A 72,089-nucleotide genomic window follows, 5' to 3' on the forward strand; every position below is an offset into this window, starting at 1 on the left:
TAGGAATCAAACCCCATTTCTGCCAGAGATGCTAAGAGGGCTCAAACAAACCTTGTGCATACCAGGACCCAGACACCCCACAGAGACTGAGACAGAACTGTGTTTGAGCGTTTCCTGTGGAGGTATGGGTCAGCAGTGGACTGCCACAGGGACCGGGCTCTGGGTGCAGCAGACTTGGGTATAGCATAAACCCTCTTGGAGGAGGTTTCCATTAACCCCACCACAGAGCTGCCAGAACTTACACAGGACTAGGAAATAGATTCTCAGAGAGCACAACAGAAACTTGTGCAACAGGTCCCAGGAGAAAGCAGCAGTGACCCAACAACAGACTGACCCAGACTTGCCTGTGAGTGTCCAGGAGTCTCTAGCAGAGGTGTGGGTCAGTGGTGGCCTGCTGCAGGGTTGGGGGCACTGAGTGTAGCAGTACGTGCATGGGATAATTTGAAGGAGGTCATCATTATCTTCATTACCTCCACCATAATTTGGCCCCAGGTAAATAGCAGGGAGGGAACACAGCTCCACCCTTCAACAGAAAATTGGATTAAGGATTTACTGAGCATGGCCCCACCCATCAGAACAAGACCCAGTTTTCCTCTCAGTCAGTCTCTCCCATCAGGAAGCTTCCATAAGCCTCTTATCCTTCTCCATCAGAGGGCAGACAGACTGAAAACCACAATCAAAGAAAACTAACCAATCTAATCACATTGACCATAGCCTTGTCTAACTCAATGAAACTATGAGCCATGCCATGTAGGGCCACCCAAGACAGTGGAGAGTTCTGACAAAATGTGGTCCACTGGAGAAGGGAATGACAAACCACTTCAGTATTCTTGCCTTGAGAACCCCATGAACAATACGAAAAGGCAAAAAGATAGGACACTGAAAGATGAACTCCCCAGATCGGTAGGTGCCCAATATGCTGCTGGAGATCAGTGGAGAAATAACTCTGAAAGAATGAAGAGATGGAGCCAAAGCAAAAACAACACCCAGTTGTGGATGTGACTGGTGATGGAAGCAAGGTCTTATGCTGTAAGAGCAATATTGTATAGGAACTTGGAATGTCAGGTCCATGAATCAAGGCAAATTGGAAGTGGTCAAACAGGAGATGGCAAGAGTGATCGTCAACATTCTAGGAATCAGTGAACTAATAAAGGACTGGAATGGGTGAATTTAACTCAGATGACCACAAAAGAGTCTGAAATGCAGTACTTATATGCATTCTCAAAAATGACAGATGATCTCTGTTCATTTCCAAGGCAAACCATTCAACATCATGGTAATCCAAGTCTATGTCCTGACCAGTAATGCTGAAGAAGCAGAAGTTGAACAGTTCTGTGAAGACCTCAGTCAGTCAGTTCAGTCTCTCAGTCATGTCCGACTCTTTGCGACCCCATGAATTGCAGCACGCCAGGCCTCCCTGTCCATCACCAACTCACGGAGTTTACTCAGACTGATGCCCATCGAGTCAGTGATGCCATCCAGCCATCTCATCCTCTGTCATCCCCTTCTCCTCCTGCCCCCAATCCCTCCCAGCATCAGGGTCTTTTCCAATGAGTCAACTCTTCGCATCAGGTGGCCAAAGTATTGGAGTTTCAACTTCAGCATCAGGCCTTCCAATGAACACCCAGGACTGATCTCCTTTAGGATGGACTGGTTGGATCACCTTGCAGTCCAACGGACTCTCAAGAGTCTTCTCCAACACCACAGTTCAAAAGTATCAATTTTTTGGCGCTCAGCTTTCTTCACAGTCCAACTCTCACACCCATACACGACCACTGGAAAAACCATAGCCTTGACCAGATGGACTTTGTTGGCAAAGTAATGTCTCTGCTTTTTTAATATGCTATCTAGGTTGGTCATAACTTTCCTTCCAAGGAGTAAGCGTCTTTTAATTTCATGGCTGCAGTCACCATCTGCAGTGATTTTGGAACTCCAAAAAATAAAGTCTGACACTGTTTCCACTGTCTCCCCATCTATTTGCCATGAAGTGATGGGACCAGATGCCATGATCTTAGTTTTCTGAATGCTGAGCTTTAAGCCAACTTTTTCACTCTCCTCTTTCATTTTCATCAAGAGGCTCTTTAGTTCCTCTTCACTTTCTGCCAAAAGGTTGGTGTCATCTGTGTATCTGAGGTTATTGATATTTCTCCTGGCAATCTTGATCCCAGCTTGTGCTTCCTCCAGCCCAGCATTTCTCATGATGTACTCTGCATATAAGTTAAAAAAGCAGGGTGACAATATACAGCCTCCTGTATATTGTACTCCTTTTCCTATTTTGAACCAGTCTGTTCTTCCATGAAGACTTACAAGACCTTTTAGGACTAACAGCCAAAAAAGATGTCCCTTTCATTATAGGGGACTGGAATGCAAAAGTAGGAAGTCAAGAAACACCTGAAGTAACAGGCAAAATTGGCCTTGGAGTACAGAATGAAGCAGGGCAAAGGCTAACAGAGTTTTGCCAAAAGAACACACTGGTCATAACAAACACCCTCTTCCAACAACACAAGAGCAGACTCTACACAAGGACATCACCAGATTGATTATATTCTTTGCCGCCAAAGATGGAGAAGCTCTATACAGTCAGCAAAAACAAGACCAGGACTGACTGTGGCTCAGACCATGAACTCCTGATTACCAAATTCAGACTTAAATGGAAGAAAGTAGGGAAAACCACTAGACCATTCAGGTATGACTTAAATCAAATCCCTTATGATTATACAGTGGAAGTGAGAAATAGATTTAAGGGACTAGATCTGATAGAGTACCTGATTAACTGTGAATGGAGGTTCGTGACATTGTACAGGAGACAGAGATCAAGACCATGCCCAAAGAAAAGGAAATGCAAAAAAAATGAAATGGGTGTCTGAGGAGGCCTTACAAAGCTGTGAAAAGAAGAGAAGCAAAAAGCAAAGGAGAAAAAGAAAGATACACCCATTTGAATGCAGAGTTCCAAAGAATAGCAAGGAGAGATGAGAAAGTCTTCCTCAGTGATCAGTGCAAAGAACTAGAGGAAAACAATAGAATGGGAAAGACTAGAGATCTCTCCAAGAAAATTAGAGATACCAAGGGAACTTTTCATGCAATGGGCACAATAAGGAACAGAAATGGTATGTAACTAAAAGAAGCAGAAGATATTAAGAAGAGGTGGCAAGAATACACAGAAGAACTGCACAAAAAAGATCTTCATGACCCAGATAATCACGATGGTATGATCACTCACCTAGAGCCAAATATCCTGGAATGTGAAGTCAAGTGGGCTTTATGAAGCATCACTATGAACAAAGCTAGTGGAGGTGATGGAATTCCAGTTAAGCTATTTCAAATCCTAAAAGATGATGCTGTGAAAGTGTTGCACTCAATATACCAGCAAATTTGGAAAACTCAGCAGTGGCCACAGGACTGGAAAAGGTCAGTTTTCATTCCAATCTCTAAGAAAGGCAAAGCCAGAGAATGCTCAAAGTACTGCACAATTGCACTCATGCCACATGCTAGTAAAGTAATGCTCAAAATTCTCTAAGCAAGGCTTCAACAATATGTGTACTGGGAACTTCCAGATATTCAAGCTGGTTTTAGAAAAGGCAGAGGAACTAGAGATCAAATTGCCAACATCCGCTGGATCACTGAAAAAGCAAGAGTTCCAGAAAACATCTATTTCTGCTTTATCGACTATGCCAAAGCCTTTGAACGTGTGAATCACAGTAAACTGTGGAAAATTCTGAAAGAGATGGGTATTCCGGACCACCTGACCTGCCTCTTGAGAAACCTGTATGCATATCAGGAAGAAGCAGTTAGAACTGGACATGGAACAACAGACTGGTTCCAAATAGGAAAAGGTACATCAAGGCTGTATATTGTCACCCTGCTTATTTAACTTATATGCAGAGTACTTTATGAGAAACGCTGGGCTGGAAGAAGCACAAGCTGGAATCAAGATGCCGGGAGAAATATCAATCACCTCAGATATGCAGATGACAGCACCCTTATGGCAGAAAGTGAAGAAGAACTAAAGAGCCTCTTGACGAAAGTGAAAGAGGAGAGTGAAAAAGTTGGCTTAGAGCTCAACATTCAGAAAACTAAGATCATGGCATCTGGTCCCATCACTTCATGGCAAATAGATGGGGAAACAGTGGAAACAGTGGCTGACTTTATTTTTGGGGGCTCCAAAATCACTGCAGATGGTGGTTGCAGCCATGAAATTAAAAGAGGCTTACTCCTTGGAAGGAATGTTATGACCAACGTAGACAGCATATTAAAAAGCAGAGACATTACTTTGCCAACAAAGGTCCCTCTAGCAAGGCTATGGTTTTTCCAGTAGTCATGTATGGATGTGAGAGTTGGACCATAAAGAAGGCTGAGCACAGAAGAATTGATACTTTTGAACTGTGGTGTTGGAGAAGACTCTTGCGAGTCCCTTGGACTGCAAGGAGATCCAACCAGTCCATCCTAAAGAAGATCAGTCCCGGGTGTTCATTGGAAGGACTAAATTGATGCTGAAACTCCAATACTTCGGCCACCTGATGCGAAGACCTGACTCATTGTAAAAGACCCTGATGCTGGGAAAGATTGAGGGCAGGAGGAGAAGGGGATGACCGAGGTTGAGATGGTTGGATTGCATTACTGACTCAATGGACATGGTTTGGATGGACTCCTGGAGTTGGAGATGGACAGGGAGCCCTAGTGTGCTGCGGTTCATGGGGTCGCAAAGAGTTGGACACGACTGAGCGACTGAACTGAACTGAAAATGCAATAATATATGATTTTATGTATTTAATTTATATATTAAATAAATATTTAATTTGCATTATATATTTCCTATTTGTTTTATTACTTATATCAATATTCTCAAATAACCTGGAAGAAGGTATGGCAATCCACTCCAGTATTCTTGCCTGGAGAATCCCAAGGACAGAGGAACTTGGCATGTTACAGTCCATGGAGTTGCAAAGAGACATGACTGAAGTGACTTAACACACACACATCCTCAAATAATCCTGCAAATATTCTTGTATCTTTCTCTGTGTCATACAATGAGAATTCATATATATTATTTGAGTGGTGATTAATTATTCAATTTCTAACAATTGGTGTATATTCATGTTTACCCATGTTAACTTCCTGTACTTGTTGAAACAACAAAATCATTTTTTATGAACTTACTACCTGGTGATAATTTCTTAATATGGGCACATTGCATTTTCATCTTTTATATGTAATATTTTCAACCTTAGATTTCAACGCTGGACTGAAAAACATGACTGTTCATAGAAAACTCAGTAATCCATAATGATAGTGTTTATATAGTTCATGTAAATTACTGCCTCATTCCCATAATTCACAGGTAGACTCACTAAACCAAAAGAGAATGAATCAGTTCTCCGACCTTCATTTCACATCCTGGACCAATAAAGCAGGTTAGAAATGAAACACTTACTAGCTACAGTGGAGGGGATGACAATAGGTACATTTGTCATGGTTTTAGTCCTGGATCTTCCCTAAAACCTAGATCACAGTTTTAATCCTGGATTTTTCACCCCCTGTATGTGGAGTATGTGTAAATCTCTCCACCTCTCTGTGCTTCTGTTCCTTCTTGGAAAAAAAGAGTCTAACATCCACCTCTGAAATATATGTCACAGCCAAGACTCGTTTGGAACTTATACATATTTGGTCATTTAATAAAGAATTTAAAGCATTGTTAAGATAATGTGTTTAGTAATGAAATGCAATACCAGATTTAATGATGTTTTCTGGTTTATATGGCAAAGAGATCAAAGCCTTTCCTGTTTCAGAGCATCAGAGCACGGAATGAAATGAAATATAAAATGTGTCTCAGTCCATGCAATTAGATGTACCATGTTCTTCTTTTCTGACTCTTTTTTTCTCCATATTTATGAAAATTTCTGCAATGGTTTTTCAATCACTGAATCTGCAGATGCTATTAAATGGAAGATATTAGGTCTCATTGAGAGTCCATGATATACACACATGCAAGCACTATTTTATCTTATCTCTGGTTCTATGGGACATTCTGGAAAGGATGAAACATAGCAGGACCCTGTGGTCCTTCCCTCCATATCCCCTGTCTGCCTTTTGTCTGTGAAAAAACTTTAGTCAAAGAATAAATTTAATCAGACAAATGAGAACATGCAGAAACAAGGAGAAACAGTCAAAGGAGACCAAATAATAATACTGTTCATTAAGCATAGTCAGGAACCTTTAGTTCTTCCTCAAGGAGGAGAATATAGACAATATTCTGAGCCATATCCTGTGAGCTGTCTTATAGATACTGAAACCCTCACCAGGTGGAGAAGTTAACTACCTGATGACCAGACTGGAGCCGTGACAAAGAAATGGAAAAAAACCGACCCTGGAACTGAAGATGAACTGTATTTAAAACAACAAAGATGATGCAGGTCAGGCCACCGATGACCAATTTGAAGATGACTGTCAGAGCTGACTCTACTGTTTCTTCATGTGGCCCCTTCCCTCAGCTTATAAAAGCTCTTCCCTACTGACTTTCAGTGAGGGGGAATTGGCCTTTGGACAGATGCCACCACCCACCAGTTGCCCACATTTAAAGTAAAGCAAACTTTCCTTTCCACCAACCTGGCCTGTTTATGACTTTTGAGCAGTGAGCAGCCAGACTCTACCTTTCAGTTACAAGTCCACGATGTGGAATTCATATTGCCTACCTTTTTTTTCTATCAAAATTGGAAGAATTTGTTCAATATTTAATTATTTTTTAAAATCTTGGTGTCTCCTCTGTAACAACAAAGTATAGGGTCTGGGGATATAGAAATAAATGAGCTACAGTCATTTCACATATTTGTTGCATAGAAAGCATCCATTATTTCTTTTTTCTTTTCCTTTTTAACAAATAATCTTGGAAGGAATCCTTAAATACTTTTATTTAAGAGAGCATGGGTGGTTCTTGGAAATTTGTATTTTAAAAAGCAATGAGTGTAATTAATATTTTGTTTTGTTTTTCACCTTGTTGCCCAAATTGTTTTATTTATTTTTCCCCCCAAATTATTTTTATTAGTTGGAGGCTAATTACTTTACAATATTGTAGTGTTTTTTGCCATACATTGACATGAATCAGCCATGGATTTACATGTGTTCCCCATCCTGAACCCCCCTCCCACCTCCCTCCCCGTTCCATCCCTCTGGGTCATCCCAGTGCACCAGCCCCGAGCACTTGTCTCATACATCCAACCTGGACTGGCGATCTGTTTCACACTTGATAATATACATGTTTTGATGCTGTTCTCTCAGATCATCCCACCCTCGCCTTCTCCCATAGAGTCCAAAAGTCTATTCTATACATCCGTGTCTCTTTTTCGGTCTTGCATACAGGGTTATCATTATCATCTTTCTAAATTCCACATATATGTGTAATTATACTGTATTGGTGTTTTTCTTTCTGGCTTAATTCACTCTGTATAATGGGCTCCAGTTTCATCCATCGCATTAGAACTGATTCAAATGAATTCTTTTTAATGGCTGAGTAATATTTCATTGTGTATATGTACCACAGCTTTCTTATCCATTCATCTGCTGGTGGGCATCTAGGTTGCTTCCATGTCCTGGCTATTATAAACAGTGCTTCGATGAACATTGGGGTGCACATGTCTCTTTCAGATCTGGTTTCCTCAGTGTGTATGCCCAGGAGTGGGATTGCTGGGTCATATGGCAGTTCTATTTCTAGTTTTTTAAGGAATCTCCACACTGTTCTCCATAGCGGCTGTACTAGTTTGCATTCCCACCAACAGTGTAAGAGGATTCCCTTTTCTCCACACCCTCTCCAGCATTTATAGAAAGCATTCATTATTTCTTTAGTTCTACTTCAGTGGCATTGTATCAACAAGGAATCAACACATTTGATAATCCTACATCTCAGAGATACTATGAAATTGCCCCATAATATGCTAAGAATAAGGGGGAGCACACAGGATTCAAAAACAAGTTGTCAGTCTCTGAATCACCCCACACTAATTCCAGAGTTTCTAGAAGATTTAAGCAAAGGTGAAAAAGTGAAAGTGTTAGTCGCTCAGTTGTGTCCATCTGTAGCCTCTGTCCATGGAGTTCTCCAGGCAAGGAAACAGGAGTGGATTGCCATTTCCTTCTCCAGGGGATCTTCCAAACCCAGGGACTGAACCCAGGTCTCCTGCACTGAAGGCAGATTGTTTACCGTGTGAGCCACCAGGGAAGCCAAAGGTACCAAGGTCTAATCAGAGACACGTCTGAGGTATATTTATTAATGTTTTCATTTTCCTGAGTACAAATGAACAACAAGACTCTGACTTTATATTTCCTTTTGTGATTGAGTAGGTGGATTATAAGTGTGGATAAGGAAGTAAGCAGTTAAAATCCAGGAGCAGGATAAGCAGAGAGATCTGCCTTGAAGTGTCTGGGTTCCTTCTCTCTATGAATTTGCCTGTAATCTTAGCCACCCATCCTTCCTATGAGAGATGCAGCAAGTGCAGCCTTTGTGTTCTCCAAAAAATTCGAAAGGGAAGGGCATGGTAAGCAGGGAGTCTCTGCCACGACTGCTCAGTCATGTCACTCTGGGTTTGCAGGGGGAAGGCTGTCCAGGTGCCCTGTGTCTGGAGTCAGTCTGCCCAGATTGACAGGTTTCAAATCTGGCTCCAACCCTATCTAACTCATGAGCTGGTAGAAAGTGACAGAAAATGCTGCGAGCCTTTCCTCTTCTTAAAGTGCTAATGAGGGCTTTCTTCATGGTCCAGTGGTTAAGAATCCACCTGCCAATGCAGGGGACATGGGTTTCATCTCTGTTCCAGGATCCCACATGCCCTGGGGCAAGTAAGCCTGTCTGTTGCAACTACTGAGTCCTTTTTCCTAGAGCCCATGCTTCACAAGAAGAGAAACCATGAGAAGCCTGAGCACTGCAACTAGAGAAAGCCTGTGTGCAGCAACAAAGACACAGGACAGCCCAAAGGGGGAAAAAAAAGTATTAATGATGTGTCTACACTTAAAATTTGCAAGTGGTTATGCAAATGAACTCCATCACCTCAACTTTGTTCGCAGTGGTGCTTCCTGAGGCCCACTTGACTTCATTCCAGTTGAGCTATTTCAAATCCTAAAAGATGATGCTGTGAAAGTGCTGCACTCAGTATGCCAGCAAATTTGGAAAACTCAGCAGTGGCCACAGGACTAGAAAAGGTCAGATTTCATTGTAATCCCAAAGAAAGGCAATACCAAAGAATGCTCAAGCTACCACACAGTTGCACTCATCTCACACACTAGCAAAGTAATGCTCAAAATTCTCCAGGCCAGGATTCAAAAGTATATGAACCATGAACTTCCAGATGCTCAAGCTGTATTTAGAAAAGACAGAGGAACCAGAGATCAAATTGCCAACATCTGTTGGATCATAGAAAAAGCAAGAGAGTTCCATAAAAACATCTACTTCTGCTTTATTGACTGTGTCAAAGCCCATGACTGTGTGGATCACAATAAACTGTGGGAAATTCTTCAAGAGATGGGAATACTGGACCACCTGACCTGCCTCCTGAGAAATCCGTATGCAGGTCAAGAAGCAACAGTTAGAACTGGATGTGGAACAACAGACTAGTTCTAAATTGGGAAAGGGCTATGTCAAGGCTGCATATTGTCACCCTGCTTATTTAACTTATATGCAGAGTACATCATGAGAAACGCTGGGCTGGAGGAAGCACAAGCTGGAATCAAAATTGCTGGGAGAAATATCAATAACCTCAGATATGCAGATGATACCACCCTTATGGCAGAAAGTGAGGAACTAAAGAGCCTCTTGATGAAAGTGAAAGAAGGGAGTGAAAAAGTAGACTTAAAACTCAACAATCAGAAAACTAAGATCATGGCATCCGTTTCCATCACTTCATGACAAATAGATGGGGAAACAGTGACAGATTTTATTTTTGGGGGCTCCAAAATCCTTGCAGATGGTGATTGCAGCCATGAAATTAAAAGACCCTCGCTCCTTGGAAGAAAAGTTATGATCAACCTAGACAGCTTATTAAAAAATAGAGATATTACTTTGCCAACAAAGGTCCGTCTAGTCAAAGCTATGGTCTTTTCAGTAGTCATGTATGGATGTGAGAGTTGGACCATAAAGAAAGCTGAGTGCCAAGGAATTGGTGCTTTTGAACTGTGGTGTTGGAGAAGGCTCTTGATAGTCCCTTGGACTGCAAGGAGATTCAACCAGTCCATCCTAGAGGAGATCAGTCCTGAATATTCATTGGAAGGACTGATGCTGAAGCTGAAACTCCAATACTTTGCCAACCTGATGTGAAGAGCTGACTCATTTGAAAAGACCCGGATGCTGGGAAAGATTGAAGGTGGGAGGAGACAGGGATGACAGAGGATGAGATGGTTGAATGGCATCGCTGACTCGATTGACATAAGTCTGAGCCAACTCCAGGAGTTGGTTATGGACAAGGAAGCCTGGTGTGCTGCAGTCAATGGGGTCACAAAGAGTTGGACATGACTGAGTGACTGAACTGAACTGAATGCAAATGAAATCAAACAACATACATAAAACACAGACCTCAGTGCCTGGCACTAGGGATGACCTCAGAAACAGTACATGATGTTATGGCTAATGTCATTCTCCTTATCACACTCATCACTGCTTTCACGATAATTAGAAGTGCCCATGGGAATTTTACAGAGACCCATATGCTGCTGCAATTGGAGAAATGCCAGCCAGAACCAGAACCAATGAAGGTGGACATAGCCCTGTGAACGAGAGTTCTCACAACCTAACCAGAACCAAGAACTTAAACTTCATAGGGCTGTGATCCCAAATCTTGTATATCGGTGCCATCTCATCTTTTCTTCTCTACTATCATGTTTTTTCCTCCTGAACAGGAATTATTGCTCCCAGTGAGCCCTCCTTCAATCACAGTCTCCCCCTCAACACTTACTGGGCTGGGCTGCATCTCTGCTGGAACACGACCAAGGAGCACAGATTCAGCCCCTCTCCTGCCTGGTGTATGATGAAGTCTCAGGGTTCCTTTTCAGGATGGGCAGGAAGACAGATTCAGCTGGGGGACTTCCAGTGGTGATGCTCCCAAATGGAGGAGACACATGTATAGAACCACACACTTAGAACTGGCAAACTAATGTGTAGATGGCACCAGCTAATTATTTAAAATGGTATGACATACGACTTAATGCACAAAGGGCATAATTAGCCAATTGGTCCATGTTGTCCCAATCTCTGGAGACTTGTTAATATTAATGGAAAAGGGGGGGAAAAAAGAGAGAAAAGTGAATATTCTTAGGAGTGTCTGGGACCCTCTCTTCTCAGCTGGAAGTCCACTTCTACTTCTTCCTTCCAACCTGCAGGATTTTAACATAAAATTCAGAATTGTTTTTTTTTTTTCAATTTAACCACTTAATGTGAAATTTTGATATCTGTAAATCCATTGTATTTCATGTGAAATCTATGCAGCATTAGGTCTACAATAAGTATTTTATATTTTTCATTTTCTTAGTTATTATTTGTCTCTAAGGATAACTTGGGGCTTCCCTTGTAGCTCAGTCAGTAAAGAATCTGCCTGCAATGAAGGAGACCCAGGTTTAATTCCTGGGTAAGGAAGATCTCCTGTAGAAGGAAATGGCAGCCCACTCCAGTATTCTTGCTTGGAGAATCTCACGGACAGAGGAGCCTGACAGGCTACAGTCCATGGGGTTACAAGAGTCGGACATGACTTAGCAACTAAACCACCACCAAGATAGCTTATTTTCTTTTTCTTAGCCTTTGCTTTGGTTGGCATTTTATAGGATGGAGTTTTACATATTTTTATTATTTGCTTATTTGAATATGTCATCAGCTCTAGTTTTTACTCTAATAGAATACATTGGCATATTAGAAAGCTGCTGATTTTTTATTTTATTTTATTTATTTATTTCAATTGGAGGCTAATTACTTTACAATATTGTAGTGGTTTTGCCATACATTGACATGAATCCACCACAGGTGTACATGTGTTCCCCATCCTGCACCCCCTCCCACCTCCCTCCCCATCCCATCCCTCTGGGTCATCCCAGTGCACCAGCCCCGAGCACCCTGTCTCATGCATTGAGCCTGGACTGGTGATTCATTTCACATATGATAATATATATGTTTCAATGCCATTCTCCTAAATCATCCCACCCTCACCCTCTCCCACAGAGTCCAAAAGACTGTCCTATATATCTGTGTCTCTTTTGCTGTCTCACTTACAGAGTTATTGTTACCATCTTTCTAAATACCATATATATGCGTTAGTAAACTGTACTGGTGTTTTTCTTTCTGGCTTACTTCACTCTGTGTAATAGGCTCTAGTTTCATCCACCTCATTAGAACTGATTCAAATGAATTCTTTTTAATAGCTGAGTAATATTCCATTGTGTTTATGTAGCACAGCTTTCTTATCCATTCATCTGCTGATGGACATCTAGGTTGCTTCCATGTCCTGGCTATTATAAATAGTGCTGTGATGAACATTGGGGTACAAGTGTTTCTTTCAATTCTGGTTTCCTCTGTGTGTATTCTCAGTAGTGGGATTGCTGGGTCAAATAGCAGTTCTATTTCCAGATTTTTAAGGAATCTCCACACTGTTCTCCATAGTGGCTGTACTAGTTTGCATTCCCACCAACAGTGTAAGAGTGTTCCCTTTTCTCCACACCCTCTCCAGAATTTATTGCTTGTAGACTTTTGGATAGCAGCCATCCTGACTGGAGTGAGATGGTATCTCATTGTGGTTTTGATTTCCATTTCTCTGATAATGAGTGATGCTGAGCATCTTTTCATATGTTTGTTAGCCATCTGTTTGTATGTCTTCTTTGGAGAAAGGTCTGTTCAGTTCTTTGGCCCATTTTTTGAGTCGTTTATTTTTCTGGACTTGAGCTGTAGGAGTTGCTTGTATATTTTTGAGATTAATTGTCAGTTGCTTTGTTTGCCAGTATTTTCTCCCATTCTGAAGGCTGTCTTTCACCTTGCTTATAGTTTCCTTTGTTGTGCAAAAGCTTTTAAGTTTAATTAGGTCCCATTTGTTTATTTTTGCTTTTATTTCCAATATTCCAGGAGGTGGGTCATAGAGGATCCTGCTGTGATTTATGTTGGAGAGTGTTTTGCCTATATTTTCCTCTAAGAATTTTATAGTTTCTTGTCTTACATTTAGATCTTTAATCCATTTTGAGTTTATTTTTGTGTGTGGTGTTAGAAAGTGTTCTATTTTCATCCTTTTACAAGTGGTTGACCAGTTTTCCCAGCACCACTCGCTAAAGAGATTGTCTTTTCTCCATTGTATATTCTTGCCTCCTTTGTTGAAGATAAGGTGTCCATAGGTGCATGGATTTATCTCTGGGCTTTCTATTTTGTTCCATTGATCTGTGTTTCTGTCTTTGGGCCAGAACCATACTGTCTTGATGACTTTGGCTTTGTAGTAGAGCCTGAAGCCAGGCAGGTTGATTCCTCCACTTTCATTCTTCTTTCTCAAGATTGCTTTGGTATGATTATCTCAGTAGATGCAGAGAAAGCCTTTGACAAAATTCAACATCCATTTATGATAAAAACCCTCCAGAAAGCAGGAATAGAAGGAACATATCTCAACATAATAAAAGCTATATATGACAAACCCACAGCAAACATTATCCTCAATGGTGAAAATTTGAAAGCGTTTCCCCTAAAGTCAGGAACAAGACAAGGGTGCTCACTCTCACCACTACTATTCAACATAGTTTTGGAAGTTTTGGCCACAGCAATCAGAGCAGAAAAAGAAGTAAAAGGAATCCAGATAGGAAAAGAAGAAGTAAAACTCTCACTGTTTGCAGATGACATGATCCTCTACATAGAAAACCCTAAATACTCTAGCAGAAAATTACTAGAGCTAATCAATGAATATAGTAAAGTTGCAGGATATAAAATTAACACACAGAAATCCTTTGCATTCCTATACACTAAGAATGAGAAAACAGAAAGGGAAATCAAAGAAACAATTCCATTCACCATTGCAACAAAAAGAATAAAATACTTAGGACTATATCTACATAAAGAAACAAAAGACCTATATATAGAAAACTATAAAACACTGGTGAAAGAAATCAAAGAGGACACAAATAGCTGGAGAAAGATACCATGTTCCTGTATTGGAAGATTCAATATAGTGAAAATGAGTATACTACCCAAAGCAATCTATAGATTCAATGCAATCCCTATCAAGGTACTAACGGTATTTTTCAAAGAACTGAAACCAATAATTTCACAATTTGTATGGAAATGCAAAAAACCTCGAATAGCCAAAGTAATCTTGAGAAAAAAGAATGGAACTGGAGGAATCAACCTGCCTGACTTTAGGCTCTACTACAAAGCCACAGTCATCAAGACAGTATGGTACTGGCCCAAAGATAGAAACATAGATCAATGGAACAAAATAGAAAGCCAGAGATAAACCCACGTACTTATGGACACCTTATCTTTGACAAAGGAGGCAAGAATATACGATGGAGAAAAGACAATCTCTTTAGCGAGTGGTGCTGGGAAAACTGGTCAACCACTTGTAAAAGAATGAAACTAAAACACTTTCTGACACCACACACAAAAATAAACTCAAAATAGATTAAAGATGTAAATGTGCGACCAGAAACTATGAAATATCTAGAGGAAAACATAGGCAAAACACTCCCCAACATAAATCACAGCAGAATCCTCTATGACCCATCTCTCAGAATAAGGGAAATAAAAGCAAAAATAAACAAATGGGACCTAATTAAACTTAAAACCTTTTGCGCAATGAATAAAACCATAAGCAAGGTGAAAAGACGGCCTTCAGAATGGGAGAAAATAATAGCAAATGAAACAATGGACAAAGAATTAATCTCCAAAATACACAAGCAGCTCCTGCAGCTCAATTCCAGAAAAATAAATGACCCAATCAAAAAGTGGGCCAAAGAGCTAAAAAGACATTTCTTCAAAGAAGACATACAGATAGCTAACAAACACATGAAAGAGATGCTCAACATCACTGATTATCAGAGAAATGCAAGTCAAAACCACAATGAAGTACCACTACAAGCCAGTCAGAATGGCTGCTATCAAAAAGTCTACAAGCAATAAATGCTGGAGAGGGTGTGGAGAAAAGGAAACCCTCTTACACTGTGGGTGGGAATGCAAACTAGTACAGCCACTGTGGAGAACAGTGTGGAGATTCCTTAAAAAACTGGAAATTGAACTGCCATATGACCCAGCAATCCCACTGCTGGGCATACACACCGAGGAAACCACAATTGAAAGAGTACGTGTAACTACCCCCAATGTTCATTGCAGCACTGTTTACAATAGCCAGGACATGGAAGCAACCTAGATGTCCATCAGCAGACAAATGGATAAGAAAACTCTGGTACCTATACACAATGGAATATTGCTCAGCTATTAAAAAGAATACATTTGAATCAGTTCTAATGAGGTGGATGAAACTGGATCCTATTAAACAGAGCAAAGTAACTCATAAAGAAAAACACCAATGCATTATATTAACGCATATATATGGAGTTTAGAAAGATGGTAACCATGATCCTATATGCGAGACAACAAAAGAGACACAGATGTAAAGAACAGACTATTGGACTCTGTGGGAGAAGGCGAGGATTTGAGATGATTTGAGAGAATAGCATTGAATTATGTATATTGTCATATGTGAAATAGATCACCAGTCCAAGTTCAATGCATGAGATAGAGTACTCAGGGCTGGTGCACTGGGATGACCCAGAAAGATGGGATGGGGAGGGAGGTGGGAGGGGGGGTTCAAGATGGGGAACACATGTATACCCATGGCTGATTCACTTCAGTGTATGACAAAATACACTACAATATTATAAATAATTAACCTCCAATTAAAAGAAATAAATTAAACAACAAAGTTATAACAAATGTTAGAATTTTTAAATTTCCTGCAGGTCTTCAGATTTCTATGCCATTAAATAACATTTGCACATATTCATCTCATTTTCTCAGTAACATAGCCCCCAACTAATTTTGCTGGAAAAAATGAGCTTTTCGGGGGAAATATGTTGCTCAAGGTCTGAGAGATTATTTGTTAAAAGAATTTTTGTTCTAAAATGAAGTCTTCATATTAACCAAGAACCCTTTATTTCTTCATCATCCAACCTCTCTTTGGTTGGCTCAGCTACCCACCCAAGCACATCAGCCACCTTGAATTCTGATTACTGTGCGAAATCAATTCGGGTCCAAGGCATACAGATCATTTTGGAACCAAAGATCTGAGATCGGAAGTCCTCAACCTTGGCTACACACTTGATACATCTGAGTACTTTAAAAATCCTCATGCTCAGGGCACTTGCTTAGTCACTCAGTCATGTCCAATTCTTTGTGACCCCATGGACTGTAGCCTGCCAGGCTCCTCTGTCCATGGGGATTCTCCAGGCAAGAATACTGGAGTGGGTTGCTGTGTGCTGCTCCAGGGGATCTTCCTAACCCAGGGATTGAACCCAAGTCTCCCACATTACAGGCAGATTCTTTACCACCTGAGCCACCTGGGAAGCCCTGCATAGGACACACCCAAGTCTAACCCAAATCTAATATCAGAGTGTCTGATAGTCAGACCCAGTCATCACTGTTGTTAAGCCTCCAGATGATTTCAATAAAAGCCAAGGTTGAGAAGCAGTGATGTGTATCCCCACAAATAGCATGTGTAAATAAATAGACTTGAAACATGAGAAAATTGTGTGGAAAGTACATAAGAGCTTGCAAAAGGATGTAAATTTAAATATACACATAAAGAGCTTTTCATCTTTCCAGGATCCTTGGAACACCACTGATAAACTGTAGAATTTCCATAGATATACTAATATTCAATCACCAATCACACAGTTATTAAGATGGACAAAGAATCCTAGGACACTCTCCTAGTCCCACTGAGAAAATATGAAAAGAAGGAATACTCAGTTGTTTAGCAGGAGAGGCATCAAGGCCATAAGAGCTACAAAAATTAGGAGATGAGAGAGGTAGGATTTCAGGTCTACATGTTTAGTTTTGCTGCATTTTCTGACCTGCCCCCTAAATGGTTGGCACAGGGACCAAGGTTAGATTGCTTTGCTGAGGAACCTGCATAAGGCCCTTTTGATGTCTCTGTTCATCAAGATGTAGATGGAGTGGTCCAGCATGGGGGTGACCACAGTGTACATCACAGAGGCTGCTGCATCCTTCCTGGGAGATTGTGAGATGGCTGAACTGAGGTACACACAAAGACCTATTCCATAAAATAAGCAAACAACTGCCAGGGGAGAGTCACAGATGGAGAAGGCTTTACACTTGCCACCTAATGATGGAACTCTCAGAATGGAGAAAAGAATTTTATAGTAAGAGAAAAAGATTCCTAAGATAGGGATAAAACAAAAAAAATTTGCCAACAAAATATGTGAGTATATTGTTGGTGAAAGTGTCAGAACAGGCAAGGTTGAGCAGGTAAGAAGGATCACAGAAGAAATTAGGAATTTCCACATCCTTGAAGCAGGTAAATTGTAATGGAACCAAACTCTGCACCTGGGAGTTCAACAAGGCCAATAGAAAAAGACACCAAAATGAAGAAACAACAGAGGCATGGGTTCAAGATGACCATACAATGCAGTGGGTGACAGATGGCCACAAACCTGTCGCAGACCGTCACATACCTCCAAAGAAGATAAAAGTAGACATCTGTGTCAGGCAGCCCACATAGATGACTCTGCTGTGAGATTGGATGTTCACAATAATCTTGGGGACCGTGGTGGAAACTAAACCAACATAAGGCAAGGACATGTTGGAGAGGAAGAAGTACATGGGTATGTGGAGGTGGGGGTCAGAGGTGATGGCCAGAATGGTGAGCATGTTCCCCAGCACAGTGAACAGGTACATGGACAGGAAGAAGATAAAAAGCAAAGGCTGCAGTTCTAGGTCATCTGAGAGACTCAGGAAGAAGAATTCTGAGACACTTGTTAGATTTGGGGCTCTGTGTAGATTGGACACCTTTTAAAAAGAAAAGAAGTTTGAGAAAAAGGACATAAGTCAATGAGCATGCAGTCCATGTCCATATTTGGAATCAATCAAGTCATTTCTGAGGTCACACACCCCAGGATCTTAGCAGTATTTCTCAGTGTGACAAATCTATCAGCTTAGAATGGTTCCCTCCTTTTTTCCTGTTTCTTCATGTCTTTATATCCATACTCGTTTCACAGAAATTGGAACCTATGACCAATTCCTGTTGACATATTGCAGAAACCAACACAATATTGTAAAGCAATTATCCTCCAATTAAGCATAAATAAATTTAAAAAAAAGAAATTGGATTGAAGGGTAAAAGAGGTGCAAGAATATATATACATCTATGATTTCAGTGAAATACAGTCTACTCTTTAGAAAGAATCTTGAATGAGACATCAGTTTTCTCTTTAAGAAAAAATTAGAAGATGGCGGAGGAATAGGACGGGGAGACCACTTTCTCCCCCACAAATTCATCGAAAGATCATTTGAACGCTGAGCAAACTCCACAAAACAACTTCTGATTGCTAGCAGAGGACATCGGGTACCCAGAAAAGCAGCCCATTGTCTTTGAAAAGAGGCGGGACAAAATATAAAAGATAAAAAGAGAGACAAAAGAGTTAGGATGGAAATCCGTCCCGGGAAGGGAGTCTTAATAGAGGAAGTTTTCAAACACCAGGAAACCCTTTCATCGGTGGGTCTGGGGGAAGTTTTCAAATCTTGGAGGGTAACCTAACTGGGAGGAAAAATAAATAAAATCCACAGATTACATGCCTAAAAGCAACTCCCAGCAGAAAAGTACCCCAGATGCTTGCAGATGCTGAACGGAGAGGAGCGGGCGGCATTGCTTAGGGTAAGGACCGGACCTGAATGCTCAGAGGGCAATCGGAGGGAGCTAATGTGAGACAGCAACTTAAACTGTGAGATAGCAAGAGAGAGAGAGAGAGAGAGAATTAACCTGGGAAAAGCCCTAACTGAAGGCACTGCCGGCAGGCCGTTTGCAGAACAAAGGAAGGACTGAGCAATTCCAGAGAAGAGCTAGCAGGCTGCTGACTGGCCCATCCCCCTCTGGAGGCAGGGGGTGGAGGGAGGGGAAGGGGGGGGAGGGGAAAGTGGCAAACATGGTCCCAGAGACGGCATCCCCTACCAATCTGCAAACAGGCTTCCAGTTTCTAACCAAAGACTTCCTGAGATTCTGGATGGTTGACATCCACTTGGGAGGGTCGCAGCCAGAGATCAGCTCCCCAGAACAGACACAGGGTGCACCGGACTGGCGCGCCTGGAAACTGAGGCTGGGACTGCGGAGGGAAGAAGTTGCGCTGCACATGGGGAGAGTGCACTCCTCAAGCTCCTGATTCCCTGAGCTGATCTGACCTGGGAAGGCACAAAACGCAGGCCCAACCGAGTATACACACACACATAAGACTATATTCGTGAAATCTGTCTTCTGATAATTTCACAGTACCTGCACCAAACTTTTCATCTTGTATAGGAGGACTTTTTCAACCTTAGACTTCAAATCTGGATTGCAAAACACGACGATTCACATGATATCTTATTAGTTCCACTATGGCCTCATCTTCATAAGTCACAGGTTAACTCTGAACCAAAAGAGAATCCCTTATGAATCCCTTGTTCTACCTTCATTTAACATCTGGGACCAAAGTAGCTTAGAGAAGAAACACTTATTAGCTACAGTGGAGTTGGCTGAGAGTTGGTCCGGAAATAAGAAAATCCAGGGTTGAGTCCTGGATATTTCACCCCTTGTACGTGGAGTGTATACAAATCTCTGCACCTCTCTGTTTCTTCCTGGAAGAAAAAAACAGTCTAAATTGCACCTCTAGTTGTTAAGAGAAGTTGGGAACTTCCCAAGTCATTTGTTGTGAAGGATTTCAATCATTTTGAAATAGTGTGCTTAGTAATGAAGCGCAGTCCCCCAAATTTAATGAAATTTCTTGTGTTATATGGCAGAGAGAGCAAAGACTTTCCTGTGTCATGACTCTGCAGCATAGAGTGACATGAACTCCCAAAATGGGTCCCAGTCCATAGAATAAAGTTATCCTCCCCTTCTTTTCTGACCCTATTTCCCTCATATTTTTGAAAATCTCTGCAGAGATGTTTCAATTATTGAATGCTGCAAGTGCTTTTCAGTAAAAAGTAATAGGCCCCAGAGAAAGTTCATGACATACACACAAATAATCACATTGTTTCTTGTCTCTGGTCCTATGGGACAATCTGAAAAATGAAAACACTGGCAGGCACCATCCACTGTTTGGAAGCCATAAGCTCACGCTTTGTTTCTATTAAAAATGGAAGGATTTATTTAGTATTGAACTGGTGTTTTTTTTTTTTTTTTTTTAAATTCTTGTTGCTTCCTCTGTGACATCAAGGTATAGGCTCTGGAGAAGCAGAAATGAATGAGCCTGTCATTTCTTTACATCTATGAAAAAGATACATACATAAACAAGAATGAAATATCCTGCCAAGAATCTAAGAAAAATATAACATCAGATCACCAGATATTTAAGTCAAATGAAGTGAAAAGTAGACTTATCATTAAGAATATCTAAAATTTATTGTGCCGTTTCATTGTGCATCCTTCACACACTTACTACATAGAGGGCATCTATTATTCATTTGGTCCTTATTCACAGAGAGGTTGTATCAACAAGTAATAAATTCAGTGGGCAATCCTAAGTTCATGTATACTAAGAACTTGTCCCCACATAAGTGGAACAAACAGGATTCAAAATGAAGTTGTCAGAGTCCCTCACAGAAAATCTCACTGTATCCAGACATTTTGAGGACTTCCTAGGTGGCGCTAGTGGTAAAGAACCCATCTGCCAATGCAGGAGACATCCCTTATGTCTGGTTTGATGCTTGGGTAGGGATGCTGGTTTGATCCTTGGGTAGGGAGGATCCTCTAGAGGAGGGCATGGCAACCCACTCCAGTATTCTTGCCTGAAGAATCCCATGAACAGAGGAACCTGGCAGGTTATCGTATGGACCTCGCAGGTCCATAGAATGGCAAAGAGTCAGACACGAGTGAGCTGACAGCATGCACACATGCAGACATTCTGATATTTTTAAGCAAAAGTGCAGGATCTAATCACAGGTACGTATGAAGTACCTTTTAAAAACTGTTTTCAATTTCCTAGGTAAGAATGAACTCTGAGACTCTGAATTTATGTTTTGTGATTGAGTAGGCTGATTATAAGCATGAAGGAGAAAGTGGACGGTGAACATAACGTCCAAGAGCAGGATCAACAGGGAGTCTCCCTGAATTTCCTGTGTCCCTCTTCTTTAAGATGTTGCTTGTGATCTCGCCAACCCATCTTATAGTAGATGCAGCCAGTGCTGCCTACGGCCCTCCTCTGTGTCCTCCGGAAAACTCTAAAGGGAAGGGCACAGTGACCAGTGAGTCTGCCAGGACTGACAGGGAGGTGACAGGACTCTGGGTTTGCAGGAGGAGGACTGCCCTTGGGTCCTGTGTCTGGAGTCAGTCTGCCCAGACTCATGATCAGGTATAAATTACATAAAATTCTGTATGCATTTACTCTTATTAAAATAATGATATCTGTGCACTTATTATCAGGAGACTAAGGAGAAACATATGAAATAAAGCAAGAAACAAAACACATACTTTTGAGCCTGGCACTTAGGAAACCCTCAATTACAAGACATTATGGTTAATGTTGGGCTTCCCATGGGCTGCTAGTGGTAAAAGACCTGCCTGCCAATGCAGGAGACATAAGAGACATGGGTTCAATCCCTGGGTAAGGAAGATCCACTGGAGGAGGGTGTGGCAACCCACTTGAGTATTCTCACCTGGAGAACCCCATGGGCAGAGGAGTCTGGTGGGCTACAGTCCATAGGGTTGCACAGAGTCAGACACAACTGAAATGACTTAGCCGGTGGTTAATGTCATCCACCTCATCATCACTGTTTTCAGAATTCTTTAAAGTTCTGAGGGGGAAGTGTACAGAGACCCATTCACTGCTGTGGTCGGGGAGATGCCAGTCACAGCCAGAACCAGTGACGGTGGAAGTAGAACTCTGAGTGAGAGTTCTCACACCCCAACCAGGAATAAGAATATAAGCTATAAGTCTCTGAACCAAAATTTGTACACTGATACTCTCCCATATGACTGTTCCAACTGTCATGTTTGTCTTGTTGAGGAAGAAAAACATCTTGCTCCCAAACTCTCTTCATCCATCTCTGTCTCCCTCAGTACTTACTGGGCTGGGTGGGATCTCTGCTAGTCCATAACCAAGGAGCACAGACTCCCTGTTTCTCTCCTTCTTGGTGTGTGATGAAGTCTCAGGGACCTTCCTCAGGATGGGCTAGGAAGACAGACTCAGGCTGGACCTTTGCAAGTTCTTACAAAGGATGGAGACATAGGTGTGGATTCACAATATTAGAACAGGCAAACTAATGAGCAGGAGTCACCGTGTATTTACAATGATATTAACTTAGGGTTCAGTGCTGAAAGCTCATCATTAGCCAGTTGGTCCCTGTTGTCCCAATCGCTGGATACCTGTTAATATTAACAGAACAGGGAAAGGAGAAAAGTGAATATTCTGGAAAGAGTCTGTGTCCCTCTTCTCCTCAGGAGGAAATTCTCCTGTTCTTTTGCTTATTAGTTCTAACTAGCTGGACCTTAATATAAAATTTAGACTTCCGTCCTCAACTTGACCACTCAATGTGTGGTTTGATAGCTGCAAATCCATTGTACCAATCATGACATCTATGAAGGATCAGTTCTATACAAAGGATGTGATACACTTTCCATTTTTACAGTTAATATTTGTAAGGATAGTTTTTCTCCTAATTTGAAGGAATCTTCAGTTCTAAACTTTTTCTCTGAATGAATTGCATTGGCATATTAGAAAAATATTGATATTTATTATTTAATAATTTATACTTTAATTAAATACTTCAATGGGGGCTCCCAGAAGGTTTCAATCAAGGTGCCATCCAGGGCTGCAGGTATCTCAAGACTGGATCAGCATGTGTCCACTTTCAAGCACACTCATGAGGCTATTGGAAGGACTCACCTGTTCACACAATATTGTCCAGAGAATTCCTTCAGTTCCTTGACACATGGCCTCCTGGCAGGGCAGCTGGGTTTTATCCATGTGAGCCATCAAGGATGCAAAAAAGAGGAACCAGGAAGAGGGCCAGTTTACTTTACTCTGTTCCCAGAAGTGACATCCCAACATTTTTCCACATTCTCATCATGGTAATCTAGTCACTACATACATCTTGACTCAGGGTGAAGTAAATACACAGAACAATGAACACCAAGATCTGGGATCACTGAGAACATTTCAGATCCTGCCCCCTCCTGCCCCGCCCCCCCCCCCACAACCCACGCTACAGTCCTCATCATCTATATGTGATACTTTGTGCTCCATGCAATTCAAGTCTCAGATCCTGTCCTTTTACTTTCCAGCATATCCCCAAATTCATCCTACCACCTCAGTAAAACTTCTCTGGACACAAACTACCATTTGAATCGAACCTCCAACACTGGGTACTTCTGCAGACCCCACTCTACTGCTTCAGGTCATGCAGTCTCAAGCAGACTCCTGATTTCTGATACACCAGGAGAGCCCCTCCATCACTTCAGGACAACCTGCAGCCATTCCATGGCAAAATGTAACAAATGTTCCAAGTATTCTGATTTCTTCTAATTAGAGAGCAATCAACTCACTTCAGAATATATTCTCTTTAGATTCCCTTGTGGTCTCAGCTCTTGAAGACTCTAATAAATAAAATGTAGTTGGGCTTACCTTGTTGTTTTCCCTACTGCATAAAGTGTGATGTAGGTGGAAACTGGAATGATGTAAACTTCTGTATCCCACCCACACAGCCTTCCTGACTTAGAGAACTTTTTGCTGAGTAATATGGAGATTGGTTTGTCGTTGAGTGATATGAACAAAACTTTAGTTTATACCCAAGTCAAATTGGATGTGGAGGGAAGAATGTCATTTACCTCTGTGTGGCTAAGTGTCAGAGGGTATTTTTAGGAGAAAGCACATGGCAGATATTTACAGGCACATATGAAAGGGAGAGACTGTGTGTTGAAGCACTTAAAGGAATTAGTCCAGGGCAAAAATGCATTACTAAACTGGAATTATTTCAGAGTGAACAGAAGGAGTAAGGTACTAGGGTCAGTGACAAACACGATTTCCAGGACATGGAATATGAAAACCAGTGGTAGTTGTTTGTACAGTAAAATATTTTGGTAAATATGTCACAATATATATATGTATCAAAACATCCTATTGTACATCTTGAAAGTGAAAGTGTTAGTTGCTCAATCATGTCCGAATCTTTGTAACCCATAGACTGTATCACATCAGGCTCCTCTGTCCATGGAATTTTCCAGGCAAGAACACTGGAGTGAGTTGCCATTCCCTTCTACAGGGGATCTTCCTGACCCAGGAATTGAACCCCAGGTCTCCTGAATTGTAGTCAGATTCTTTACAGTTTGAACCCTTATACAATATTATGTCAATGATATCACAATAAAGCTATAAAAAGCTTATTCTCTATTTTTGTTGGAAAACACATGCATCTGCCTCCAGAAGAATGTCTATTGTTGTGTTCACACTGTTCCAGAAGAATTAATGGAATGGGATAATCTCCAGAATGAGGACAATGAAATGGATCAGTCACAAAAAGCTGTCCTATATGGCAGGATGAAGTCTAAGTTATTCCATTTTCTAGTCATTTGGGAACATCTTTAAACAAAATAATTTTCACATTAAAAAAAATCATTTTATTTAACCCAATTTTTTTTTTTTCTTTTGGACTTTCAATTTTGTGCTGTGGTATAGCCGATGTGACAGTTTTGAGAGAGCTAATTCCTAGGCAGGTTGATAAGAAGTCCAGGGGTCCCCAAGGAGAGAGAGATCTGGATTAATTCTCAAGGAGGAGGAAAGGACAAACTTTTTTTTTTTTCCTTTCCCTCTACATTCCTTAGGATTATATAACAATAGTATATCCTGCTTGAGAACAGTCTCTGGAAAAAACCTTCTGGCTAATCCTGTTATCTTAAAAATGTAAATTATGGGAGTGGGTCTAGTAAGGTCTTTACAACCTCCAGACATTCTTTTGCTTCACTGTAATAACTAATTAAAAGTATATAAATTCCATTGTTAATACTAGTGAGGGGGCACTTTTTCTGCCCTCTTCTGATGTCTATGTCAGAAGCTTTCTCTATCTCTTTTATACTTTAATAAAACTCTATTACACAAAAGCTCTGAGCGATCAAGTCTCTGGCCCTGGATTGAATTCTTCTCGAGAGGCCAAGAATCCCAGCATCTTTCATGGTTCAGCAACAACCTTTCAGTTTCAGGTGAATAGTGAAGGGACTCAGCCATGCAAATACATGTACTATTCTCCCTCAAACTCCCCTCTCATCCAGGCTCCAACATGACATTGAGCATAGTTCCATGTAGGTCCTAGTTGGTTATCCTTTTTAAATATAGCAGTAATTTCACCCAATTTCGTCTTGTAAGTGTATTTACTCTCATCTTGCCAATGGTGTACATCATGGAAAGGCATTTCATGAATGTTGTAGAAAGTTTAATACTCAAATGTGTATATTCTATTATAATATACTCAAATTGAAAAATTCACATGTTCACTTATCTTTAGAAATTTTAAGGTGGTGCAGTCTGAAAGCAACAGCTAGAAAATTTTACAGAACACACTTGAAATTGAACTGTATACACACAAAAGCAACCTTTCTTTGTCCTTTTCCAAGGTTTCTTGCCTATCATTTGGCTGGGATGAATGGAGAATAAGTATAATATTTTAGGACATATATTTAATATGATATTTTAAAAGTACTAGTAATTTTAATGGGTTATATCTTTTACCACTGAATAATATGAATTCATCTTCTGTTACATGGATTCCCTTCTTTACTAAGATACTACTACATTTCTTATCAATTCAGTCGATAACAGTTTATCCTTGGTTGGAAAATGCAAAGCAAATTAATCTAGTTATGGAAAGCTTTCGGAACACTAAGATAACTACCACAAAAATGATGTGTGACATCTCTAAGAAGTATTGGAAACCCATCTTGTAGAAAAGAAAAGGAGCCCAAAGACTAAGTTATCCTGACTAAAGACAGGGAAGCATGGTGAAGTCCTAACCAGGATACCACTGCTCAAAGGAAACACTCCCCTTTCTGACCATATGGTCCTTTGCAATCCTACAGTAACGTAAAAGAAGATACATTTGTTGTGATGACCTGGGTGATTTAATAACCTTTAGGCATCATTAGAGCCATGTGTAATTGGAAAAATAACATCATCACCTATTTTCCAGTTGGTTACCCATGACTAAGACATATTCTGGATAACCACACTTCTTACCTGTGCATGTTTTATAATCATGTAACTGAAGGCACCATACAATGTATTTTTATAGCCCATGCTACAGTATCAGTAAAAGTTCAGTCAAAAAAACAACAGAAACCAAATAGCTGCTTACAGAGGAACATTTAATATAGAGAATTGGTTAAAAACTTGTTGAAAGACTGAAAGACAAGCAAGAAAAAACTGGTACCATAGTGATCATAACTGAAGGAGGAAGCTACTTCACCAAGGGCTGGAGGGGTATAAAGGGACCCATTGAACTTTTAGAGCAAAGAGACATATACAGACCACTGATGAATGTATGTAAGATGAACACAAGATGGACATTGATGGAACATAGACCACAAGATGGAACATGATTTCAAACACCCCACCCTAAAGCAAAGGCCAGGTTTACAACATAGAGAAGCTATGTGAAGAAATTTATTGGAAATAATGGGTAAAATGAATTGCTTGTTACCACATCAGGGTCTTCATATCTTCCCCCTTTGACCTGTGATCTCTTTTGGATCTTCAGCATTTGTCCATGTACAACATTAGGACTCAAGGCATAAGCTTCATCTTTGAAAGAGAGGCTTGACTTGGATCAGTAGTTGTCAACCTTGGGCACACGCTAGAACCACCTGAGAGCTTTTTAAAATTCTCATGCTTGGATCACACACAAGTTCAGTTGAATCAGAAATTCTGGTGGTGAAACCCAGTGGTCAGTATTTTAAACTTCCCAGAAGATTGCAATAAAAGCCAAGGCTGAGAAGCAGTGACATGTAGCTCACATAACAGCATGCACAGATTTGAATAGTAGAATTTACTATTGAAAGTATATAAGGGCTTGGAAATTTTGTAAATTTTTGATATATTAAGGGGAAATTATTCATCTTTTGAGGAGGCTTGGGCTACCAAAGATAAAATAGAGAATCTCTACAGATATAATGAGATTCATTCAAGGAGTGATTTTGATACAAAAAGGCTCTTAGAACTCCCCACTGTCATGTTAAACCATGTGTGTGTGTGCATGTGCTCAGTCTTGTTTGACTCTTTGCAATCCCGCGGACTGTAGCCCACGAGGATCCCCTGTCCTTGGGATTTCCCAGGCAAGAATACTGGAGTGGGTTGCCATTTCCTCCTCCAGGGATCTTCCGGACTCAGGGATTGGACCTGTGTCTCTTGTGACTCCTGCACTGGCAGGGGGTAAACCGTAAAGAGAAGTAATATTCAGGTAGAAAGTGAGGAGAGACATGAAGACCGTAAGAGCTATAAAAATGGTGTCATGAGACAGATACAATTTTTAGATCTCCAGGTTTAGTTTTGCTACATTTTCTAGTATACACTCAAATGGGTTGCCAGGTCCTAAGTTGAGTTTGTGCTGCCAGGAACCTCCACAAGGCCCTTTTGATGTCTTTGTTCCTCAGGCTGTAGATGAAGGGGTTCAGCATGGGGGTGACCACAGTGTACACCACCGAGGCTGCTGCATCCTTCCTGGGAGACCGTGAGATGGCTGAGCTGAGGTACACACCCAGGGATGTTCCATAAAATAAGCAAACAACTGCCAGGTGAGAACCACAGGTGGCAAAGGCTTTGTACATCCCACCTGATGAGGGGACTCTCGGAATGGAGACAAGAATTTTACAGTAAGAGAAAATGATTCCTGAGACAGAGAGAACACCAGTCAAGGCACCAATAGTATAGCTGATTATGTTATTGGTGAAAGTGTCAGAACAAGCAAGGTTGAGCAGTTGAGAAGGATCACAGAAGAAACTAGAAATTTCTACATCCTTGAAACAGGTAAGTTGTAACACAATCACATTGTGCACCTGGGAGTCCAAAAGGCTAACACAAAAGGATACCAAAACTAAGGAGCAACAGAGGCGCGGGTTCATGATGACCACATAGTGCAGTGGGTGACAGATGGCCACAAACCTGTCATAGGCCATCACAGTAAGAAACATACAATCCATACATGCAAAAAGGATAAAAATAGACATCTGAGTCAGGCAACCTGAATAGGAGATGACTCTGCTGTGAGATTGGATGTCCACAATCATCTTGGGAACGGTGGTGGAGATGAAACCGATGTCAACCGAGGACAGGTTGGAGAGGAAGAAGTACATGGGGGTGTGGAGGTGGGGGTCAGAGGTGACGGCTAATATGATGAGCAGGTTCCCCAGCACAGTGACCAGGTACATGGACAGGAAGAGGACACAGAGCAAAGGTTGCAGTTCTGCATCATCTGAGAGTCCCATCAGGAAGAATTCTGAGACCCTTGTTAGATTTCTAGTTCTGTGTATCTTGGACACCTTTGGAAAAAGAAAAGAGGGCTGGAAGCAAAGGAAGTAAGTAAATGGGCATTGAGCACTGTGTCCATATTTTGGATTCAAGCAATTCATTTCTAAGATTATACACTCTTGTTCTTCCAGCAATATTTCTCACTGTGACAAATTCTATTTGCTTAGAAATTTTCCTCCTTGGTTTCTGTTATACACATCTGTTTATAAACTCTTAGATTATAAAACTTCACAGAAAAGTGAAAGGGAACAGGAACATTAGAGGTAATATATCTATGATCTCAGTTAAATACAGCCTACTTCTTTTGAATACAGAAAGAGAAATTCCCTTCCCCCTCTAAGAAAAAATATAGTTCAAAGAAATTAAACATATTTATATAAGTCTTATTTTATTTAAATTCAATTCTAGTTATTTCCTTTATTTGGAATATTTTTATATCTCTATGAAAAGAAGGAATTGTTCATCTGGATTCTAAACTAAAAATGAATGTTCACAATCAGAAAACATATTTAGGTTGTATTCAGAGTTTTATTATTGGTTTTCCTGTCTTCCCTCCTTCATGAAATAAGTGATTACTCAGTTATCAGGGTTACATTTTAAAAATAATTTAGTATATACTTCATTTGACTTTGGTGGACTTAAAAATTCGATCTGTATGGTTTAATTCAGTGCATGTGATCATACAGCATTGGTGACTATAATGGCATTAGCATACAGAGCATTGTCAATGATTAAATAATAATGAAATTTTAGAAATGTTCTTGAACATTTTTTAATCTTATACAGTGTTATTTGTTTCCATACCAACTCAGTTAAATGTCTAATGTGTGAGACCACTTTACATTTTTTGAAGTCCATTCTTCACTGGTGAACTAATACTCCTTTATTGTTTTTCTTTTTTTTTTTTCAGTTTATTGACGTGATTGACAAAGTTGCTTATATTTGGGTCTTGCCACATGAAGTTTTTGAAAAAATGTACAAAATGATGATTTACTACAATACAAATTGTGACTACCACAATCAAATTAATTAATGTATATGTCACCTTACATAGCTTCTATTTGTGCTCGCGTGTATGTGGTATAAGTTAAACAAACCTCTCATAGCAGATTTCAAGAACACAATACAAATTTATTAGCTATAGTCATCAGACTGCATATTAGATCCCCAGAATGTATTCATTTTATAGCAAAAGTTTATATCCTTTGACCAACATTTCTCTACCTTCTCCACCACTAGTCCTCACAACTACAGCTCTTTTAAAAAACTTTTTATTGTATTTTTGGAGTGTAGTCAGTTAACAATGTTGTGATAGTTTCAGGCGGACAGCAAAGGAACTCAGCCATACATATAAATGTACCCATCCTCCCTCAAAATCCCCTTCCCTTCACACTACCACATAGCATTGAGCAGAGTTCCCTGTGCTATACAAAAAGTCCTTGTTGGTTGTACATATGTCCCTTTGGCCGATTCATGTCGATGTATGGCAAAAACTATCACAACATTTTAATTATATTCCATTAAAATAAGTAAATTAATTAAAAACATAAATGTAACACAGAACAAAAAAAATATAACAGAGGGTTCATGTTGATTCCTCTCTAACTATATCTCCCCTCATGGCTGAGTAATATCCCATTGTTTATATACACTCCACATTTTCTTTACCTGTTCATCTGTCAACAGACATATATCCATATTCTATTTCAAAAAATATTGCAATGATGAGGGGATGTGTTGTGACAAAGATTTAAATAGAATGATGCAAACACATCTGAGCAGTTTCCTTATCTATGAAATTGTGATAGTAACTGAACCTACCAATAGGACCACTGCAAGAAAAGTTTTAAAAAATCATTTATATTGATTAGACCAGTGGTTTTCAGTTCCGTTTCATCAATTACTTACATGTGCTTACTTAAAAATGCTTAGTTACTCTGACCTCAGCCTAGAACCAATTTCAGGATCTCTATAGGTGAGTATCTTGGCCTCCCTTCTGTGAACCAGGACTTGATCAACACTGCCTTAGAATGAATATTGCCCAACACTTAGAAAAATCTCCATAAATATTATTGATTAATACTGTCATAAATACCACACCTATTCTTAAAATATAAACATTTAATAATATTTCTTCAGATCCCACATATCATAGAAATTTGAAACATTAATGATAAAATTTAACTTCTCTTGAGACCTCAGTTCAATCCCACTTCCCTGCATACACATTCTCAAAGCAACAAATGTGATTAACTTGACATATATGTTTTCTTGTAAATGTTTTCATAATGTCAATATTCATTTGCATATCCATAACCAGCTTTTAGGGTTTCTGTAGTAGCTCAGATAGTAAAGCATCCGCCTGCAATGCAGGAGACCTGGGTCAGGAAGATCCCCTGGAAAAGGAAATGGCAACCCACTCCAGTATTCTTGCCTGGAGAATTCCATGGATAGAGGAGCCTCATGGACTACAGTCCATGGGGTCCCAAAGAGTCGGACAAGATGGAGCAACTAACACACATACAACCAGCTTTTAAAAAATCTTCCCTAAATAAAATAATATCCATATTGCCTCTCAATGTACCTCGTTACCACACCATTTTGGTTAAGTCTCTTGTGAAGTACATACAACTACATCAAACAATTTCCTGACACACATTATTACATAAGGAAAGACACCATTTTCCTCAGTTGGTAAATTTATATTTATATAAATTAATTTCACTTTAACAAATTTAACACATTTAAGTGCAATAATATATAATTTGATATATTTTATATATTAAATAAATATTTAGTTTACATTACATATATTATTTTTATTTATATCAGTTTCTGCTTACAACAATCCAATGAAAATTCTTGTACCTTTCTCTGTTTCAGACAAAAATTAGCACATAACGTGTGAGTGGTAATTAGTTAAGTTCTAACAGTGGGTGCATAACCAGTTTGGTATGTGTGTGCTCAGTTGTGTCCGACTCTATGTGACCCCATGGACTGGAGCCCACCAGGCTCCTCTGTCCATGGGATTCTCCAGGCAAGAATACTGGAGTGGGTTGCCACTTCCTCCTGCAGGGGATCTTCCCAACCCAGGGATCGAACCTGGGCCTCCTGCATCACAGGTCGATTCTTTGTTGTCTGAGCCACCAGGGAAGCTAATTCCCTGTATTTGTTTCAGTGCGAAAGTAATATTCTGTCAACTGCATCCATGCCATTTTCTCCTTGTATAGGAAATCTTCTCAACCTTAAATTTCAAAGCTAGACTGCAATTTGCATGACTATTCATTGAAAACCTTATAGTCATCCATGTTAGTGCCATTATGACCTCTGTAAACTGCGACCTCAGCCGCATGATTCACAGATTCTCACTGAACCAAAAGAGGATGAAGTAATTATCTGCCTTCCTTTCACCTATGGGAGCCAAGTGGGTTTGAAAAGAAACGTATTAGCTACAGCAGAGATGATTGAGAGCTGGTGCAGGAAAAAGCAGATCAGTGATTGAGTCCTGGGCCTTTCATCCTTGTAAGTGAAATGTGTGCAAATATCTCAAGCTCTCTGTGCTTCTCTTCTTGGACATGAAGATCTAACACCCACTCTAGAGTATATGTGGCACCAGAGGGAAATTGGAAACTTAATAAATATTTGGTCATTTGTATAAAGAATTTTAATCATTATTGGGATAATGCATTTATTAACAGGGCTTCCCAGGAGGCGCTAAAAAACCTGCCTGCCAATGCAGGAGACATAAGAGATGCAGATTCGATTCCTGGGTCAGAAAGATCCCCTGGATGAGGGCTTGACAACCCACTCCAGTATTCTTGCCTGGAAAACTCTATTGACAAAGGGGCCTGGCAGGCGACAGTCCATGGGGTCACAAATAGTTGGACACAACTGAAGTGACTTAGTACACATGCATGTTTATTAATTAAATACAATGCCCAAAATGTAATGATGTATCATGGAGTATATGGCAGAGAGATCAAAGCCTTTCCTATCTCAGAGGTGGAGCACAGATAACATCAAATCCTAAAATACGGCTTGGCACATGAGTTAAAATGTGCATGTCCTCTTCTTTTCTAACTCTTTTCCCCCATATTCATCAAAATTTCTTCAATGACTTCTCAATGATTGAATGCTGCAGATGCTATTAAATGGAAAATAACAAGTCTCAAAGAAAGTCCATGAAATAGACAGAAACAACCAGTGTTTTAACTTTTCTCTAGTCCTGTGGGACTTTCTGAAAAGGATGAAAACACTTGACATAAAGGGTCCACCATGTGGACCATATTGCTCACATGTTGTTTCTATGAAAAACAGAAGAGTTTATTCAACACTTAACTGGGTATTTTCATTCTTGGTGTCTCCTCTGCACCAACAAGATATAGGTTTTGAGGAATCAGAAATAAATGAGCTTCATTCAGTTCTCTTAGTCTAGGAAGGATGTACTTGTAGGAACAAAAACAAAATGTTCTGTCAGGGATGTAAGTGAACCACAACATCAGATCTAGAGATATTTAAATCTGATGATATGACAAATAGCCTTACCATTATTAGTAGCAAAATCAAACATGTATTTTTCCCTTTCTTTGTGCATCCATCACATAGTTATTGCATTGAGGGTGAGGATGTTTGCTTAGACCCAATCCAGTGGTTCTGTATTAGTGAGGAATCCCTCAGTCGATAACCCTAAATCTCAAAGATTCTAAGAAATTGCCCCACAATACAGTAAGAATGAGTGAAGCAAACAGGATTCAAAACTAAATGTTTTTCTTCTCTGAGTCCCATGCCCTAAATTTCATTGTTTATAGACTTTCTGAAAATTTTCAGCAGAGGTAGAGAGGTATAACTATGGATACATCTGGAGTATATTATTTTAAATATTTTCATTTTCCTTAATAGGACTGGACCCCAAGACTGATTTTGTGTCTCCTTCATGATTGACTTAGCTCATTCTAACTATAGAGGAGAAAGTGGACAGATGAAGTGAAATCAAAGAACAGCATCAACAGAGTTCTACCCTGAAGTATCGGGTGCCAGTTATTTCTATGGCTTCATTTGTGATCTCAGACATTCTTCCGATAGTATATGTGGCAAGTGATACCTGCCCAACACTCTGCCCTCCAGAAAACTCCAAGGGGAAGGGCACAGTAAGCAGGGAGTCTCTGCCAGGAAGTGACAGGACTGTTTGGGTGAAGAGGGGAAGACTGCCTTGATGCTGTGTGTCTGGAGTCAGTCTGCCCAGACTGACAGGCTTCAGACTTGGCTTTAACACTTTAACATGAACTGGTAGATATGACGTAAAATGCACTGCTTCTTCCTCTTATTAAAATAATGATAATGTGTGCACTAATAATTTGGAAGAGATTATGCAGACAGAATCAAGCAAGAAACATAAAACCTACCTCAGAGCCTGATACTTAGGAAGCCTTGATTGACAGTACATGATGCTATGATTAGTTTTATCCTCTTCATTTTCATCATCTATTCATCACCATTTCTTTTTATTTAAATGTGTGAAAGAAAGTTTGCAGAGACACATTAGCTGCTCTGACGTGAAGGATGCCAGCCAGAACCAGAACCGGTAAGGTGTATGGAGAACTCTGAATGAGTGTTCTCATATGCCAACCAGAACCAAATACATAAATTTCAAAAGTCACTATTCCAAAACCATGTAGATGGGTGCCTTCCTACCTTTCTATGAAAACTATCATGTTTGTTGCTCTTGAGGAGGAAATAAAGCTGAAATAGTCCCGCTGCCAACCACTGTCTCCCTCTGCACTTACTGGGCTGGGCTGCATCTCTGCTGGAACATGACCAAGGAGCACAGACTCACTGCCCATCTCCTGCCTGGTGTGTGATGAAGTCTCAGGGTCCCTCCTCAGGATGGGAAGGAAGAGACACTCAGACTGGACCTTCTGAGGCAGATTCCTACAAAGGATGGAGACAGAGGTGTGGACTCACAATATTAGAACAAGCAAACTAAAGAACTGGAGGCATCGGCCAATTATTTTCAGTGGTATGACCTTAGTGCTCAATGCCCAAAGCTCACCATTAGCCAGTTGGTCCGTGTTGTCCCAATCTCTGGAGACTTGTTAATACTAACAAAAAGGAAAAGGAGAAAAGTGAGTGTCCTGGGAATGCCCCTCCTCTCCTCAGGTGGTTGTGCATCTCTCCTCTTTACTTCTTACTTCCAAGTTGCGGGAGGATAACGTAAAATTCAGACTTTCTTTCTCAATTTAATCACACAATGTGTGTTTTTGATATTTGTAAGTCTCTTTATTTATCATGATATCTAGGCATATTAGGACTTTTTACCAAGGGTGTGATACACTTTCCATTTTCTCAGTTAGTTGTCTCTAAGTATAAATTCTTGTCTTCATTGCCTTACTCCTTGCTTAGAATGGCATTTATATCATGAAGATTTACATTTTTATCTCTAATTTGAATGAGTCTTTGTTTCTGAGTTTTTCTCTAAGGGAATTACATTGCCATATTAGAAGGATCTTATTTTTTTTTTTTAATTATTGGAATACAGTTGACTTACTGGTATGTTAGTTTCACGTGTACAAGAAAGTGAATCAGTTATACATCATACATATCCATTGTTTTTTTAGATTTTTCCCATTTTAGTCTCACAGAATATTGAGAAGAGTTCCCTATGCTATACAGTTCAGTTCAGTTTAGTTCAGTCACTCAGTTGTGTCCGACTCTTTGCGACCCCATGGACTGCAGCATGCCAGGCCTCCCTGTCCATCACCAACTCCTGGAGTTTACCCAAACCCATGTCCACTGAGTCGGTGATTCCATCCAACCATCTCATCCTCTGTCTTCCCCTTCTCCCACCTTCAATCTTTCCTAGCATCAGGGTCTTTTCCAATGAGTCAGCTCTTTGCATCAAGTGGCCAAAGTATTGGAGTTTCAGCTTCAGCATCTGTCCTTCCATTGAACACCCAGGACTGATCTCCTTTAGGATGGACTGGTTGGATCTCCTTGGAGTCCAGGGGACTCCACCAACACCACAGTTCAAAAGCATCAATTCTTCGGTGATTAGCTTGCTTGATAGCCCAACTCTCACATCCATATATGACTACTGGAAAAACCATAGCCTTGACTAGATGGACCTTTGTTGGCAAGGTAATGTCTCTGCTTTTTAATATGCTATCTAGGTTGGTCTTAGCTTTTCTTCCAAGGAGCAAGCATCTTTTAATTTCACGACTGCAGTCACCATCTGCAGCGATTTTGGAGCCCCCCAAAAATAAAGTCTGTCACTGTTTCCATTGTTTCCCCATCTATTTGCCTTGAAGTGATGGGACCAGATGCCAGGATCTTTGTTTTCTGAATGTTGAGCTTTAGGCCCACTTTTTCACTGTCCTCTTTCACTTTCATCAGAGGCTCTTTAGTTTTTCTTCACTTTCTGCCATAAGGGCTGTATCATCTGCATATCTGAGCTTATTGATATTTCTCCCAGCAATCTTGATTCCAGTTTGTGCTTCCTCCAGCCCAGTGTTTCTCATGATGTACTCTGCATATAAGTTAAATAAACAGGGTGACAGTATACAGCCTTGACATACTCCTTTTGCTATTTGGAACCAGTCTGTTGTTCCATGCCCAGTTCTAACTGTTGCTTCCTGACCTGCATACAGGTTTCTCAAGAGGCAGGTCAGGTGGTCTGGTATCCCTATCTCTTGAAGAATTTTCCACAGTTTGTTGTGATCCACACAGTCAAAGGCTTTGGCGTAGTCAACAAAGCAGAAGTAGATGTTTTTCTGGAACTCTCTTGCTTTTTCGATGATCCAACAGATGTTGGCAATTTGATCTCTGGTTCCTCTCTGCCTTTTCTAAATCCAGCTTGACCATCTGGAAGTTCACAGTTCATGTTCTGTTGAAGCCTGGTTTGGAGAATTTTGAGCATTATTTTGCTAGCGTGATATGAATGCAATTGTGCAGTAGTTTGAGGGTTCGTTGGCATCGCCTTTCGTTGGGACTGGAATGAAAACTGACCTTTTTCCAGTCCTGTGGCCACTGCTGAGTTTTCCAAATTTGCTGGCATATTGAGTGCAGCACTTTCACAGCATCATCTTTTAGGATTTGAAATAGCTCAAATGGAATTCCATCACTTCTACTAGCTTTGTTCGTAGTGATGCTTCCTCAGCCCATTTTACTTCGCATTCCAGGATGTATGGCTCTAGATGAGTGATTATACTATCTGGGTCATGAAGATTATCTGGGTCATGGTTATCTGGGTGATTATCTGACTATCTGGGTCATGAAGATCTTTTTTGTATAGTTCTGTGTATTCTTGCCATCTCTTCTATCTTCTGCTTCTGTTAGGTCCATACCATTTTTGTCCTTTATTGTTCATCTGTCAATGAGTAAATGATAATAAAATTTAAGAACTCTCTTGAAATTTTGATTCATGGTGATGTTTGGCAAAAACCATCACCACATTGTAAACTAATTATCCTCCAATTATAGTAAATGAATTTAAAAAAATAGGCATAGTATTCTCCAGGTCATTCCATGTTGTCAAAAATGGCAGGATGTCCTTCTTTTTATGGCCGAGTAATATCCCATTGTTTATATATATACCCAACATCTTTTACCTATTCATCTTCTATAGACACATTTTCACCATTCAAGTAACACGATGATACAAGGGAATGTAAATATCTCTTAGAAGTTCTGATTTCAGTTCTTTGGCACCTACCCTGAAGTGGGTTGCTAGATCCTATGGTAGTTCTATTTCAATTAGTTGCAGCTTTTAATTCTTTTAAGGAACCTCCATTCTGTTTTCTGTAATGGCTGTATCATTATTCATTCCCACCAACCAAGTACAAGTGTTCCCATAACAGTGAGCAGGGAGTACGGAGTCTCTGCCAGGACTGACAGGGAAGTGAGTGACATGATGGTTTGGGTTGGCAGAGGTATTGCCCACATACCTTGCATCTGGAATCAGTCTGTCCAAAATGACTGACTTCAAACATGATTTTATCATTCTTTAACTCATGATCTGGCTGCTGTTGTTTTGTCCCTAAGATGTGTCCAACTCTTTGCGATGCCAAGGACTGTAGAGTGCCAGGATCCTCTGTCCATGTGATTTCCCAGGCTAGAACACTGCAGTTGGTTGCCATTTCCTTCTCCAGGGGATCTTCATGACCTGGGATGCAAATCTGAGTCTCCTGCATTGGCAGGCAGATCCTTTTACCACTGAGCCACCAGGAAAGCCCCATGAATTGATACATGTTACATAAAATATTTCACTTCTTTCCTCTTATTAAAATAATAGTAATGTGTGTACATTTAATTGGAGATAAATTATGAAGATGTACTCAAGCAGGAAATATAAAACTTATAATTCAGAGCCCAACACTGAGGAAGCCTTCAATAACAGCACACGATGGTATGGTTCATGTCATCCTCGTCATGCTTGTCCTCATCCTCATCACTGATCCCTTAACGAACTGAAGTGTTAGAGGCAAGAGGGACAGAGGATGAGATGGTTGGATGGCATCATTGATTCAATGGACATGAGTTTGAGCAAAGTCTGGGAGATGGCGAAGGACAGGGAAGCCTGGCTTGCTGCAGTCCATGGGGTTGCAAAGAGTCGGACACAACTGAATGACTGAACCACAACTGAACAAGGGGAAAATTTACAGAGGTGCATTTGCTTCTCTAGTGGGAGGGATGCCAGCCAGAGCCAGGCCATTGAGGGTGAAAGCAGAGCTCCGAATGAGAGGTCTCACATCTCAACCAGAACTAAGAATATGAACTTCAAAGTGCTTTATTCCAAAACAGTATAGATTGCTCCCAACATTCCCTTCACCATCCCTGTCTTCCTAGCACTTACTGGTCTGGGCTGCATCTCTGCTGGAGCATGACCAAGGAACCAAGTTCCTTACTTCCAAGTTGCAGGATCTTAACATAAAATCAGACATTTTTTCCCTCAGTTTTGCCACTCAATGTGTGATTTTGATATGTTGAAATCCATTGTATCAATTATTAAATCTATGTAGCAAGAGGTCTAGACCAATGATGTGATACACTTTCCATTTTCAGAGTTAATATTTGTCTCTAAAGATAATGTACTTTCATCTCTTTACTTTAGCTCACAGTTGATGAGAGGAAGTACACAATGGAATGAAAACCAGGAGTTGAGATCAGTGAAAGCATCTCAGGTCCTGCTCACCACACAGGCCTCATCCTCTATAAGGACTTTGTGCTCCAAACCCTTCGATAGTCACGTCTTGCCCATCTGCTTTGCAGCATATTCCTAGATTCACTGTGCCAATAAGATTTCAGCAAAAATTCCCTGGAAACAAACTAGAAATGGGTGGACCTTCCTCTCCACTAGGTACTTCTGCAGACCCCACTCTACAGCTTCAGGTCATGCAGTTTCAAGTTGACCACTATTTTTTGATATACTCGGAGAGCCCCTCCATCAACATCAGGACAACCTGTAGCTGCTCCGTGAACAGATGTAACAAGTTTCCACATGACATGTTCCACATGTTTCTGATTTCTGCTAATTCAAATGGAATCCACTCAAACCTGGGTATATTTTCTCTTGGTTTCCTTGTGGTCTCAGCTCTTGAAGACTTTAATAAAACGTGGATTTGGCTTACCCATTTTTGCTAGTGGATAAAGTGGGGTGTGTGTGGAGAGTGGTGGGATGTGTGTGGAGAGTGGTGGGATGTAACCTTCTCAGTCCTGTCCATGCAGTCTTCCTGACAGAGAGCACTCTCCTGATGAATGCAGAGGTCAATTTGTCATTAAGTGATATGAAAAAACTTTAAACCAAGTCAAATTGGATATGGAGAGAAGAATGTTATTTACCTGTTTGTGAATAAGTGACAGGGTATTTTTAAGAGAGAGCACATGGCAGATATGCACAGGTGGATATGAGAAAAAGAGACTGGGTTTGGGGCATTTAAATAATTTGTGGTTGTTGTTGTCTAGTCACTAAGTCATGTCCAACTCTGCAACACCATGGGCTGTAGCCTATCAGGTTCCTCTTTCCATAGGATTTCCTGGGCAGGAATACTGGAGTGGGTTGCTATTCCCTTCTCCAGGGGATCTTCTCAACCCAGAAGTCAAATCTTTGTCTCCTGCATTGGCAGGCGGGTTTCTTATCACTGAACCATTAGGGAAGCCCATCTTTTAAAAATTAATTATATTTATTTATTTTAAGTGCTTGATGATTGCTTTACAATATTGTTTTGATTTCTGCCATACATCTACATGAATTAGCCATTGGTGTACATATATCTTCTCCACTGTGAACCTCCCTCCCACCTCCCCTCCTTTTCCACCCCTCTAGGTTGTTATAGAGCTCCAGTTTGAGTTCCCTGAGTCATATAGCACATTTCCATTAGGGATCTATATTGCATATGGTAGTGTATCTGCTTCCATGGTATCTCTCCAAGCCCATCTTTTAGACTAGAGTACTTTAGCCTCCATGTGATTAAAAATAGTTGGAAAGCATAAGAGTTTGTTTTTTGCTGGTTCACAAGTTAATGAATTCCAGGAGCTGACGCTTCAGATGAAATATACTACCTGAAAAAGCTTTTAGCTGAAACACAATACTGGCCTATTAACAAGGTGAATATGATAGTGTACACTTCTTGATCCATTACGGTGTCCAAACACTGTTCTGATAAGTACTTGTGAGTCCCTCATCTTAACCACTCTGTCTCAGTTAAGAAATTTTGTTGAAACTAAATTTTGTTGAAACTTACAGAAGAGGAAGTTGGAAAGACACTTTGTATCACACACACTGTCACAGTGTGTAATATGAGGCAGCACGTGAGTTGCAAGATGCTCACATACATTTTGGAGTAGGAAATGGCAACCCACTCCAGTATTCTTGCCTGGAGAATCCCATGGATAGGGGAGCATGGTTGGGTACAGTCCATGGGGTCACGAAGAGTTGGACATGACTGGGCACTCGCACACACACATAAATGTAAATGCATTGCTAGGAGGAGGTGAAGATGTGGGAGTAAGAGGACACTGGGCTCAGCTCCCTGCAGGAAAACTACACAAGTGCATCTACATGGGGAGTCGTTCTCACTGAAAACACCTGGACACTGTCAGAGAGACTCTTCTACCAAGACTGTAAAGAGTGAACCACACGATAAAAAAACAAGAAAGGAATGTATATGTATGAATAACTGAGTCACTTTGCTGTACAGCAGAGATGTACACAACATTACAAACCAACTATACTTCAATAATTTAAAAAAAAATTAAAAGAAAACAGAATGACCCACATGGAATTGGGTAGGAAAGGAGAGTGACTTGATGCCCTCAGGAGGGGACACAGAACAGGAGGGAGTACAATGGGCTAGGTTAACCTCTACGAGAAGTAGGGATGAGAGAATACACCATATATTGGACAGCCCGGCCTGAGGTCCAACATTAGGAAGACAAATCTCCACCTCACACCTGTTGGACTGCTTACGATTAAAAAGACAAAATGTAACAAATGCTGGCAAAAATGTGTAGAAAACTGAATCCTCATGCACTGCTGATGGGACTGTACAAGCACTATGGACAATAGTGTGGAGGTTCCTCAAAAATGTTAAATAGAATTGCGATATGTGACAATGATCCCACTTCTGGGTGTGTGTCCATAGGAGATGACGTAACTCTCTCAAAGAGATGACTGCCTGGCCATGGTTCATGTCCAGCATCTGTCACAAGAGCAAAAAATGAAACCAACCTAGTGTCCACAGATGAATAAGGGATAAAGAAAATGTGATATACATTCAGTACATACAGTGGAATATTATTCGGTTATGAGAAAGAAGCAAATCCTGTCATTTACTACAATATGGATGAAATTTGAGGGCATCATGGTAACAAATAAGTCATACTGTGAAAGGCATATAATGTATTATTTCCCTTATATATGGAATATAAATTTTTTGTCTCATAGAAACAGTGTATTTTCTTGCCTTTGACCAATTGTGTATATTGTGAAAAAATATTTCATGAATGTTGCAGAACATCTAGGATTAGTATCCAGATGTGTGCTTTCTATTATAATAACTTTGGGTTTAAAGTTTCCTTTTGCTGTGAGAATTTAATATGATTTAATAAGAAAATGGGGCTTCCAAGGCTCTAGTGGTGAATAACCTGCCTGCCAGAATAGGAGACATAAGAGATGTGGGTTCAATCTCTGGGTGGGAAAGATTCCCTGGAGAAGGGCATGACAACCCACTTCAGTATTCTTGCCTGGAAAATCCCATGGACAGAGGAGCCTGGTGGGCTACAGTCCAGTGGGTTGCAAAGATCCAGACACAACTGGGGAGACTTAGCATGCATGCATGTTATAAGAAAATAGGAGGTGTAAATTCAACAGAACATGAACTGGAAATCAACACCCCCACCCCCACCCCTCTCACCCCCACCCCCCACACAAGCAGCATTCCTTTGGCTCTTTCCAATATTCTTTCACTATTACTTAGGTTTGCCTAAATGGATAGGCAGATATAATGTTCAAGTAATTTTCATGAATTTTACTGGGTGATAGCTCTTCCTCCAAACTGATAAAAATTTAGTCTGTGTCAAGTGTTTTCTTTTCTTTAATATCAAAGTTCCTCAACAATAGAGTTAGTCAGTGATTTTCCTAAGTGGCAAAATGCAAAGTAAATTAAACTAGTTTTGCACAGCTTTCAGATGGCCAAGATTACTACCACAAAAACCAGGTGTGACACATCTGAGAAGTGATGGATACTAATCTTGTAGAACACAATAGGAGTCCTAGGATGTAGTTACTGTGACAGAAGACAGGAAAGCATAGTAATGAAGTCCTAATCAGGATATTTCTTTTTTTTTTTTTTTTCATATGGCAGTTCTATTTTTAATTTTTTATGCACCTCAATACTGTTTCCATAGGGGCTGCCTCAACTTACATTCCCTCTAACTGTGCAAAAGCTTTCCTATCTCTTCTTCTTTTTTTTTTTTGGAGGCTAATTACTTCACAACATTTCAGTGGGTTTTGTCATACATTGATATGAATCAGCCATAGGATATTTCTATTAAAGGGGAAAATCTCCTCTTTGTTGACAATACAGTTCTTTGCAATCCTAAAATCATGTGAAAAGAGATAAATTAAGTGTGGAAACTTGGATGACAATGTACCTCAGGTATCATTAGAGACACACAGCAACTGGACTAGGACATCACTGTCTATTTTTCAGGTGCATACCCCAAACTAAGACATACGCTTGACAAAACTTTATTCCCTGGGCACATTTTGCAATATTCCAATTGGAGGTACCTCACAGCATACTTTTATATCTCTTGCTACAGTACCAGTTGAGATTCAGCCAAGAAAGGAGAAACCAGTTAGTCATTTTAATTAAGACAATTTAAACTGGGACTTGAATATGAACAAAGCTAGTGGAGGTGACAGAATTCCAGTTGAGCTATTTCAAATCCTAAAAGATGATGCTGTGAAAGTGTTGCACTCAATATGCCAGCAAATTTGGAAAACTCAGCAGTGGCCACAGGACTTGGAAAGGTCAGTTTTCATTTCAATCCCAAAGAAAGGCAATGCCAAAGAATGTTCAAACTGCCACACAATGGCACTCATCTCACACACTAGAAAAATAATGTTCAAAATTCTCCAAGCCAGGCTTCAAAAGTACATGAACCATGAACTTTCAGATGTTCAAGCTGGATTTAGAAAAGCCAGAGGAACCAGAGATCAAATTGTCAACATCTGTTGGATCGTAGAAAAAGCAGAGTTCCAGAAAAAACATCTACTTCTGCTTTGTTGACTACGCCAAAGCCTTTGACTATGTGGATCACAATAAACTGTGGAAAATTCTTCAAGAGATGGGGATACCAGACCACCTGACCTGCCTCTTGAGAAACCTGTATGCAGGTCAATAAGTAACAGTTAGAACTGGACATGGAACAACAGACTGGTTCCAAATAGGAAAAGGAGTATGTTAAGGCTGTATATTGTCACCCTACTTATTTAACTTCTTTTTTTTTCCATTTATTTTTATTAGTTGGAGGCTAATTACTTTACAATATTGTAGTGGTTTTTGTCATACATTGACATGAATCAGCCATGGATTTACATGTATTCCCCATCCTGATCCCCTCTCCACCTCCCTCTCTACCCGATCCCTCTGGGTCTTCCCAGTGCACCAGGCCTGAGCACTTGTCTCATGCATCCAACCTGGGCTGGTGATCTGTTTCACACTTGATAATATACATGTTTCAATGCTGTTTCTCCCAATCTGAGGGCTGTCTTTTCACCTTGCTTATAGTTTCCTTTCTTGTGCAAAAGCTTTTAAGTTTCATTAGGTCCCATTTGTTTATTTTTGCTTTTATTTCCAATATTCTGGGAGGTGGGTCATAGAGGATCTTGCTGTGATTTATGTCGGAGAGTGTTTTGCCTATGTTCTCCTCTAGGAGTTTTATAGTTTCTGGTCTTACATTTAGATCTTTAATCCATTTTGAGTTTATTTTTGTGTATGGTGTTAGAAAGTGTTCTAGTTTCATTCTTTTACAAGTGGTTGACCAGTTTTCCCAGCACCACTTGTTAAAGAGGTTGTCTTTTTTCCATTGTATATCCTTGCCTCCTTTGTCAAAGATAAGGTGTCCATAGGTCGTGGATTTATCTCTGGGCTTTCTATTCTGTTCCATTGATCTATATTTCTGTCTTTGTGCCAGTACCATACTGTCTTGATGACTGTGGCTTTGTAGTAGAGTCTGAAGTCAGGCAGGTTGATTCCTCCAGTTCCATTCTTCTTTTTCAAGATTACTTTGGCTATTCGAGGGTTTTTGTATTTCCATACAAATTGTGAAATTCTTTGGTCTAGTTCTGTGAAAAATACCGTTGGTAGCTTGATAGGGATTGCATTGAATCTATAGATTGCTTTGGGTAGGATAGTCATTTTGACAATATTGATTCTTCCAATCAATGAACACGGTATATTTCTCCATCTGTTTGTGTCCTCTTTGATTTCTTTCATCAGTGTTTTATAGTTTTCTATGTATAGGTCTTTTGTTTCTTTAGGTAGATATACTCCTAAGTATTTTATTCTCTTTGTTGCAATGGTGAATGGTATTATTTCCCTAATTTCTCTTTCTGTTTTCTCATTGTTAGTGTATAGGAATGCAAGGGATTTCTGTGTGTTAATTTTATATCCTGCAACTTTACTGTATTCGTTGAGTAGCTCTAGTAATTTTCTGGTAGAGTCTTTAGGGTTTTCTATGTAGAGGATCATGTCATCTGCAAACAGCGAGAGTTTCACTTTTTCTTTTCCTATCTGGATTCCTTTTACTTCTTTTTCTGCTCTGATTGCTGTGGCCAAAACTTCCAACACTATGTTGAATACTAGTGGTGAGAGTGGGCACCCTTGTCTTGTTCCTGATTTTAGGGGAAATGCTTTCAATTTTTCACCATTGAGGGTAATGTTTGCTGTGGGTTAGTCATATATAGCTTTTATTATGTTGAAGTATGTTCCTTCTATTCTTGTTTCTGGAGAGTTTTAATCATAAATGGGTGTTGAATTTTGTCAAAGGCTTTCTCTGCATCTATTGAGATAATCATATGGTTTTTATCTTTCAATTTGTTAATGTGGTGTATTACATTGATTGATTTGCAGATATTAAAAAATCCTTGCATTCCTGGGATAAAGCCCACTTGGTCATGATATATGATCTTTATAATATGTTGTTGAATTCTGTTTCCTAGAATTTTGTTAAGGATTTTTGCATCTATATTCATCAGTGATATTGGCCTGTAGTTTTCTTTTTTTTTGTGGCATCTTTGTCTGGTTTTGGAATTAGGGTGATGGTGGCCTCATAGAATGAGTTTGGAAGTTTACCTTCTTCTGCAATTTTCTGGAAGAGTTTGAGTAAGATAGGTGTTAGCTCTTCTCTAAATTTTTGGTAGAATTCAGCTGTGAAGCCATCTGGTCCTGGGCTTTTGTTTGCTGTAAGATTTCTGATTACAGTTTTGATTTCCTTGCTTATGATGGGTCTGTTAAGATCTTCTATTTCTTTCTGGTTCAGTTTTGGAAAGTTATACTTTTCTAAGAATTAGTCCATTTCTTCCAAGTTGTCCATTTTATTGGCATAGAGTTGCTGGTAGTAGTCTCTTATGATCCTTTGTGTTTCAGTGTTGTCCTTATTTAACTTCTATGCAGAGTATACCATGTGAAATGCCAGGCTGGATGAAGCACAAGCTGGAATCAACATTGCCGGGAGCAATGTTAATAACCTCAGATATACAGATGACACCACTCTTACAGCAGAAAGCAAAGAGGAACTAAAGAGCCTCTTGATGAAAATGAAAGAGGAGAGTGAAAAAGCTGGCTTAAAACCCAACATTCAAAAAATGAAGATCATGGCATCTGGTCCCATCACATCATGGAAAATAGATGGGGAAACAATGGAAACAGTGATAAAGTTTATTTTCTTGGGCTCAAAAATCACTGCAGATGGTGACTGAAGCCATTAAATTAAAAGATGCTTCCTCTTTGGAAGAAGAGCTGTGACAAACCTAGACAGCATATTAAGAAGTAGAGACATACTTTGCTGACAAAGGTCCATATAGTCCAAAAGCTATGTTTTTCCAGTAGCCATGTATGGCTGTGAGAGTTGGACCATAAAGAAAGATGAGTGCCAAAGAATTGATGCTTTTGAACTGTGGTGTTGGAGAAGATTCTTGAGAGTCCCTTGGATAGCAAGGATATAATACCAGTCAATCCTAAAGGAAATCAGTCCTGACTATTCTTTGGAAGGACTGATGCTGAAGCTAAAACTGCAATACTTGGGCCACCCGATGTGAAGTACTGACTCATTTGAAAAGACCCAGATGCTGGGAAAGATTGAAGGCAGGAGGAGAAGGGGACAACACAGGATGAGACGGTTGGATGGCATCACTGACTAAATGGACATGAGTTTGACCAAGCTCCGGGTGTTGGTGATGGACAGGGAATCCTGGCGTGCTGCAGTCCATGGGGTTGCAAAGAGTCAGACACGACTGAGCAACTGAACTAAGCTGAACTGAAAGTGGGAGTTGGTTTAAAAGATACTGAAAGACTAACAGGAGAAAAACAACAAAGCAGTAACATAGCATTCATGGGTGAAGAAATATTGTACTCCATCAAGGGCTTGAGGAGTATAAAACGAACAGTTGAGCGTTTAAGGTAAACAGAATCTTACTGACCACTATGGAATGTATGTAAGATGAACTCAAGATAGAAAATAGAGCAGTTATTTCAAGAGTCACACTCCAAAGCAGTGTATACAAGTATGAGTTTGGAGCAGAGATAATAGCTTCATAAACAACACGTAAGCCATAGAGACCAAACTCTATGGTGTAGAGAGGCTATATGTGAGGAATCATTATCAACAATAATGGGGAAACCACGTTGCCTGTTTGGCTTCTCAAGTCGTGCAGTGGTAAACAACCTGCCTTCCAATTCAAGAGATGCAGATTCCATCTTTGGGTCAGGAAGATCCCCTGGAGAAGGAAATGGCAACTCCAGTATTCTTGCCTGAAAAATATCATGGACAGAAGCGCCTGGCAGGCTACAGTCCATGCGATCACTAAAGAGTCATGTGCAACTTACCAACTGAACATGCACACGGGCACGTTGCCTGTTACTATAGTAGGCTCTTCACATCTTCCCCCATGAGCTCAGATCTCTTTAGGATATGGGGCATTTGTCCAAGAACAGTTAGGACCCATGACATAAAGGTCACATTTGACTGAAAGATCTGACTTAGTTCTCAAGAAGTTTAGTTCTCAAGAACTTCTCAACCTTGGCCACACAGCAGAACCAGCCTCAGTGTGTTTAAAAGTCCTCGAGCTGGGACTTCTCTGGTGGTCCAGAGGCTTAGATTCTGCCTTTGAATGTAGGAAGCATAACTTCAATCCCTGGTCTGGGAATTAAGACCCCCACAAGCTGCATGTTATGACCAAAAATAAATAAACAAAAATAATTTTTAAAAATCCTCAGTTCAGGACAACCTAAGTCTAACATTGTGAAGTATTTATCCTCCTTTAAAATAAGTAATAAATTTAAAAATAAATAAATAAGAATAAAATAAATAGACTCTTTGGCAGTGAGTCTCAGTTGACAGTCTTTAAAAAAATTTTTTTTTATTGTAGTATAGTTGAATTACAATGTTGCAAAATGGTCAGTATTTGTAAGCCCCCCAGATTATTTTGTTAAAAGCCAAGGCTGAGAAGTCATGACATGTATCCTCACACATAGACTGCATACATAGACTTAAAACATAGTAATTAGCTGGAAAATAAACAATAGTTTTAGAAAAAAATGTACTATTTAAATCTGTAAATAATGGAGTTGTTCATCTTTCTAGTATGTGGGTCACCACAATAAACTAGAGACTCCTCCTTGGGTATAATAAAATTCAGTCACAGTAATTCTGACATCTACAGAATCAAAGAAGACCTTCCCAGCCCCATCAAAAGCATATCTAAAGAAGCAATATTCAGGTGGAAAACAAGGAGAGGCAAGAAGGCCCTAAGAGCTACAACTAGTGTTATGAGGGAGGTAGAATTTTCAGATCTCGATGTTAATTTTACTACATTTTCCAACCTACACTTCAAATGGAGGTTATATTGTTTTGTTGAGGAATCTGCACAAGGCCCTTTTGATGTCTCGGTTCCTCAGGCTGTAGATGAAGGGGTTCAGCATGGGGGTGACCACAGTGTACACCACTGAGGCCAGTGCATCCTTCCTGGGAGATTCTGAGATGGCTGAGCTGAGGTACACACCAAGGCCTGTTCCATAAAATAAGCAAACAACTGTCAGGTGAGAACCACAGGTGGAGAAAGCTTTATACCTCCCACCTGAAGATGAGGCTCTAAGAATGGAGGAAATAATTTTATAGTAAGAGTAAAAGATCCCTGAGAAAGGGAGAAAAGCAAAAATGGCACCAATAAAATATATGACTATATTTTTGGTGAAAATGTTAGAACAGGCAAGCTTGAGGAGCAGAGAAGGGTCACAGAAGAAATTAGAAATTTCCACATCTTGGAAGCAGGTAAGTTGTAGCACAATCAGATTGTGTACCTGGGAGTCCATAAAGCTTCCCACAAAAGACACCAAAACTAAGGAGTAACAGAGGCGTGGGTTCATGATGACTGGGTAGTGCAGTGGGTGACAGATGGCCACAAACCTGTCATAGGCCATCACAGACAGCAACATTCCATCCATACATCCAAAAAGGATAAAAATAGACATCTGTGTCAGGCAGCCAACATAGGAGATGACTCTACCATGAGTTTGGATGTTCACAATCATCTTGGGGACTGTGGTGGAGATGAAGCCAATGTCAGTCAAGGAGAGGTTGGAGAGGAAGAAGTACATGGGGGTGTGGAGGTGGGGATCAGAGATGACAGCCAGGATGATGAGCAGGTTCCCTAGCATGGTGACCAGGTACATGAACAGGAAGAGGATAAAGAGCAAAGGCTGCAGTTCTGGATCATCTGAGAGTCCCAGGAGGAAGAATTCTGAGACACTTGTTAGATTTCCAGTTCTGTGTAGCTTGGACAACTTTGGAAGAAGAAAAGAGGACTGGAAAAATATAAATACATAAATGGTCACACAGTACTGTGCCCATATTTTGGACTCAAGCAATTCATTTCTCAGATTATACACCCCAGTTCCTTCAGCAATATTTCTCAGTGTGACAAATTCTATTTTCTTAGAATTGTTTCCTATTGGTTTCTGTGTTATTCACTTCTGTCTATACTCTCTTACATTATAAAGCTTTATGAAAAGTGAAAGAGAGGAAGGATATTAGAGGTAATATATCCATGGTCTCAGTTAAATACAGCCTACTTCTTTCGACATAATACAGAATGAGAGTCCCTTTCCCTTATAAGAAAGCATGTAAAAATGCAAATATAAAGAAGTTAAGTCATTTATATAAATCTTATTTTATTCAAATACAATTCTAGATATTTCCTCCACTTAGAATATTTATAAATCTCTATGAAATGCAGAGGTATGTCATCTGGGCTCTAAATGAAAGGTGAATGTTCATAATCAGAACTCATTTTACATGATATTCAGAATTTATCATCCTTTGTTTTTCTGTCTTCCCTCGCTTATGAAATAAGGGATTACTCAAGTATCAGAGTTTTCTCTTAGAAGTCATTTAGTATATATATTTTTCATATATTTGACTTTGGTGGACTTCAAATTTTGATTAATATTGTTTAGTTAAGTGTACATGATCTAATGCTTTGTTGACTACAAAGATGGTGTTTGAGTACACAGCACTGCTAAAGATTACACAATAATGAAATTTAAGAAATCCTCTTGAAATTTTTTATCTTAAACAGGGTTACTTGTTTCAATACTATCTCATTTAAATGTTTGATGGGTGAGACCCTTTACCTTTGGAGGGTCTATTCTGTACTGGCAGAAAAATAACACTTCATTGATTTTATTTTCAGTTTACTGAAGTGATTGAAAAAATTTCATATATTTGAATTGTGCCACCTGAAGGTCTTTAAAATACATACAAAATGATGATTTAATATAATACACATTGGGAATGAATACCATAGTCAAGTTAAATAATGTATGTGGCACCTCACATAGTTTCTGTGAGTGTGTGTGTGTGTGTGTGTGTGTATGTAGTAGCAGTTACGCAGATCTCTCTTAGCAGAATTCAAGAACACAATCAGAATTATTAGCTATAGTTATCAGGCTTCATATTAGATCCCCAAACTTACTCATTTTGTAACAAAAGTTTGTACATTTTGACCACTATTTCCTCACCTTTTCTACCACCAATCCTCACAACAAGAGTTTGATTTTCTTAGCTTCCACACAGAACTGAGATCAAAATGGATTTGACTTTCTATGGCTGGTATATATAGTTTAATAAGCATGGTATTGTCCAGGTTCATCCATGTTGTCAAAAATGGCAGGATTTTCTTCTTTCAGTGGCTAGATAATACCCCATTGTTTTTATATACTCATCTCATTTTCTTTACCTATTCATCTGTCAACAGATACTTATCCGTATTTTCACTATTTCAAATAATATTGCAAAGACAAGGGAATGCAAACATCCACTTTTGAGGTTCTGATTTTATTTCTTTGACCAATACTCTGAAGTGGGGTTGCTGGTTTCTATTTCTATTTCAATTTGTTGCAGTTTAAATATTTTTAAAGAACATCCATTCTATTTTCTCTAACGAAGGTACCAATATTCATTCCCACCAACCATGTACAACAGTTCCCTTATCTCCACTTCCTCACCAGCATATGTTTTCTTTTTATTGTTTTTAATAGCCATCCTAACAGTCATGAGGTGATCTTTGATCTAGGTTTGGACTTGTGTTTCCAATATTAAGTGATGTTGAGTACCTTTTTATATACCTGTTAGTCTTGTTCTCCTGATTGTAAACACTTCAGAGCCAGCACCTATAATGTTATGATGTTTTGATAACATAATAACAGTACATGATGTGATGGTTGATGTCACATTCTTCATCCTTGTCCTCATCCTCATCCTCATCACTACTCTCATAGTGAACTGAAGTGTTCAGGGGGAAGGTTACAGAGTCCATTAGCTGCTCTGGTGGGAGGGATGCCAGCCAGAGTCAGAACCAGTGGTGGTGGAAGCAGAACTCTGAATGAGAGTTCTCACACCCCAGTCACACCCTAGAATGTAGATTTTAAGTGCTCTATTTGAAAACTGAGCAGATCGGTGCCCTCCAGATTTCTCTACCAAGTAAAACATCGTGTTTGTTCCTCTTGTGGAGGGAATAATGCTCCCAACAGTTCGTCATTTAATCATTTTCTCCCTCAGTACTTACGGGGCTGGGCTGCATCTCTGCTAGAGCATGACCAAGGAACACAGACTCACTGCCCTTCTCCTGCCTGGTGTGTGATTAAGTCTCAGGGTCCCTCCTCAGGTTGAGCAAGAAGACAGACTCAGGCTGGACCTTCTGATGCAGATTCCTATGAAGGATGGAGACACAGGCGTGGACTCACAGTATTAGAACAGGCAAATTAATTAGTTAGAGGCACTGGCCAATTATTTACAATGGTATCACCTTAGGGCTCAATGCCCAAAACTCATCATTAGTAAGCTGGTCCACATTATCCCAATCTCTGGAGACTTGGTAATATTAACAGAACAGGAAAGGAGAAAAACGAATGTCCTAGGAAGGATCTGGGCCCCTCTCCTCCTCAGGAGGAAATTCACCTTGTACTTTTACTTATTGCTTCTAACTTGCAGGTACTTAACATAAAATTCAGACTCCCCCACCCCCAATTTAACCACTCAATGTATTATTTTGATGTCTGCAAATCAATAGTATCAATCATGAAATCTAAGTAGCATTAGGTCTATACCAAGACTGTGATATACTTTCCATTTTCACAGTTAATATTTGTCTCTAAGAATAGCTTCTCTTTTTTTGGGGTAATTTTAATGAATCTTCACATGGGGTCACAAGAGTCAGACATGATTTAGCAACTAAACCACCACCAAACCAATGAGTATTCAGTTTTAAGTTTTTTTCTCTATTGATATTGGCATATGGCTTTATCCCAGGGATGCAAGTGTTCTTCAATATCCGCAAATCAATGTAATACACCACATTAACAAATTGAAAAATAAAAACCATATGATTATCTCAATAGATGCAGAGAAAGTCTTTGACAAAATTCAACATCCATTTATGATAAAAACCCTCCAGAAAGCAGGAATAGAAGGAACATACCTCAACATAATAAAAGCTATGTATGACAAACCCACAGCAAACATTATCCTCAACGGTGAAAAATTAAAAGCATTTTCCCTAAAGTCAGGAACAAGACAAGGGTGCCCACTCTCACCACTATTCAACATAGTTTTGGAAGTTTTGGCCACAGCAATCAGAGCAGAAAAAGAAATAAAAGGAATCCAGATTGGAAAAGAAGTAAACCTCTCACTGTTTGCAGATGACATGATCCTCTACATAGAAAACCCAAAAGACTCTACCAGAAAATTACTAGAGCTAATCAATGAACATGGTAAAGTTGCAGGATATAAAATCAACACACAAAAATCCCTTGCATTCCTATGCACTAATAATGAGAAGATAGAAAGAGAAATTAAGGAAACATTCCATTCACCATTGCAATGAAAAGAATAAAATACTTAGGAATACATCTACCTAAAGAAAAAAAGACCTATATATAGAAAACTCTAAAACACTGGTGAAAGAAATCAAAGAGGACACAAATAGATGGAGAAATATACTGTGTTTATGGATCAGAAGAATCGATACAGTGAAAATGAGTACCCTACCCAAAACAATCTATAGATTCAATGCAATCCCTATCAAGCTACCAATGGTATATTTCACTGCTGCTGCTGCTGCTAAGTCGCTTCAGTCGTGTCTGACTCTGTGCAACCCCATAAACGGCAGCCCACCAGGCTCCCCTGTCCCTGGGATTCTCTAGGCAAGTACACTGGAGTGGGTTGCCATTTCCTTCTCCAATGCATGAAAGTGAAAAGTGAAAGGGAAGTCGCTCAGTCATGTCTGACTCTTAGCGACCCCATGGACTGCAGCTCACCAGGCTCCTCCGTCCATGGGATTTTCCAGGCAACAGTACTGACTGGAGTGGGGTGCCATTGCCTTCTCCAATATTTCACAGAGCTAGAAGAAATAATTTCACAATTTGTATGAAAATACAAAAAAACTCAAACAGCCAAAGCAATCTTGAGAAAGAATAATGTAACTGGAGGAATCAACCTGCCTGACTTCAGACTCTACTACAAAGCCACAGTCATTAAGACAGTATGGTACTGGCACAAAGGCAGAAATATAGATCAATGGAACAAAATAGATAGCCCAGAGATAAATCCACACACCTATGGACACCTTATCTTCAACAAAGGACGCAAGAATATGCAATGGAGAAAAGACAACCTCTTTCAGAAGTGGTGCTGGGAAAACTGGTCAACCACTTGTAAAAGAATGAAACTAGAACACTTTCTAACACCATACACAAAAATAAACTCAAAATGGATTAAAGATCTAAATGTAAGACCAGAAACTATGAAACTCCTAGAGGAGAACATAGGCAAAACACTCTCCGACATAAACCACAGCAGGATCCTCTATGGCCCACCTCCCAGAATATTGGAAATAAAAGCAAAAATAAACAGATGGGACCTAATGAAACTTAAAAGCTTTTGCACAAGAAAGGAAACTATAAGCAAGGTGAAAAGACAGCCTTCAGAATGGGAGAAAATAATAACAAAGGAAGCAACTGACAATTAATCTCAAAAATATACAAGCAACTCCTGCAGCTCAATTACAGAAATAAAACCACCCAATCAAAAAGTGGGCCAAAGATCTAAACAGACATTTCTCCAAAGAAGACATACAGATGGTTAACAAACACATGAAAAGATGCTCAACATCACTCATTATCAGAGAAATGCAAATCAAAACCACAATGAGGTACCATTTCACGCCAGTCAGAATGGCTGCTATCCAAAAGTCTATAAGCAATAAGTGTTGGAGAGGGTGTGGAGAAAAGGGAACCCTCTTACAATGTTGGTGGGAATGCAAACTAGTAGAGCCACTATGGAGAACAGTGTGGAGATTCCTTAAAATACCTGAACTAGAACTGCCATATGACCCAGCAATCCCACTCCTGGGCATACACACTGAGGAAACCAGAATTGAAAGAGACACGTGTACCCCAATGTTCATCGCAGCATTGTTTATAATAGCCAGGACATGGAAGCAACATAGATGTCCATCAGCAGATGAATGGATAAGAAAGCTGTGGTACATATACAAATGGAATATTACTCATCCACTTAAAAGAATACATTTGAATCAGTTTTAATGAGGTGGATGAAACTGGAGCCTATTATACAGAGTGAAGTAAGCCAGAAAGAAAAACACCAATACAGTATACTAACGCATATATATGGAATTTAGAAAGATGGTAACAATAACCTTGTATGCGAGACAGCAAAAGAGACACAAATGTATAGAACAGTTTTTTGGACTCTGGGAGAGGGTGAGGGTGAGATGGTTTGGGAGAATGGCATTGAAACATGTATATTATCATATGTGAAATGAACCGCCAGTCCAGGTTCTATGCATGAGACGGGGTGCTTGGGGCAGGTACAATGGGATGACCCAGAGGGATGGGATGGGGAGAGAGGTGGGAGGGGAAGTTCAGGATGGGGAACACATGTACACCTGTGGTGGATTCATGTCAATGTATGGCACAACTGATACAATATTGTAAAGTAATTAGCCGCCAGTTAAAATAAATAAGTTTATATTAAAAAAAAACAAATTACAAAGAAAAACAAAAGAAAGAAAACTATTCATCTTTACTTACAGTTTAATCACTGATACTTTAAATATTTCAGTGGATCTCCCAGAAGGTTGCAATCAAGATGTCCGTCAGGCTGCAGGTATCACAAAGTTAGATTGGCATATGTCCACTCTCAATCTCACTCATGAGGCTGTTGGTGTGATTCACCTGTTCATGGAATATTGTCCAGAGAATTCCTTCAGTTCCTTGACACGTGGTCTCTGGTGAGGCAGTTGGGTTTTATCAATGCAAGCCACCAAGAATGCCAGAGAGAAGCACCAAGAAGAGAGCCAGATTATTTTGCTCTGTTCCCAGAAGTGACTTCCCAACATTTCTTCCACATTCTTGTTGTTGTAAGTGGGCCTTTATGTACATCTTACACTTGATGGCAGGGAAATACACAGGGGTAGGAAAACCAGGAGTTTGGATCAGTGAGAGAATCTCAGATACTGCCCACCACACAGAAACCTCATCCTTTGACAGGAAGACACTGGGTTTTGGGGCATCAAAAATAATTCATCCACAGAAAAATATATAACTGTGCGTGTGAGCTAAGTCACCTCAGTCGTGTCCAGCTCTTATCAACCCTTTGGACTGTAGCCCGCCAGGCTCCTCTGTCCATGAGATTCCCCAGGCAAGAGTATTGGAGTGGTTGCCATGCCCTCCTCCAGGGGATCTTCCAGACTCTGGGATTGAACCCACATCTCTATGTCTCCTGCATTAGCAGGCAGGTTCTTTACCACTAGCCCCACCCTGGAAGCCCAAAAATGTATTATTAAACTGAAGTTATTTCATAGTGAGTAGAAGAGATAAGATTCTAGAATAAATGACAAAGATGAATCTATAGAACACGGAACATGAAAACCAAGGTTCATTATGTTTATACCATAAATGTGACATGTACTGCTTTTTTCCCCAATTCCCCCGTTTATGATGAGTATCCTGGTGCTTCACTGTGCTTAGTCACTCAGTCACGTCCGACTCTTTGTGACCCTATGAACTGTAGCCCACAAGGCTCTTCTGTCCATGTAGATTCTCCCAGCAAGAACACCCATGGATTGGGTTGCCATGCCCTCCTCCAGGGGATCTTCCCAACCCAGGAATGGAACTGGAGTCTCCTGCATTGCAGGCAGATTCTTTACCAGCTGAGCTACCCAGGAAGCCCTGAGTATCCTTGATCAAATGGCAACTGAGTAGGGTTAGTTATAGAGAGATGAGGAGAGTATTGGGCCTCTTTGAAATATGTGGGCAATGGTAAAAGTGTTAAATTGAAGTCACAGCATTGTGGGGAGAAGAGATCAGGCATCAGAGTCAGTGTTAAGGATGAGTGTAGAAGACGTGGTGTATATAAAAGGTAGATATTGGTCTTTATGTAGTAAATTAGTGATTTGCTTTGTGCTTGACTCAAGTTTCTTTACATGATGAGTATCTGTAAAGAAAACAAGAATCTTCTCACATTCAATATTTGATGTGTCACTGAGAAATTTCTGTCCTCACTTTTTATCCCTTTATTCTGTGCAGAAATATTCAAACCCCACACTTTGTTCTATGAACCTCAATCTTGCAGTTACCATTAGAGAAAAAATAGATCCTATTGACTGTCCTGATAATAAACCCAAACCATATTTTAAAAAATTAATTTATTTTTATTGAAGGAAAATTGCTTTACAAAATTTTGTTGTTTTCTGTCAAACCTCAGCATGAATCAGCCATAGGTATACATATATCTTCTCTCTTTTGATCCTCCCTCCCATCTCCCTCCCCACCCCTCTAGGCTGATACAAAGCCCCTGTTTGTGTTTCCTGAGACATACAGAAAATTCCTGTTGGCTATATATTTTACATATGGTAATGTAAGTTTTCATGTTACTCTCTCCATACATCTCACCCTCTCCTCCCCTCTCCCCATGCCCATAAATCTATTCTCTATGTCTGCAAATAAATTCTTCAGTACCATTTTTCTAGATTCCATATATATCCATTAGAATATGATATTTATCTTCCTTTTTCTGACTCACTTCACTCTGTATAATAGGTTCTAGGATCATTCACCTCATTGGAACTGACTCAAAGGTGCTCCTTTTATGGCTGAGTAATATTCCATTGTGTATATGTACCACAACTTTTTTATCCACTAATCCATTGATGAACATCTAGATTGCTTCCATATTGTAGCTATTGTAAATAGTGCTGCAATGAACAATGGGATACATGTGTCTTTTTCAATTTTGGTTTCCTCAGTGTATATGCCTAGGAGTCGGATTGCTGAGTCATATGGTAGCTTTATTCCTAGTTTTTAAAGGAATCTTCATACCCCCTTCCATAGTGGCTGTATAAATTTAGATTCCCACCAACATGGCAAGAGCATTCTCTTTTCTTCACATTCTCTCCTGCATTTATTGTTTGTAGACCTTTTTCATGATGGTCATTCTGAGTGGTGTGAGGTGATATCTCATATAGTTATGATTTGTATCTCTAATAATGAGCAATGTTGAGCATCTTTTCATGTGTTTGTTAACCATCTGCATGTCTTCTTTGCAGAAATGTCTGTTTAGGTCTTTCCCCCACCTTTTGATTGGGTTTTTTGTTTTTCTGGAATTGAGTTGTATGAGCTGCTTGTATATTTTGGAAATTAATCCTTCATCAGTTGCTTCATTTGCTATTATTTACTCCCATTCTGAAGGCTGTCTTTCCACCTTGCTATAGTTTCCTTTGCTGTGCAAAAGATTTTAAGTTTAATCAGGTCTCACTTGTTTATTTTTGTTTTTATTTCCATAACTCTAAAAGGTGGGTCATAGAGGATCTTGCTTTGATTCATGTCATTGAGTGTTCTGCCTATGTTTTCCTCTAAGAATTTTATAGTTTCTTATCTTACATTTAGGCCTTTAGTCCGTTTTGAGTTTATCTTTGTGTATGGTGTTAAGAAGTGTTCTAATTTCATTCTTCTACATGTAGTTGTCTAGTTTTCCCAGTACTATTTATTGAAGAGGCTGTCTTTGCCCCATTGTATATTCTTGCCTCCTTTGTAAAAAATAAGGTACCCATAGGTGCATGGGTTTATTTCTGGGCTTTCTATCTTGTTCCATTGGTCTATACTTCTGTTTTTGTACCAATACCATACTGTCTTGATGACTGTAGCTTTGTAGTATAATCTGAAGTAAAGAAGGTTGATTCCTCCAGCTCCATTCTTCTTTTTCAAGACTGCTTTGGCTATTCTGGGTCTTCTGTGTTTCCATATGAATTATGACATTTTTTGTTCTAGTTCTGTGAAAAACGTCTTTGGTAGTTTGAATGGGATCGCATTGAATCTGTAGATTCCATTTGATAGTATAGTCATTTTCACAACATTGATTCTTCCTATCCAGGAACATGGACTATCTCTCCATCTGTTTATGTCATCTTTGATTTCTTTCATCAGTGTCTTATAATTTTCTGTGTACAGTTCTTTTGTCTCCTTAGGTAAATTTATTCCTAGATATTTAATTCTTTTTGTTGCAATGGTGAATGGGATTGATTCCTTAATTTCTCTTTCTGATTTTTCATTGTTAGTGTATAGAAATGCAAGTGATTTCTGTGTATTGATTTTGTATGCTGCAACTTTGCTAAATTCACTGATTAGTTCTAGTAATTTTCTAATACTATCTTTAGGGTTTCTATATACTGTGTCATGTCTTCTGCAAACAGTGAGAGTTTTACTTATTTTCTGATCTGGATTTCTTTTATTTCTTTGTCTTCTCTGATTGCTGTATCTAGGACTTCCAGAGCTATGTTGAATAATAGTGGTGAAAGTGGACATCCTTGTCTTGTTCCTGATTTTAGGGGGAATGCTTTCAGCTTTTCACCATTGAGAATAATGCTTGCTGTAGGCCTATTATATATGGCTTTTACTATGTTGAGGTAGGTTCCTTCTATGCTCATTTTTTGAAGAGTTTTAATCATAAATGGGTGCTGAATTTTGTCAAAGGCTTTTTCTGCATCTATCAAGATTATCATATGCAGATACCATATTTTTATGATTTTAAAGCAGACCATATTTTTTTTCTCTCTTTCACAATTGTTCTTAGGGATATCGATAGAAGAGTTAAAGGACAGAAGAAAAATACTGGATGTGCAAATATTAAATTGTCTTTACTCTTTCTTATGAGGTAGTGGGGTAATTTATTCAATGTTGTATGAAGTAGAGCTATGTCTAATCTCTGCCCTCTCTGTGCTACATTAGAGTACAAATAGGTGAATTTCAGTTTCTGTCCTCAACCTGGTCAAGGTTTCATTGTGTCAGCAGAAAAATGTAATGGTCATGAGGCATCCCAGATTAAACACTAATGGTATTCAATTCATTTATTTGAAGTATATCAATCTCAGAAGAGCTGACGAGAAGGATAGCTACATTTAGTGTTTTCTTACCATATGTACACAGTATCTTTTAAATCTTAGAGTGCTTTCAGAGGTAGAGAACAAAAGTATTGATACCAAGGTGGGAAGGGAAGTGGGATGAATTGGTAGACTTGGATCGATGTATATACACTATGGATACTATGTATAAAATACATAACTAATGAGAAACTACTCTATAGCACAGGGAACACTACTCAGTGCTCTGTGGTAACCTGAATGGGGAGGATTTCCAAAAAAGGATGGATATGTGCATATATAAAGCTGACTCACTTTGCTGTACAGCAGAAGCTAACACAACAGTGTAAAGCAAATATACCTCAACAAAAATTAGTTTATAAAAATCTTAGAGTGCTTCAAGCTCTGTGTGGTTAACAAAGGAAAATTAGAATGCATGAGAAATTTTTTAAAACATCTTTTTAGGTAGTATACTCATTTTCACTGTATTGATTCTTCCGATCCATGGACATGGTATATTTCTCCATTTATTTGTGTCCTCTTTGATTTTTTTCATCAATATTTTATAGTTTTATATATATAGGTCTTTTGTTTCTTTAGGTAGATTTATTCCTAAGTATTTTATTCTTTTCATCGCAATGGTGAATGGAATTGTTTCCTCAATTTCTCTTTCTGTTTTCTTATTGGTAGTGTATAAGAATGCAAGGGATTTCTGTATGTTAATTTTATATCCTGCAACTTTACTATATTCATTGACTAGCTCTAGTAATTTTCTGGTAGAGTCTTTTGGGTTTTCTATGTAGAGGATCATGTCATTCGCAAACAGTGAGAAATTTACTTCTTCTTTTCCAATCTGGATTCCTTTTATTTCTTTTTCTTCTTTGATTGCTGTGGCTAAAACTTCCAAGACTATGTTGAATAGTACTGGTGAGAGTGGGCACCCTTGTCTTGTTCCTGACTTTAGCAGAAATGCTTTTAATTTTTCACCATAGAGGATAATGTTTGCGGTGGGTTTGTCATATATGGCTTTTATTATGTTGAGGTATGTGCCTTCTATGCCTGCTTTCTGGAGGGTTTTTCTTTACCATAAATGGATGTTGAATTTTGTCAAAGGCTTTCTCTGCATCTGTTGAGATAATCATATGGTTTTTATCTTTCAGTTTGTTAATGTGGTATATCAAATTGAGTGATTTCCAAATATTGAAGAATCCTTGCATCCCTGGGATAAAGCCCACTTGGTCATGATGTATGATCCTTTTAATATGCTGTTGGATTCTGTTTGCTAGAATTTTGCTAAGGGTTTTTTCATCTATGTTCATCAGTGATATTGGCCTGTAGTTTTCTTTCTTTGTGGCATCTTTGTCCAGTTTTGGTATTAGGGTGATGGTGGTCTCATAGAATGAATTTGGAAGTTTACCTTCCTCTGCAATTTTCTGGAAGAGTTTGGGTAGGACAGGTGTTAGCTCTTCTCTAAATTGTTGGTAGAATTCAGCTGTGAAGCTGTCTGGTCCTGGGCTTTCCTTTGTTGGAAGATTTTTGACTACAGTTTTGATTTCTGTGCTTGTGATTCGTCTGTTAAGATTTTCTATTTCTTCCTGTCAGTTTTGGAAGGTTATATTTTTAAAGAATTTGTCCACTTCTTCCAAGTTGTCCATTTTATTGGCATATAGTTGCTGATAGTAGTCTCTTATGATCCTTTGTATTTCTGTGTTTTCTGTTGTGATTTCTCCATTTTCATTTCTAATTTTGTTGATTGAATTCTTCTCCCTTTTTTTCTTGATGAGTCTAGCTAATGGTTTATCTATTTCATTTGTCTTCTCAAAAAACCAGCTTTTAGTTTTGTTGATTTTTGCTGTAGTCTCCTTGGTTCTTTTTCATTTATTTCTGCCCTAATTTTTATGATTTCTTTCCTTCCACTAACCCTGGTGTTCTTAATTTCTTCTTTTTCTAAGTTGCTTTAGGTATAAAGTTAGGTTATTTATTTGATTTTTCTCTTGTTTCTTGAGGTCAAATGAGTATACTACCTGAAGCAATCTATAGATTCAATGCAGTTCCTATCAAGCTACCAATGGTATTTTTCAGAGAACTAGAACAAATAATTTCACAATTAGTATGAAAACACAAAACCCTTGAATAACCAAAGCATCTCGAGAAAGAAGAATGAAACTGGAGGAATCAACCTACCTGTCTTCAGTCTACACTACAAGGCCACAGTCATCAAGACAGTATGGTACTGGCACAAAGATAGAAACATAGATCAATGGAACAAAATAGAAAGCCCAGAGATAAATCCACGAACCTATGGACACCTTATCTTTGACAAAGGAAGCAAGAATATACAGTAGAGAAAAGACAATCTTTTTCACAAGTGGTGCTGGGAAAACTGGTCAACCACTTGTAAAAGAATGAAACTAGAACTCTTTCTGACACCATACACAAAAATAAACTCAAAATGGATTAAAGATTTAAATGTGAGACCAGAAACTATGAAACAGCTAGAGAAAAACATAGGCAAAAAGTCTCTGACATAAATCACAACAGAATCCTCTATGATCCATTTCCCAGAGTAATGGAAATAAAAGTAAAAATAAACAGATAGGACCTAATTAAACTTAAAAGCTTTCGCACAATGAAGGAAACTATAAGCAAGGTGAAAAGACAGCCTTCAGAATGGGAGAAAATAATAGCAAATGAAGCAACTGACAAAGAATTAATCTCCAAAATATACAAGCAGCTCCTGCAGCTCAATTCCAGAAAAATCAACGACCCAATCAAAAAGCGGGCCAAAGAACTAAACAGACATTTCTCCAAAGAAGACATACAGATGGCTAACAAACACATGAAAAGATGCTCAACATCACTCATTATCAGAAAAATGCAAATCAAAACCACAATGAGGTACCATTTCACGCCAGTCAGAATGGCTGCTATCAAAAATTCTGCAAACAATAAATGCTGGAGAGGGTGCAGAGAAAAGGGAACCCTCTTACACTGTTGGTGAGAATGCAAACTAGTAAAGCCATTATGGAGAACAGTGTGGAGATTCCTTAAAATACTGGAAATAGAACTGCCATACGACCCAGCAATCCCACTGCTGGGCATACTCACTATGGAAACCAGAATTGAAAGAGACGTGTGTACCCCAATATTCATTGCAGCACTGTTTACAATAGCCAGGACATGGAAGCAACCTAGATGCCCATCAGCAGATGAATGGGTAAGGAAGCTGTGGTACATATACACGATGGAATATTACTCAGCTATTAAAAAGAATACATTTGAATCAGTTCTAATGAGGTGGATGAAACTGGAGCCTATTAAACAGAGCGAAGTAACTCAGAAAGAAAAACACCAAGACAGTACATTAATGCATATATATGGAATTTAGAAAGATGGTAACAATGACCCTATATGTGAGACTGTGAAAGAGACACAGACGTAAAGGACAGACTTTTGGGCTCTGTGGGAGAAGGCAAGGGTGGGATGATTTGAGAGAATAGCATTGAAACATGTATATTATCATATGTGAAATAGTTTTCCAGTCCAGGTTCAATGCATGAGACAGGGTGATCAGGGCCAGTGCACTGAGGTGACCCTGAGGGATGGGGAGGGGATAGAGGTGGGAGGGGTCTCAGAATGGGGGACACATATACACCCATGGCTGATTCATGTCAGGGTATCGAAGAAACCACTACAATATTGTAAAGCATTTAGCCTCCAATTAAAATAAATTAATTAAAAAAATAAAGATCAGTATTCCATATCCCATCCACTAAAAAAGCCCAAAATGAAACATTTTTTAGAAACAGATTGTTTTGCTGATGAACCTCCACATGACCCTTTTGACATCTCTGTTTTTCACGTTGTAGATGAAGGTGTTCAGCATGGGGGTGACCACAGTGTACATCACTGAGACTGCTGTATACCTCCTGCAAGATTGTGAGACGGCTGAGCTGAGGTACACACGAAGACCTGTTCCATAAAATAAGCAAACAATTGCCAGGTGAGAGCCACAGGTGGAGAAAGGTACCTCCCCCTTGATGAAGGGACCATTAGAATAGAGGAAACAATTTTACAATAAGAGAAAAAGATCCCTGAGATAGGGAGAAAACCAGAGATGGCACCAAAATACTGTGTTATTGGTGAAAGTGTCAGAACACGCATGGTCGAAGAGTTGAGAAGGGTCACAGAAGAATTGAGAATTTCCCACATCTTTGAAGCAGGTGAGTTTTAACAGCATCAAACTGTGCATCTGGGAAACCAAGAGACTGATGGAAAGTGATACCAAAACCAATGAGCCACGGAGACGTGTGTTCATAATGTCCAAGTAATGCTCTGAGTCATTTGTTAGATTCTGTGGCTCCATATAGCTTTGACACTTTTGAAAAAGAAGAGAAATTGAAAGAAAGGAAACAAATAAATGGGCATGCAACACTGTGTCCATATTTTCAGTCAGTTCAGTTCAGTTGCTCAGTCATGTCTGACTCTTTGCAACCCCATGAATCACAGCACACCAGGCCTCCCTGTCCATCACCAACTCCTGGAGTCTACTCAAATTCATGTCCAGGGAGTTGGTGATGCCATCCAGCCATCTCATCCTCTGTCGTCCCCTTCTCCTCCTGCCTCCAATCCCTCCCAGCATCAGGGTCTTTTCCAATGAGTCAGCTCTTCGCTTGAGTTGGCCAAAGTATTGGAGTTTCAGCTTCAGCATCTGTCCTTCCAATGAACACCCATAACTGATCTCCTTTAGGATGGACTGGTTGGATCTCCTTGCAGTCCAAGGGACTCTCAAGGGTCTTCTCCAACACCACAATTCAAAAGCATCAATTCTTTGGCACTCAGCTTTCTTCACAGTCCAACCCTCTCATCCATACATGACTACTGGAAAAACCATAGCCTTGACTAGATGGACCTTTATTGGCAAAGTAATGTCTCTGCTTTTTAATATGCTGTCTGGGTTGGTCATAACTTTCCTTCCAAGGAGTAAGCATCTTTTAATTTCATGGCTGCAATCACCATATTTTGGATTCTAGCAATTCACAAACAAAATACTTAAATTTGATCCAAAAGTCTGTACTTTATGTCTGTGTCTCCTTTGCTGACCATCATGTAGAATCATCAGTACCATCTTTCTAAATTTCATATATATGCATTAATATACAATATTTGTCCTTCTCTTGCTTTAACTCTGTATGATAGGTTCCAGGTTCATCAACGTCATTAGAACTGACCCAAATGTGTAAGGTGAGTCAAATCAAAACAGAGCTAGCTGGGCATTCAAGCAGAAAGATTTATTATAGGAAGAAAGAAAGTGACTGGCTTTAGAGAGAAACCAGTGCTCTCCCTTTACAGCCAACACTTCTTACACCCTATCGATAGGAAATTTTGCCCTGAAGGAAGGGGGCCTCAGTTTATCTTTAGCATGGAGCTGGGATCTTGTGTTCATGTAGTCAGAGGGATCTTACGGTCGGGTGGTCACGTAGTCTGGAGAAACTTGCACCAGCACGGAAAAACAGGCTGTCACTAGGGCAGTGTGGCCACTGTGACTTCATCCTTTGTTTGCCAGATCACCACAATGGGCCACTTTTAACCAATACACTATGAGCCCCTTGTGGACCCTAACAATGTGTCCCATTTTATAGTTGAGTATTGGGGTCATAGGCCCTGGTACCTTCAGGAATATTTCTGAGTGTCTCATATCCAGTTTTTTTGTTTGTTCATCTTTGTTTTCATACTATTTTTCCCCCCACTGGTTTCTATGTTACCTTTTTCATTACACTGGCCTGAATAATGTTAGGAGAGTAAGGAAGTTTTGGAATGACAATCTGTGATCACAGAAATGGGCTTCTCTGGTGGCTCAGATGGTGAAGAATCCACCTGAAATGTGGGAGACGTGAATTCGATCCCCGGGTCAGGAAGATCTCCTGGAGAAGAGCATGGCTACCTACTCCAGTATTCTTGCCTGGAGAATCCCCAAGGACAAAGGAGCCTGGCGGGCTGCAGTTCATGGGGTTGTAAAGAGTTGGACACGACTGAGTGACTAAGCACAAGCATTCAATGAACTATATTGAATAAGAAACAGACTTTCCCACGTGTAATGAAAATATCTCCTGCCATATCAATAAATAAGAAATGTCACAGCCATCAGTGATTTTGGGCCCCCAAATGTTAATGTTGTTGTTTAGTCTCTAAATTGTGTCCGACTGTTTGCAACCTCATGGAGTATAGCTTGCCAGACTCCTCTGTCCATGGGATTTCCTAGGCAAGAATACTGGAGTGGGTTGCCATTTCCTTCTCCAGGGGATCTTCCTGACTCAGCGATTGAACCCATTCTTCTGTGGCTCCTGCACTGGCAGGTGAATTCTTTACCATTGAGCCACCTGGGATGCCAAAAAGAGACTTCCCGACCAGGAATCGAACCCAGACTGTGGTGGTGAAAGTGCCAAATCCTAGCCACTAGACCACCAGGTAACCTCACAAATGTGAATGAAGGCTCCAAAAACTGTGATACACCACTTCCCACAGTGATTGCTGAGGAGCTGGGAGGGGTACTGTGCTGTGCTTAGTCACTCAGTCCATCTAGCCACAAAGGTCCGTCTAGTCAAAACTATGGTTTTTCCATTAGTCATGTTGGATGTGAGAGTTGGGCCATAAAGAAAGCTGTGTACTGAAGAATCGATGCTTTTGAACTGCAGTATTAGGAAGGACTCTTGAGAGTCCCTTGGATTGCAAGGAGATCCAACTAGTCAATCCTAAAGGAAATCAGTCCTGAATATTCCTTGGAAGGACTGATACTGAAGCTGAAACTCCAATACTTTGGCCACCTGATGCAAAGAAGAACTGACTCATTGGAAAAGACCCTGATGCTGGGAAAGATTGAAGGCAGGAGGAGAAGGAGACGACAGAGGATGAGATGGTTGGATGGCATCACCGACTCGATGGACATGAGTTTGAGCAAGCTCTGGGTGTTGGTAATGGACAGGGAAGTCTGGTGTGCTACAGTCCATGAGGTTGCAAAGTGTCATAAAAGACTGTGTGACTGAACTGAACTGATTGCATAGTCATGCATTTTGCAGTTCAGATTTGAATCTAAGTTTGATAATATTTCTTATACAAGAGAAAAATGCCACGTGAAGCTATTATTAAAATAAAATCGGACAGGCATCAAGGATTTTTTCAAATTGTACTTAATAAAACAGGATGCAGTTGACAGCAATGATTTTTGCATTGAAACCAATATGCTCTGCTGCTTTACTTAGTTGCTCAGTTATGTCCAACCCTTTGGGACTCCATGAATTGTAGCCCACCAGGCTCCTATTCCATGGGATTCTCCAGGCAAGAAAACTGGAGTGGGTTACCATGCTCTTCTCCAGGGGATCTTCCCAACCCAGGGATCGAACACAGGTCTCTCACATTGCAGGTGGGTTCTTTTATCATCTGAGCCACCAGGAAAGCCCTGATACAAACATAAGCTATTACTAATATTAATTAGTAAAATTGATTATGAAACTGATTGTTAGAACTTGAACAACAATTCCCACTCACATATTATACACAAATTCCCATTTGTATAATACAGAGAGAGGTCCAAGAATTTTCATAGGACTTTTGTAAGCAGAAACTGATATGAATAAAAATATAACATATATAATGTAAGCTAAATATTTAATATATATACTGTATTAAAGTATATATTATTGTATTTAAAATACATATGAAAGATATATTTTAAATTTATCCAATTTATAATAATTTTTATAAAGGTAAATTTATGAACTGATGAAAATGTTGTCTTTTCTTATGTAATAATGTGTGTCAGGAAAATGTTTGAAGTAGTTGAATGTTCTTTGCAAAGAGACTTGACCATAATATTGTGGTAAACAAGTTTATTTCAGGGGCAATATGGATAGTATTCTGTTTAGAGAAAATTTTACAAAAGCTAGTTATGGATACATAAATGAATACTGATATTATGAAAACACTGACAAGGAAACATACCCATCAACTCCATGACACTGGTTACTTTTGGGGACTTGTATGCTGAGGAAAGAGATGGAGCTGAGGTACCAAGAGAAGTTAAATTTTATTGTTAATGTTTCAAATCTCCATGAATATGAGATCTGAATCAAATATTATTAAATATTTGTATTTTAAAAATAAGTAGGGGTTATTGAAGATAGCATTAATTCATAATACTAAGGAAGCTTTTACTAAGTATTGGGCAATGTTCTTTGGCAGTGTTTATCAAGCCCAGCTTCACATTAGGGTGACCAGTTAACTCACATGTAGATCCTGAAATTGGTTCTAGGCTGAGCCTGGGGTAACTGAGTATTTTTAAAAAGGCACACATAAATTTGGGGAAGGAAAAGGCAACCCACTCCAGTGTCCTTGCCTGGAAAATCCCATGGACTGAGGAGCCTAGCAGGCTACAGTCCATGGGGTTGCAAATAGTGGGAGCTGGCTTAGTGACTGAACAACAACAAAAGCAACACATAAATTATTGACCAACAGGAACTGAAAACCACTTGTTTAAGAAGTATAAATGATTTTTAAGACTTTCTTTCAATAATCCTATTAGGAAGATTCAATTATTATCAGAAGTTTAGAGATCAGGAAATAGCCCAGAGGTGTTTACATTATACTATTTAGAATTTTTTCTCAGTTAAATCAGAATGTGACCTGCTAAAATAATAAAGCTGAGTTACTTTCAGGCATCAGAGTGAGAGAATTGTGATTCCTTTACCAGGAAGGGTTTGCATGAAAATCTGTTAACTCGATCTAAGAAGGCTGTGTCTTGACCTCGTTGTGGGACCTTCTCTGGTGCTGAACTCTTCATCTGTAAACAGGTGGGTTTATGATCAGGAGAACCAGACCATCAGGTATATGAAAAGGCACACAACAGGAGTTAATATTGCAAATGCAAGTCCATAGCTAACTCAAAGTTCAACTCACATCTCTTTGGATGACTTTTTAAAGAAAAAAACTTAAAAGAAAACAAATGTTGGGAGGATGTAGAAGTGAGGGAACAACTTGTACCTGATCAGTGAGCATAAATACTGGTACAGCCATTATAGAAAACAGAACGGAGGTTCCTTAAAAATTAAAAACTGAAACTAATTGAAATAGATCTACCATAGGCTCCAGCAACCCTACTTCAAGGTAGATGCCAACGAGATATATCAGAACCTCAAAGAGATATGTTCGTTTCCTTGTCATTGTGCTGTCATTTGAAACAGTGAAAATACAGCTAAGTGTCTATTGATAGATGAATAAATAAAAAAAACCAGCTAATAATTCTGGTTGTTTTCTTAAAATCTGCTAAGAGAGGTCTACTTAACTGTTTCTATACACACAAATAGGAACTCTTGTGAGGTGACAGGTATGCTAATTAACTTGACTGTAATCATCCCCAAGGTCCCTCTGTATTAAATCATCACTTTGTACACCTTTAGAAAACCTTCATGTGGCACAACTCAAATATATGCAGTTTTGTCAATCACTTGAGTAAACTGATGAAATGACAATGAAGTTGTATTGTTCTGCCAGCACAGAATAAAACCCAAAAATAGTACATTGGTTTCTCACATCAGACATTTAACTGAGACAGTAGTGAAACAAACAATCCTATGTATAAATAAAAAACTTAAAGAAGGATTAAAAATTTTTAAATTTTATTTTATCTTTTAAATATGAATTTATTTATTTTAATTGGAGGCTAATTACTTTACAATATTGTAGTGGTTTTGCCATACATTGACATGAATCCGCCACGGGTGTATGTGTGTTCCCCATCCTGAACCCCCCTCCCACCTCCCTCCCCATCCCATCCCTCTGGGTCATTCCAGTGCACCAACCCCAAGCACCCTGTATCATGCATCGAACCTGGACTGGTGATTTGTTTCACATATGATAATATACATGTTTCAATGCCATTCTCCCAAATCATCCCACCCTTGCCCTCTCCCACAGAGTCCAAAAGACTGTTCTATACATCTGTGTCTCTTGCTGTCTCACCTATGGCCACCTTATCTTCAACAAAGGAGGCAAGAATATACAATGAAGAAAAGGCAATCTCTTTAACAAGTGGTGCTAGGAAAACTGGTCAACCACTTGTAAAAGAATGAAACTAGAGCACTTTCTAACACCATACACAAAAATAAACTCAAAATGGATTGAATATCTAAACGTAAGACCAGAAACTAAAAACTCCTAGAGGAAGACATAGGCAAAACACTCTCCGACATAAATCACAGCAGGATCCTCCATGACCCACCTCCCAGAGTACTGGAAATAAAAGCAAAAATAAACAAATGGGACCTAATGAAACTTAAAAGATTTTGCACAACAAAGGAAACTATAAGCAAGGTGAAAAGACAGGGGTCAGAAATTTTAAACTTCCCAGATGATTTACAAAAAAAGCCAAGGTTGAGAAGCAGTGACAGGTATCCTCACACATAACTGCATGCAGAGATGTGAAAAATAGCATTTACTATGGAAAATACACAGGCTTCCCTGGTGGCTCAGATGGTAAAGAATCCATCTGCAGTACAGGAGACCTGGGTTCAATCCCTGTGTTGGGAAGATTCCCTGGAGGAGGGCATGGCAACCCACTCCAGTATTCTTGCCTGGAAAATCCCCATGGACAGAGGAGTCTGGTGGGCTATAGTATACTCTTTGGGGTCCCAAAGAGACAGATGCAAATGAAGCAACTAGGCACATACACATAGAAATTACATAAGGGCTGTGGAAGAATTGTAAACTTTCAATGTATTAAAAGATAAATTTTTAAAGATTTTATTTTTATTAGCCACTATACCACAATACACTAGGTAATTACAAAGTTGAGAACTAAAACCTGAAGAACAATGTAAAAAGATATGAAAGCTAATTTTTACTTGCTTACGACTCTTTGACATATACACTTTTTCCGTTTTTCCTTAGAGGATAATTGCTTTACAATATTGTGTTGGCTTCTGCCATTCATCAACATGAATCAGCCATAAGTATACATATGTCCCCTCCCTCTGGAGCCCCCGTCCCATCTCCCATCCCATTCCACCCCTCTAGGTTGTCACAGAGCACTGGGTTGAGCTCCCTGTGTCACATAGCAAATTCTCACTTGCTATTTATTTTACATATGGTAATATATAAATGGAAGGGAATTATTTATATTTTGAGGATGCTTGAGCTACCAATTATAAACTGTAAAATCTCTGTAGATATAACAATATTCAGCCAAAAATTGAATATGACGTATAAAGGACAATAGAACTCTCAAATGGTCAGATAAGGACCTAAAAAAATGAGTAATAATTAAGCTGCTAAGGAAGAGAAGTGAAGCCATAAGGGCTACAGAAATGATGTCCTGAGAGAGGTGGAATTTTTAGGTCTAGATGTTAATCTTGCTACATTTTTTAACCTTATACACTCCAAATGCATGGCACAGGTACTAAGATGAGATTATTTTGCTGAGCAGCTTCCACATGGCCCTTTTGATGTCTCTGTTCCTAAGACTGTAGATGAAGGGGTTCAGCATGGGGGTGACCACAGTGTACACCACTGATGCTGTCACATCCTTCCTGGGAGATTGTGAGATGGCTGAGATGAGGTACACCCCAAGGCCTGTTCCATAAAATAAGCAAACAACTGCAAGGTGGGAGCCACAAGTGGAGAAGGCTTTATATTTCCCACCTGTTGAGGGGATTCTCAGAATGGAAGAAAGAATTTTATAATAAGAGAAAAAGATTCCTGATAAAGGGAGAAAACCAAAGATGGTACCAACAAAATACATGACTACGTTATTGGTGACAGTGTCAGAACAGGCCAGGTCAAGGAGCAGAGAAGGGTCACAGAAGAAATTAGAAATTTACACATCCTTGAAGCAGGTGAGTTGTAACACAATCAAATTGTGCACCTGGGACTCCAAAAGGCTAACCAAAAAAGACACCAAAACTAAGAAGCCACAGAGGTGTGTGTTCATGATGGCCATGTAATGCAGTGGATGACAGATGGCCACAAACCGGTCATAGGCCATAGCAGTCAAAAGAGTACAATCCATGCCTCCAAAAAGGATAAAAATAGACATTTGAGTCAGGCAGCCTTCACAGGAGATAATTCTGCTGTGAGTTTGGATGTTCACAATCATCTTGGGGACCGTGGTGGAGATGAAACCAATGTCAGCCAAGGAGAGGTTGGAGAGGAAGAAGTACATGGGGGTGTGGAGGTGGGGATCAGAGGTGATGGCCTGGATGATGAGCAGGTTTCCTAGCACAGTGACCAAGTACATGGACAGAAACAGGATACAGAGCAAAGGCTGCAGTTCTGGATCATCTGATAGGCCCAGGAGGAAGAATTCTGAGATACTGGTTAGATTCTGTGTTATATTCTGTGGTTGTATGTATCTTGGACACCTTTGAAGAAGAAAAGAGTTTGGAAGAAAGATAATGAGAAAATGGCATGTACCACTGTATCCATTGAAAAATTCAGACTTAAATAGAAGAAAGGGAAATTGAAGTAGAGAAAGTAGGGAAGTAGGGAAAACCATGAGGCCATTTAAGTATGCCCTAAATAAAATCCCTTATGATTATAAAGTGAAAGGGACAAATAGATTCAAGGGATTAGATCTGACAGAGTGCCTGAAGAATTATGGATGGAGGTTTGTAACATTGTAGAG

At 39.6% G+C, this 72,089-nt stretch overlaps 5 pseudogenes; all 5 read right to left on the reverse strand.

The window, feature by feature from the left end:
- Positions 1-17,088: 17,088 nt before the first annotated feature.
- On the reverse strand, positions 17,089-23,169 carry LOC122440924 (annotated as a pseudogene).
- A 4,580-nt stretch (positions 23,170-27,749) lies between these two features.
- LOC122440925 lies at positions 27,750-34,516 on the reverse strand (annotated as a pseudogene).
- Positions 34,517-48,323: 13,807 nt separating this feature from the next.
- LOC122439302 lies at positions 48,324-49,306 on the reverse strand (annotated as a pseudogene).
- Positions 49,307-63,215: 13,909 nt separating this feature from the next.
- On the reverse strand, positions 63,216-63,782 carry LOC122440926 (annotated as a pseudogene).
- A 7,083-nt stretch (positions 63,783-70,865) lies between these two features.
- LOC122440927 overlaps positions 70,866-72,089 on the reverse strand; it is a 4,271-nt pseudogene continuing 3,047 nt past the window's right edge.

The sequence above is a fragment of the Cervus canadensis genome, chromosome 4, assembly GCF_019320065.1.
Source record: "Cervus canadensis isolate Bull #8, Minnesota chromosome 4, ASM1932006v1, whole genome shotgun sequence".
Taxonomy (NCBI): Eukaryota; Metazoa; Chordata; class Mammalia; order Artiodactyla; family Cervidae; genus Cervus; species Cervus canadensis.